Raw genomic sequence first — 72,089 nt, 5'->3', positions numbered from 1 at the left:
TTAGTTTGGGTTTTAGTGGTGTGATGAGTATTTTTTTTTCAACTTGACTACATCTGGAATTAACTAAAATCCAAGTGACTGGGTACACCTGTGAGGGATTTTTCTTCTTTCTTTTTCTTCCTTCCTTTCTTTTTTTTTTGGGGGGGGGGGCAGAGGGTTTGGGTTTTTTTGGGTTTTGGTTTTTGGCTTTTTGGTTTTTGGTTTGTGTCTCTGGCTGTCTTGTAACTTGCTCTGTAGTCCAGGCTGGCCTCAAACTCATGGAGATCTCCCTACCGCCCACGTGCTGGGATTAAAGGTGTGTGCTACCACTGCCAGGCTGAAGGATTTTTCTTAATTAAATCATTTTAATTCGGAAGACTCGCCCTAAGTCTGGGAAACACCTCTTGGTAGCTTAAATAAAGGACATGTGAGAAGGAAGCGCTTGCTCTTTGCCTCCTTGCCCTAGCTCTCACTACTGAATTCATTCCTTACTAGCAATACAGCCTGCTGCTTCAGGATTCCAACATATACTAGATACTGGCTGAGACATCCAGCCTAATGGTCTGAACAACCTCTGGATCTTGCATGTTTTATTGGTAGACAGATTGATGGACTAGCTGGACCCCAGCCTGTAAGACACTCTAATAAATCATATATATTTTTTTTCTTCATTATATCAGTTTTATTACTCTAGAGAACCCTGAATAATACAATAATACAGTTGGGGTTGGGGTTGGCATTGGTATTGCTGTTAGGGTTGATATTGTGGTCATAAAAGCTTCCCCAAACTAAGGAATGACACATCTGTACAAATACAAGCAGCGCACAGAACACCAAATAGACAAGACCAGAAAATAAAATTCCTACAGCTTATCATAGTTAAAACATTAAGTATATGTAACAAGTGCACTGAAACCTCCAAGTCAAAAAAATGCAAGTCATATATAAAGAAAAACATATCAGAATAAGATCTTATTTCTCAATGGAAACTTTAAAAGCCAGAAGAGCCTGGAGCAATGCATTCCTAATCCTAACACTATAAAGGCCAACCTAAACTAATATGCCTAGTTAAACTACCTGCCATAATTAATGGGAAAAGAAAAACTTTACAACAACATAAAAAGCCTTAAAAATTTTATATCTAATAAATGAAACCTGAGAAAATACAGGAATCATTATTTCAAGATGGAGAGAGAAATGAGCATAGCAGAGAGATTGTAGAAAGAAATATAAAGCCATAATTATTAAAATACAAAATACCACCGAAAACACAACACCAAAAATCAACAACATGATAACCCCAGTTAATAAACATATTTCACTAATAACTTCAAATATCAATGGCCTCAATTCTCTGATTGAAATATGCAGGATGGCTGAATGGGTCAAGGAACAAAATCCATCTATCTGTTGTCTACAGGAAACATATCTTAGTTCTAAAGTTAGGCCTCACCTTAGAGTAAAAGTGTGGATGAAAGTATTCCCTCCAATCAAAAGGGGCCAGAATCAAGCAGGCACCACTGTCCTAATGTCTGACAAATTAGACTTCAAACCAAAATTAATCACCAGAGATGAAAAGGAACACTTCATTCTGATCAAGGAAGCAGTTAACCAAAGAAGAAATTACTATCCTAAGCATTTATGCACCAAATCGGGCATTCCCCATTCATGAAAAATCTCTATTGTGATTAAAGAGATGGATTAATGTCAATCCATTAATAGTAGGTGAGTTTAATACCAACTTTCTCCAATAAAGAGGTCATTTGGATGAAAAATCAGAATTAACTGACATCATATATCAAATGGACGTATCAGGCATCTACAGAATATTCCACTCAAACACCCAAGAAAACATATTCTATGCAGCCTCACATGGAAGCTTTTCTAAAATAGACCACATCCTGAGACACAAAATAAGTCCTTACAAATTCAAAATTATTGAAATCATCCCTTGTAGCCCACATGACTACAATGCAATAAAACGTAAAATGGACAGAAAACAAATCTCTAATAAATACACAAAGTCATGGAGACTAAAAAACTGAACAATGACATGGTCCAACAAGACTGAGGAAGAAACAAAACTACCCGGAATTAAAATGAAAACACAGTTCAACAAATTTGGGGGCATATTGAATGCAGTCCTATGAGGGAAATCTAAAGCTTTAACTGTCCACATTTTTTTTTAAAAAATCATAAAGAACATATACAGTTGGTTTAAAACCAAAGCAAAACCCAGTCAATAGCAAGAAATAAACATCAGAGTAAAAACAAAAGAAAACAGCAGAAAGAATGAATGAATCTAAACAAGACTGGCAGACCCTTCACCCAACTGGCCAAAAGGAAAAAAAGAGGGGACCCAAATTAACAGAACCACAATTAACAATGAAAGATTACAATAGACACCAGAGAGGTCAGAGCATAATATGGGAATACTTTAAAAGCTTGTGCTGCGCTAAGTTAGAAAACCTAAAAGGACTGTATGGATTTCTAGATTCTGCCAAACCACCAAAGCTAAACCAGAAAATAAAAGAAGACTCCACAGCCAGATGGATTCAGGTAGAATCTAACAGACTTTCATAGGTGTGGTAGTGGAGCCGCGCACACTGACGTCCTAGCGCTGCAGTGCATGTTCGTGTCCTACGACTGCTGTGCACATGGATGTATTAGTAGTGCATTTCACACTGAAGGAGTAGAGGGGCAGTGCACATGGATGCAGTACACACATGGATGTAGTAATACGACAGTGCTCACTGTTGTGGCACACCCACAATCCTTTGCACTATGGGAGCAGAATGTCTGTTAGGCCAACACACAGTGCTTTAGTAAGAGATCCTTGCGCAGTGTTCTAAGAGCACACCCACGTGCCCTGCTGTGGCACTAGAACTCACTGACCCACTGCAGTCGTACATCGGTTTGCCCTTCCGTGTGCCGCTGTGCCAGCTGTGGGCACTGCTATACAAGTACATCCACGAGTGCTACTTCATCTAATTACTTTGTGTAACATTACATTCATGTGCATTGCTCTGCTGTGTGCTTCTGTACTGGTCCATGCGTGTGTGTTGCCCTACATCTTTGCCTACCCGTGACCTAGCACTCCCATTTTTCCAGCTGTAGTAGAACATCTGTTCGAGCTTCTGTGACGGTACATCAGCGATCACTGCTCTACTTGTGTACACCCAAGTGCTCTGTTGTGCCTGGCTTTCCATCTGTGCTGCTGTACCAGGACATCCGTGTGCTGCTGTGAGCCAAAGTAACATCTCTCTCCCGTAATTGCTTTTGTCAGGACATCTTGTTGCTGAAAGGGAAGCTAAGATGCACAGCATCCGGAGGTGATTTCATATTCTTCTACTAAGCAGGTAGACTGATCTTCAATTTCCAATAATTGCTTTAATAATAGGCCTCAACTATGTCTAAAGCAAACATACTGTATCCTATTCTTTTCCCTTTGGGAATAGGATTAAATTCAAACTATACGTGCCCCAAGTTGACAGACATATTTTACATACAGAAAAATTATTTTAATTGAATTTAATAAACACTTTAGTAATTATAGTTTCTTTCTTTCTTTCTTTTTCTCGAGACAGGGTTTCCCTATGTAGCCTTGGCTGTCCTGGACTCTCTCTGTAGACCAGCCTGGCCTTGAACTCACAGTGATCCACCTGCCTCTGCCTCCATGAGCCACCACTCTTAGCTCAATTTAGTAATTGTATTTATTTTTAGTACATGTATTTACTTTATTAAAAGAAAGCCATAATTTAAACGCTTTATGGTATGTAATAAGTGTTCCAAGTGTTTAGGCTAGGCTATAACTTCATTTTATAGTTCCTCATTGAAAATGGTCCCATTTACTAAAAAGAAATGCCTAGAGTTACCCATAACCAGTTGAATATGTTGTGGGTTTTTTCTTTCTTTCTTTCTTTCTTTCTTTCTTTCTTTCTTTCTTTCTTTCTTTTTTTCAGGACAAGGTTTCCCTGTGTAGCCTTGGCTGTCCTGGACTCACTTTGTAGACCAGGCTGGCCTTGAACTCATAGCAATCCACTTGCCTCTGCCTCCCAAGTGCTGGGATTAAAGGTGTGGGCCACCACCGCCCGGCCTGAATATGTTGTGGTAAATTTGTGATTTTTCCCACATTATCTCTCAAATTCCAGTGTGGTTTAAGTCTGTTTGTTTTAAGGTGACATTAATAAAATCCTTCTCTTGTGTCTTAAGTCTGCTTTTCTTTTAAGTGACATTAATAAGATTCTTCTCTTAAACAGAGCACCCTTCATCATTTTATCAAATAAAATGTGGCCACTGTGAATATACCATTTCCCTGACAACCCTCTCCAAAGGGCTGGGAGAGCATCAGCTCACAGTTTATTACTAGATACATGCAATTTCCAAAAGTTGACTCTTTTCTCTTTGCGACTTACGCCTCTTCCCACCACCCCCTAGCGTGACGCCCTTCATGAAGTAGGTTCTTTCCTTTCTCAGACCTTACCACCATCCTTAGTAACATGGAGAGCTTGGTCGATGTCGTGCCCCACCACCCTTTACACGCTTTCTTCCCATACCTCCTCAACCACCCACCTGCTCTTTCTCCACAGTCACAAACTAGACTTCGTCTTCATGAGGAACTGCACTGCCACTGAAGCCTCAAACCTCGAGTTCCATTCTGTAGGCTCCACTTCTGATTGCGCCATGTCACATCTTTTAATGAAATCTATGGACAAACCCCGCCCCGCCCCCTGAGGCCTCAGTCCATTCAACCCTTAGCACGCACTGTCATCCGTCAGAATGCAGCGCCCTCTCTCCTCTCCAGTCAGCTTAGGATTGCCAATATATAATCGCCTTTGACAAAGCCATCAACTTTATTTCTCCCTCCTGTCAAGCGCATCGGGAAAATGCAACTTGCATTCCCAACCCTCATACAAGCGCTTATCCAATTATTGCTGGGCAGATGAACGCTAGTAATGAAAAGTTACAGAATCTGTCTGACATCTTCCATCAACTCTAGGCACTGAAGGAGTGTCTGAAACTTCCTGCCATAAAAACAGCGATTTCCTTCCTTTCTTCTTTGCAAATGTCTCCACACACTCTCAGGCACTCCTGAAGTGGAGTTTAGAACCACACACATTGATGAGTGAGAAAAATGAGGGGAAGAGGCCTTGTATCCCCTCAAAGGAATCCCTCCTGTGTGCATTCCTATCTGCTTGATCGTTCCTGTTTGATAATCAGAGAATCTGGCCACGGATGAGAAGACTAAGTGTGGCACATGCAGACAGAAGGGAACATGGCTCTAGCCTGTGGTCACCTTCATCTGGACTCAATGCTATGCAGAGTCTAAAGCCAATGAAACGCTGGCTCCTAGTGCACCTTGGCTCTCCTGCTCAGCCACACAGCTTGTCGGCATTCTGCTTTTGTGTCAAAGGCTTCCCATGCTTGCCCAAAACAAAACCCCAGATTCAGAATGCCTCCCTATTCTGCCATATCTTCTTCAACTTTTTTTTTTTTTACTTCTTCATTCTTCAGGACCTAATGCAAATATTACAATGTACCAGTGATAATTTCTTAAAGCCCCGAAGCTTCTGGCAATTTGTTACAGCAGTCCCCAAAAGCTAATACAAAGTCATACAAAACACTTACACAGGAGGAATTTACAAGATCAAGGTAGTCATGGGAAGCTGTGGCAATTGATATTTTAGTGAAGAGGGACTTTTGACAGTCAACCTACAACTTATCTATCTTACATACAATATTATTTACCTTAATATGGGGAAAAGTGATATAATTATAACAAGACTGCTAGCATTCATTCATTCTTAGCAGCTCAACAGAGAGAATTTGTTGAACAGCTAGGGAGCACCCAAAGCTGCAGCAGTGCTACATCATCATTTATTTAGGTTTCCTCCTTTAGATTTGCCCAGTATCCTCCTCTTGTTCAAAATGTTCACAACATTCTGTTCCTTGTAAGAATTTTAAAGCCAGGTGCAATGGCTCACACCTTTAATCCCAGCACTCAGGAGGCAGAGGCAGGTGGATTGATGTGAGTTCGAGGCCAGCCTGGTCTACAAAGCGAGTCCAGGACAGCCAGGGATACAACAGAGAAACCTTGAAACTACTGTGGATTTCACGCTCTTTCTGGATAAAGGGAAAGCACTCCTGCTTTTACTTATCAAAGAATCTTTACATATTCATTTTAGGCTTCAGAACTATAAGTCTGTAGAGAGTGTAAATATGGTCAGCAACTTTGGACATACTTTGGACATATGCATCAGAAGTGTGACATGTTGCCTTAAAGAGATCAGCCAATAAACAACAAACCTCTATAAAAATGCTATTCTCTTCTCTGCAACTCTTTTGCCTGCTTTTCTCTGCAGATCTGCAAAAGCTCCAATCCTGTGTCTACACAATTTTGAGCATTCAGCAATACTTGAGCAGCATATCTAATGACTTCCATGCAAAAACCACTGTGATGATAACTTCTGATCAGAACAAATATTTTTAAAATTGCTCCACTCAGCCATTTGTGTTCTTTTTCCTTTCTTTTTGGTTAGTTTTCTTTTTTGAGATTATAATTACAATATTGCCCCCTTCCATTTACCCCCTCAAAGCCCTCCCATACACTACTCGTTGCCTTCTTTCAAATTCATGACTTCTGTTTTTATCAATTTTTATAACATCTATGTAATTTTTCCTAAACACAACTTGCTTAGTCTGCGTAATGTTACTTGTATATATTATGTCTTCAGGGCTGACCAATTCAAGGATAACGAATTATTGTGCTCTTCCCTAGAAAGGCTGCTCTCCCACTCTCCACATCCCTTAGCTGCCTGTAGTTCGTGCATGGAGTTGATGCTTTGTCGGCTTTTCCTCATCCATTTTGCCATTGGTCTATTGGTGTCATCCTTATTCGGGTCATATTTAAGCAGTCATGTTGTTGAGACTTTATAGGTGTATTTTATGACATTATTAGCAAACACAATCTCATGGCAAACTCCGTGATCTTACACTCTTCCTGCTCTCTCTTCCACTGTGTTCCCTCCATGTCTTAGGTGTGAGAATGTTGTATAAATGTATTCACTAGTACTGCGCTCCGCAACTCGGCATTTTGATTGGCTGTGATTTTCTTCTGTAATGGTCTCCATCTGTTGAGAAGGTTCCTTGGTGAGGGGTGGAGATTGCAATTATTTGTCTGTGGGTTTACCGACAAATGTTTAGATTGTTGTTAGGGATGGTGCTGGTTTAGTAAAGGAGGTTTAAACATTCTCCCCCACGAGCCTTCACAGTGAGAAGTTAGCAAGGCTTCCAGTTCTGGGCATAGTTTTGCTCCTATAGAGCAGGGCGTAAGCCTAATTAGAATCTGTTGAGTACTACGCAGGTCTGAGTGCCACTCCTTTACCGTGAGGTTACCATGCCGTGCTGGCCAGGGTGTGCTTCACAGGCGTCAGAGCTGGGTGGAACTGTTGGTTGTCTCTCTACTTCGGAAGCTAGCAGGTGCCTTCTGGTACCATCAGAGCCAGTCCTCAGGGAGGAGGGAGGAGGCATTCAAGTCAGTTCCAGAACAGGGACCTCTGGGCCCTGTTTCTGAAATACTTGGCGTCTTCTGCAATAAGAACTTAACTTCCACCTCTGTAGAGCAACCAAGGGCAACAGCAGGAGGCTGTGTGTTAGCCATGTCTAGGATAGCCCTGCCTGGTATTGGAGTTTTCATTGGGTGATTTTGGTTTGTTTGGTTGGTTGGTTGGTTTGGTTTGGTTTTTCGAGACAGGGTTTCTCTGTGTAATAGCCCTGGCTATCCTGGACTCACTTTATAGACCAGGCTGGCCTTGAACTCACAGCAATCCACCTGCCTTTGCCTCCCGAATGCTGGGATTACAGGCATACGCCACCAGCTGCTTCAGGTGTTTTTTTGCTCTTGTAAAGATCATTGTCAATTCAGATGAGAAGAGCTTAATAAATTTATATATGTATATTTGCACAGAATTAAGTTTATTATAGGGTTTTGAGTATATAGTTAATAGTATGAGTCCTTGCTGCCTCTTCAGTCATCTTTACTGTTACTGTACCCTCCTCCTTCTGCATTCACGCCCCCTCCTCCCTAAACACCCACCCTTTCCTGTTTTCCTGGTCGGTCACTTGTACCTGCACTTCCCCTCTCCATTGCCCCCAACACACCTATCCTTCTGCTTTCTTGGTTTCTGCAGTAACTCCAGACTGCAAACATCTGAAGATTTGGAGTCAGGAGCCTCTGTTGAGAGAGAGCATGTGATGCTTGGCTTTCTGGGTCTGGATTACCTCACTCAATACGATTTTTTCTAGTTCTAGGTATTGTACTGCTGGATTCCAAGTTAGGGTTCGGCCTTGTGTTAAGAGTAGGGCTGGGCTGTGGTTGTGGGTAGGTTAAAGTTTAGTGTCAGAATTTTATCTGGCATTAAAGTTAGAGCAATGGTTAGCTTTTGCTAGTGTTAGGGTTTGGAGTTTGTGATGATCTGAGTTAGTTTGAATAAGTGGTGCTCGGAGTTAATGTGTGCTGTTTAAAAATGGTGTTAGGTTGGGGTTGTATCTGGCACTGGGGTCAGGGTTAAGGCTATAATTAAGGATGAAGATAGGTTTATAGTTACGGCATGGGCTACATTTAGTATTAGGTCTAGGTTTAGCATTGCAATAGGGCTAATCTAGTTTCATGTTAGGGTTAGGCCTAAGTTTAGGTTTAGGCTTAGGCCATCGGGTTGTGTTAGGTTTAGGACTAGGTTTGGGTGCAGGGTTAGGGTTAGTGCCTATTTTAGGATTAGGCTTAGGGATAAGGCTAGTCTAGGTTCACGTTAGGGTTAGGCCCAAATTTAGGGTTAGCTTTAGTGCTTTGGCTAATGTTAGGGATCGGAATAGGTTTAGCTATATAGTTAGGTTGGATTAGGGCTAGGTAATGTTTATGGTTAGTCTAGAGGGTTTTTTTAATAGTTGAGTTATACTTTAGGTTAAGGTTAGGTTTATTTGGTGGTTTTTTTTTTTTTTTTTATATCAGGCTACTCTTAGCACTTTCTTAGTATTAGTATTTATGTTTAGTATTAAGGTATGATTTTGCTTATTGCTAGATTTAGGGTTATTATTAAGGCTGGGTCTTTGCTTTTGGTTTGAGGTAGAGTAAAATTTAGGGTTTGGGCTAATGTTTTGCATATAATTAGTATAAGATTAGGTTGAGGTCTGGAATTAGTTAAATTTTATGGCATGGGATACTTTTAAGTTTAAGAATATGGTTAGAGTTTGGGCTAAGGTTAGTGTTTCATCTAGTTTTAGGTTTGTGGCTGGTATTAGGGTTATTGCATGGGTTATAGTTAGGGTTAAGTTAGACTACTTACTCTGCTTCCAATGATGTGAGACTCCAGGAAGGTCTAGCTAAAAGTATCCTGATGGTAGGAGGGGCAAAAAACTGTGGGCAAGACCAAGGCCTTCCTTCAAAGCTGCGAAGTTGGCTCAGGGGTGTCTTGTAACACCTGCTGGGTAGCTAAGGCACTGGCTACCCACACGCAGAGCCACCCCTTAGCTTATCCTCCTGCTCTTGCTTGCAGCATCTGCTGGCTCTGAGTAAGGTGAGCAATGCAATCACTTTCCCACATTGACATACGTGTGGCCAACTGCTGCATGTATTTTGCTCTGTATCCATGCTGTCTACGCCAAGATTTTTGTGGGGTTATACTTGGGAGTCCAGAGACAAATTATAGTGGCCCAATCTTTATCCTTAGTTGGTACTGCTAGTGGCTATGAAAAACCTTCCTTAGCCAGTGTCATCAGGCTTCCTGGTGCTAGAAGAACTCCTTCCTCTGAAAGCGAGTCTCCTTTGCCCTCTCACGGCAAAGGTACTGTCAAGCAGAGGCAGAGAAGGAGGGGTCTGAGACAGCGTCTTTAACAAAGCAAGGAACAGAGAGCAGAGACCACAGGTGGGGTCATTTGTGGAGAAAATGTGGGGTGTGTGTAATTGTAGCTCTGCTTGGGTCTGTGAAATAATAACAGAAGGCTGGGGGCGGGGTGGAGCACGCCCTTAATCCCAGCACTTGGGAAGCAGAAGCAGGTAGATTGCTGTGAGTTCGAGGTCAGCCTGGTCTACAAAGTGAGTCCAGGACAGCCAAGGCTACACAGAGAAACCCTGTCTCAAAAAACCAACAACAATAACAACAACAAAAAAGAAAGAAAGAAAGAATAGCAGTAGACTCTAGAAACAATCCAAAATGATCCATGGAGTAGGGAACGGTGTGCGGGACAGGCATAGTGACCAAAGGAAGGCTTGCAGAGCATATATTTTCTGTGATTTAGAATACAGAATTAGAGAGCTGGAGAGATGGCTGAGTGGTTTAAGAGCACTGGCTGCTTTTGCAGAAGACCTAGGTTCAGTTCCCAGCACATACATGGCAGCTTGCAGCCACGTAAACTCTAGTTCCAGGGGACTTGACTCAAAAATAAAATAATATTTCTAAAAATTAAAATTCAGATTCTCTTATTCCTACTTGCAGATCAAAATGTGAACTCTGATGCCTTAGCTCAGCCATTATAAACTCTATCCCTCAGAAACCATAAGCCTAATTAAATTATTTCTTTCATACAAAAATAGAATTTAGAATTAGGCACAAAAATAAATTACCAAAGCCCATGTTGCAAGTAACACTGCTAACCTGAAGCAGCCGTGTGGAGGTGGTAGAATGGCCTGGTGCACGCTCCATGCCAGAGCCATGCGACACTGCCTCGGGAGGACAGGACTCCGGGTGCCGGTGGCAGTACATTTTGAGAACAAGACAGAATGGTGCCTGCACACACACACACACACACACACACACACACACACACACATACACACACACACACATATATACACACACACATACACACACACATACACACACACACACATACATACACACACACACATACACACACACACACACACACACACACATACACACACACACACATACATACACACACACACATACACATACACACACACACACACATACACATACATACACACACACACATACACACACACACACATACACACACACACACACGTACATGCATGTGTGCACATGCATACTATAATAATAAAAAATTAAAATTAAAAATATATGCTATTATACCATCTGCAGATGGGAATGATTTGTCTTTTCTTTTTCTATTCCTATGTCTCTATATTAGGCAGTATTAACTAAAGCCTTCAATATAACAGTGTGATAGGCTAGGGCCCCATGTAATCTTCTAATTCATGGTAATGACAGGGCTTAAAATATCACCTTCCTCCACAGTTTATAAAGGCAGTACCCTCTCAACAGGTAGGCAAAGAAGGGTGGTGTTTCTGCGACCTCTTCTGGCAACAGGTCTTCATGGTTGGCCATAGGAAATAACAATGCACATACCAGGCGTGGGGTGCCACCTTGTGGAAGTAAGAATTTAGTGCATCGGATCGGCGTCTTCCACCTTGGTTTCCTTTGTCCATTCCAAAGCTGAGTGAGACACAGACTTGGCTCAGCTTCACCATAGCACATCTCTCTCAAGCAGAAACTCAACTGAATCAGTCAGTGTTCTGCTGCTATGAAGAGACGCCATGACCACAGCAGCTCTTAAAAAGGAAGGCATTACATTAGGGTTTGCGTGACTGAGCTGCCAAGTTCTTCTGCTTGCTGAGGTGGAACACGGCCCCCTCAGTCATGACCTCTTCATCAGCTGTTTTCACTGGTTGGCTGTCCTGGAACTCACTAGCTAGACCAGAATGACCTCGAACTCAGAGATCTACCTGTCTCTTCCTCTAATCCCAGTACTCAGCACACACCTTTAATCCCAACACTTGAGAGGCAGAGGCAGGTGGATCTCTTGAGTTAGAGGCCATCCTGATCTACAAAGCAAGTCCCAGAATAGCCAGAGCTATACATAGAAACCTGTCTCAAAACACAAACAAAACAAACAACAACAACAACAACAAAAGGTGTGTGCCACCACACCCAGCCCTAAGCTTTTTAACTCTTTCTCACAAGCTAGAAGCTTTAGCTCTGGGGTCACCACTCCCTTTACTCCAGTTAAGATCAGGCTTTTTCTTTAAACTTTTTCCTAGAGCTCCTTTTCATCTCAGGGTGTACATTTTGCATTTTTCCTTGTTCAGCTTGCTCTTCTTCGTTATAGATTTGCACAAGACTGGCTACTATAATAAGTACACCGTACTCAACTCTTACAAGGAAACATTTAGTTGAAGCTGGCTTCCATTCAGAGGGTTGGCCCATTATCATCATGGAGGGGAGCACAGCACTCAGGCAGACATGGTGATGGAGAGGTAGCTGAGAGTTTTACATCAGGATCCTCAGATAGCAGGAAGAGACACATTGGGACAAGCTTGAGCATTTGAAAACCTCAAAGCCCAACCCCCAGTGACACACTTCCTCCAACAAAGCCACACTTCCTAATAGTGTCACTCCCTGGTGGCCAAGAATTCCTATCTACGACCCTATGTGGGGGTGGGGCACTCTTTTCCAGACCTCCACACCAACTCTAATCAAGAACAAAGGCACACTTGCTCTCCAGTGAGATCCATGCTCACCCCTCAACTGGCCAAAGTCTAAAGGGCTTTTGGACCCATAACATGGATAGGGGACCCCCGCGTACTGCTGTTATCTTCTGTCTAGTCCAGTGGGACCTACAAAAACACAGCTAAAGGTTTCCAGCTGAAAGCTGTGTCAGATGTCATGGTAGGACTCAGTCATTATCCTGAATCCCATAAACAACTGGCCCATTTTATAATGAGCTAATAGGAACACCAAGAAGAAACTTCCTGACATAACGGTGCACACTATTAGTCCTTGTACTGAAGGGGGAAGTCAGGAGCAGGAAGATTGCAGGGAGATTGAGGCCAGTCTGGTCTATATAAATAGTTCCAGGCTAGCCATGGTAAGAGCCTGTCTCAAAAATAGAAAAACAAAAGGAAACCCCTTTTGTTGCATGAAACTTTTTTTCAGTAAGTGACACCCCATGAACTTGCCATTGCAGATTATTAAGAGTGTTGTGTTCCTTATGTGTACAGAGTGTAAAATCAGTGTCAAGAAACTGCCCATGACAAACTCAGAAACCTAGCAACCAGTGTGCTGCAGAGAGAAACTGCAGACAGAGATGTGAATAATACATTACATTAAAATGTAAAGCCCACAAAACTAATAGTTTACATAAGATACACAACAACATCTTTTACATAAAGATACTAACACTTCTTACCAACTGAAGATGCTGTACAACTTCGTGCCCTCTCTCCCTCCCTCCCTCCCTCCCTCCCTCCCTCCCTCCCTCTCTCTCCCTCCATCCTTTTTCTTTCTTCTGAGGCAAGTTTGTTATGTTGTAGACCAGTCAGGCTTCAAACTCAAATCCACACCTGCCACTACTGCTATTCACAACAATTAAAGATTTGTCCTACCACACAAGGCAGAAAAACTGCTTTCAAAGCGTTTGGCTCCATGGTTATCCATACAGAAAGAATCTTCTATAGGTTAGGGCCAGCAACTCTGGGATGTTGAGCGGACAATTCTTGCTATATAAATGAGGGCATTTCTGTGGTATCGGATCACTGCTAATTCTCGTTGGATGTCTATTTTTTTCCATTCTGTGGTTCTAGCTGGCTAAGGAGAAAGCCAGGGTTTTCTGCCTAAGGAATGGCTTGTTTCACCTTGGTTGAAACTAGAGTTTATACAGCCCCCTCCTCGATTTTATTTTACATCTATGAGTGTTTTGCCTGCATGTCTATGAATGTTGATGGATACACCATGTTCATGCCATTGGATCTCCTCAAACTGTAGTTGCATATGGCTATTAGCTGCCACACGATTACTGGGAACCAAACCCAGGTCCGCTGAAGGAACATGCAGTGCTCCTAACTGCTAAGATATCTTTCCAGCCTCCACCTCAACCTTTCCCTGGGCCCCCCAACTCTTAATCTCAGCTCTTCCTCTGCACTCCTCTTTCTGTAGCCACTTTTGATACCATCTGTTTTTTGTTGTTGTTTGTTTGTTTGTTTGTTTTTAACTGTTGGTATTTTCCACACAGAAGAATGTATATATTCAAAGGCCTAACAAAATGATTCCCAGGATTACTCCATCTATTTAAAAGATGATACAATCCTGTAACCATGGACTTGCTCTAGACTCCATGGCATGTGAATACACCCATACCCATTTACTTTATCATGGTTTTCTCACTCCATCTCCACCGGAAGGAAGCAAGTAGAAGCAGCGGCCTATCTTTCAGGTTAGTGGACAAATGGGTGTTGGAGGACGGTCTGATGTATTTTGATGCTAATTACTGCTTGCTGTCTCTGTGACCCACCGTTTGACCAATGAAAGTTCATCACCTGGGCAGGGCAAATGAGATAGGTGTGGCTAAGGTTCCCAGGCTTAGAGAGACGGAGAGAATCTTGGGAAGAAGGAGAGGAGAGGAGAGGAGAGGAGAGGAGAGGAGAGGAGAGGAGAGAAAGGTTGTACTGCCATGGGTTAGATGGAAGAGAAGCACATGGCCAGCATGGATGGAGATTTGGCCCAGATGAAGAACATTAGCAAGTATTTGGGATTATGGATGGGAGGTAGCTTGATAGAAATTATTAGAAACAGATGGCCTGGGATTGGACTGCCCCACTATGGTAAGTAGTTTAGAGGATTAATGTCTGCCCTGCCCCACGTTAACGAAGGCTATTTTAAAATATAACAGGTATCTGTGTCTTGATTGATTACTAGGGGTTTTACTGAAGTAATAATAATTATAGGCCTGATAATAAGCAATAATTAGGCCCTATTGATATATTAACAACAACAAACAGGGATCATTCTAAGGTTGTCCTTTTTATAAAGTGACCAATAACATCTGACAAAGAGGACAGAAGGTAGGTGGCATGCCAACCTACTCTGAGCTTCCTCATTTCCAGGTCAAATACGTGAAGACCCATTTCCCAGAAGAGGTTACCCAAATATCACTTTCTCTACCCATTGGATGGGAAACTTCTTTACATATGGCACAGGGCTGTGGTCAGCACATTTCTGTGCTGGAGCCCTTTATTCAGTGTATGTTGGGGGTGGGGTTCACAACATGTATTTGAGAGTCAGAGAACAAATGCAGGTGTCCTTTCTCTTGTTCTAACATATGGTTCTCAAGGATGCAACCCATGCTGTCATGCCCACTGGCAAGTGCTTTGCACTTTGAGCCATCTTGCCTCACTGGCCTTAGGTGATGTGTTTGTTTGTGACAGGGTTTGGCTGTGCATTCCTGCCTGGTCTGGAACTTACTATATAGACCAGTCTGGCCTCAAACTTACAGAGATCTGCCTGCTTCTGCCTCCCTAGTGCTGGGATTAAAAGCATGTGTCACCATACCCAGCCCAGACGACATTTATTTTCATTAAATGTGTGTGTGTGTGTGTGTGTGTGTGTGTGTGTGTGTGTGTGTGTGTGTGTATTTCTTCTTTCCGATTCCATTCTCCAAACCTACTCATATACTCTTCCCATTCTCTTTCAAATTCATACTTCTGTTTTCAATAATTTTCTTGCATGCATAGAAGCATATAAGTATTCATAAATATAACTTTTTCTGTGTATTACTTGCATATTTTTCAGGGATGACTGGCATTTCACAACCAATTGGTGTGTTCTCCCCTGGGGAAGACCACCCCTCTTAGTTGCACCTTTCCTCAGTTTCTTATAGTTCTTTGGGTAGGTTTGAGGTCTTGTGGGTTTTTCCCCATGCAGTCTGGCATATCCATTGGTGCTGGCCTTGTTCAGCTAATACATGAGCAGTCATGTTAGTGAGACTCCATGAGTGTAGTGTCTAGTGTTACTAGGAGACACAACCTAACAGCAGATTCCTTGATTCTCTAGCTCTCACAGTCTTCCTGCTCTTCTTCCACAACTGTCCCTGAACCTTAGGTGTGGGATGTTTGTGAATATATCCATTGGAACGGGGCTCTGAAACTGTATTTTGATTAAGTGTGGTTCTCTATAGTGGTCTCTGTTGGCAAAGGAGTTTCCTTGATGAGGGGTCAGGACTACACTTACCTGTGAGTATAGGAACAAATGTTTATAGAGGGTTGGTATGGATTATGCCGTGAAGTATTTTTAGCTCTTTGAGCTTTTTCCACAATGATTTCCCTAGGGCTGTACCAGTTTGCAACCCCTCCAACAGTGGATGATGATCCTCCTTTCCCCAGACCATCTCCAGCATTTGTTGTCAGTTGTTCAGTTGATATTTGCCATTGTAACGAGGGTAAAATGAAATATTAAAGTTGTCTTGATTTGCATTTCCCTCATTACTGGGTACAGTGAATATTTTTCAGGCATTTTCTCCTTTTGAGAACTCTTTGTTCGGGCCTAGATCTATTTTCAAATAGGTCAGTTTTGGGGTTTTTTTGTTTGTTTGTTTGGTTGGTTGGTTGGTTGGGGTTTTTTGTTTGTTTGTTTGTTTTTTGTTTGACTCCTTACTTTTTTAGTTAATTGTATATTCTGGATAGCAATCCTCTGTTAGATGTATAATAATATAATTTTAGAAAGTCCTACTGTTGTAGTGGTTTTTCTTCCCAAAACCCACCCCCCAGAATAATGACTCATGAGACTCAAAATATTTTTATAAATACCTACACCATAACCTCTCCTCTGACTAGCTCATAATTTAAAATAACCCATTTATTCTAATCATTCTGCCACCTGGCTAGTTACCTCTGCTCAGGTAGTATGTGTCTGTCTTCCTATCTTCCCAGGAGAATCTCATCTATCTGGTTCTATCTCAGAATCCATTTGGCCTCTGGATGTCCCACTTCCTGTTTCCTGTCCCAGCTATAGGCCTAATTATTGACAGGTGATGCTTCCATACAGACTCGAGACAGTCCTACTATATCCTACTTGTCTATTGTTGGCCTTAGTTCTTGGGTAAATGAAGGCCTACTTAGTGCTTTCATGTGCCTATATCATCCAACTTGCCTTCATGATAAAAGTCCTAGAGAAGACGGGCAGTGGTGCACGTCTTTAATCCCAGCACTCGAGAGGCAGAGGCAGGTGGATCCCTGTGAGTTCTAGGCCAGCCTGGTCTACAAAGTGAGTCCAGAACAGCCAAGGCTACACAGACAAACCCTGTCTCGAAAAACCAAAAAAAAATAAAAATTAAAATTAAAAAGTCCTGCCATCGTGGTGGCACATGCCTTTAATCCCAGCACTTGGGAGGCAGAGGCAGGTGGATCACTGTGAGTTTGAGGCCAGCCTGGTCTACAAAGTGAGTCCAGGACAGCCAAGGCTAACACAGAGAGATCCTGTCTCGAAGGAAAAAAAAAACAAAACAGAAAAAATAGACCTAAAGAATGCAGGGTTAGAAGGGACATACCTCTATACACTATATATGAGTACCCTATATGTTACAGGCTTTTTCTATATCTACTGAGTATATGATCATATGATATTCCCTTTAAGCCCATTTATGTAGTTTTATTACATATATCAATTTGCATATAAGTTGAACTATCCCTGCATTTCAGAGATAAAGACAACTTGGTCATGGTATATAGTCTTTTTGATGTTTGGTTGTATTAAGTATTTTTGAGTCTATGTTCATTAGAGATGGCCTGTAGGGTTTTCTTTTTCTTTTGCCATGTATTTACCTGACTTGGATATTAGAGTGATACTGGTTTAATACAAGGAATTTGGAGTACCCTCCCTCCCTCCCTCCCTCCTCCTCCTCCTCCTCCTCCTCCTTCTTCTTCTCTTCTCTCTCTCTCTCTCTCTCTCTCTCTCTCTCTCTCTCTCTCTCTCTCTCTCTCTGTCATAGTATAAGAAGGACTGGGAGAAGATGAGTGATTGAATTCTGCTGTGAATCCCCCCTGGAAGGTTTTTTATTTCAACCTCCTTATCTGTTATGAGTTTGTTTAGGTCATTGACTTCTTGGCTTAATTTTTCTGGTTTGGGTGACTCTAAATGGATACATTTCTTTTAGGTTTTTCTGCTTCATGGAGTATAGGGTTTTGTTTTGTTTTGTTTTGTTTTGTTTTGTTTTGAGTATAGGTTTTTAAATATACCCATATAATATTCTGAATTTCTCTGGCATCTGTTGTAATGCTTCTCTGTTTATTTCTGATTTTTTTTCAGTTGTATCCCCTTTCATTACCTCCTTGCTCCCACATTCTTTTCTGACAGTACCTAGTCCCCTACACATTCAGTACAAGGTCCCTGCCTCTGGGAAGTCTTCCTTCTCCTTTGGCCTCCCTTAGACATCATGCACTGCACTGCAGCTGTCTTGTTCTGGGCTATCTTTCCCACCTGCCTGGAGCTGCCTGGGAGACCAAAGCTCCTCCATGCTGACAGGGGAGGCTCAGAGCCCAGACAACAGGGAAAACCAAAGGGAATAAACAGGAAAGTGCATGAATGACAAAGTACACTCCCCACCACAGCCTTCGAAAACATCAAACCATGAATTCCCCTATATAAAACGTCATAAGCGCATAAATAAACCCAGCTCCTAAAAAAGAAAAAAAGAGCTGCGCCTAGAGGTTTGTCATGTGTGTGTCAGTCAGAGGCAACAAGGAGAAAGGCTGTGTCTAGACTCCGTTGTTCTGATCTATGAACATCTGAATGATCTCCTGGGGGGAAATGAGCCTAAGACAACCACCAGTCTGGCAACAGGGGTCTTGGACAGGGAAATAGCCTGAGATGACCACCAGCCCAGGACCCTGCAGGCCTGAGGCTCCCGGGTCTGGGGGCAGGCCAGACACTAGAAGAACCCTGCCGAGGACTCTGGGTTCCTTGTCTCAGATCCTCAGAGAGCCTGTTGCCACTAAGAGGAGCAAGAAAATGGTGGAGAAATGAAATGGAAAGAGAAACAGAAGGATGTGGGCACAGTGAAGAGAGGCACATCTGGAGACTCGAGGGCAGTGAGGAGCAGCCTAATGTGAGTAGCTGGTGACGCCACATGGGACCATGGTGGGATCCTGGCCTGGGCTGCCTGCTCCCAGGGGCCACGTCTGAGTCCATGGCCCTGCAGCAGCAAGGGCCTGTTACCACCAAAGGCCAGGCAGGCATCCCTGGTCTGGGCTGCATAGCCTGGGACATGTTGATGTCTAAAGTCTGTGCAGAACTGGCCCTACTCCTCACCTAGGGATCATGGGTAAGCTGGCCCTGAGGACATGAGAGCGGGAGAGCTGACCCCACCTCTAGCCAGCTGCAGTGCTTTGGTGGGTCCCCACATTGCTGGAGTTCTGGCCCTGAGGACATGAGTGGGAGAGCTGGCCTGACCACTTGTCTGCTGTGGAGACAGCAGCACAATAGAACTGGTCCTGGATGTGGGGGTTGTAGGCAGGCCAGCCCCAAGGGCATGAGAGAGCAGGAGAGCCTATGGTCTGCTGGGCAGTAGCTTGGACAAGGGAAAGATGCCCTCCTCCCCTTGCTTGTCCCTCATCATCTCATTATCTATGCCAGGCAGGAGAGCTGGCCCTGGCCTTCACCGACTGCAGAACTTGGGAGAATGGGCCCTGCACCTCGCCTGGGCCTAGTTGTATGTGTGTGTGTGGGGGGGGGGGGTTGCAGGTGAGCCAGCCCTGAGGGCATGAGAGCTGGAGAGCCAGTGGGCTAACCAACTCAGACACCTCTCAGGCCCAGGTCCAGGGCTTTGAATTGATCCACCCCTACCCCATTGATGAACTGTTGGAGTGCACAAAGGGGCCAGTCCTACAAATACAAAACTACAGGATCTCCATGACACAGGACAAGACATCCTGGAAGAGTCCCAGTGAGATTCCAGTAGCGAGAGAGTAGCAGAAGCCAGAGGCCTCATACCACATCAATGAGCCATTGCAATAAACATTTGCAAGCAAAGAAGTGTGGGCAAAAGGGTACACTGTGGGACACACTGTGACACACTACAGCTTCCACGAGATTTTTTTTCCTTTGTTGGTGGGGGCATGTTGCAAGGCAGGTATGAGGGGAGGGGGAGACATGAGCGGGATCGGGGTGCATGATGTGAAATTCACAAAGAACTAATATACAGTTTTGTTTTGTTTTTTTAAGATTAAAGCATATGTAGAACACAGAAAATGTACAGGCTACATTATGGTACTGCATGATATAACTATATAAACACAATTATTTTAAAAGGAAAAACAAGCTCAGAGCAGTATGCTAATAAGATGCTCTCGTGTTTGAGCTTAAAGAACATGAGGGCTCTTCATAAGCAACCTGCGAACCTCTTGGTTCCTGAGACACACACACACACACAAACTCAACAGTCAGATTTGTTCTTTTTGTACTTCAGAAGGTTCTGGAATGAAAACCTTGGGAAGTAGCGTGCCATTGGCACAGTCTCTGGGAGTCTCCTTGTTTGAAAGTCATCTGTGCTACGCTGCTCCATTTCCTCACTCTGGTGTCCCACACGAGCAGCTGGACAATGACAAACCTGCTGTCCCTTTCTAAAACCACATCCCTCTCTCTTTGCTTAGCTCTTACATTACCATCACTGGGTCTGCTTCCTCTTGAACACTTCCAGGGGATGCTCGGAGCTGTACTGCATGAAAGCACTCATGCCAGGGAGGCAGAGAGGAGGCAGCTGCTCAGTGTTGTGGATGGGGTCCCAGAGCCCCACATCTAGAGCAGTCTTCTAAGGGGTCAATTTTCTCTTCTTTCCATACTTTTTCCAGTTTTTCTTTCATTTCTTTTTTAATGTATGTGCACATGTGTGTGTGGCATATATGCACATATGTTTATAAATATGCATGCCCATGCACAGGCATGTGGAGGCCAGAGGATGATGTCAGGTGTCCTCTCTATCTTTCTAAGACACAGTTTTCACTGAACCTGGAGCTAGGCTGGCAGTGGTCCTTCCTGACTCTGCCCCCCCACCACCACCACAGCACAGGGTGGTGCTTTATATGTGGATACTGGGGTTCAATGTAAAATCCTCATGCTTAAGCAGCAAATGCTCTTAACCACCTACACACACACTGCCTGCCTGCCTGCCTGGCTGGACAGTGCCTCATATATCCTAGGCTGCCCTCAAACTCTCTATCTGAGAGGTGACCTTAAACTTTGATCCCCCTGCCTCACAACTGGGGGTTATAGGCATGCACCACCAGTGCCTAGTTTCATGTGGTCCTAGAAGTCAAGTCTGAGGCCTGAAGCATGCTAGGTCTGGTGGTTTGGATGAGAATGGTCCCCACAGGCTTATGCATGTGAACATTTGGTCAAAGCACTTGGGCAGGTTATGAAACTTTTAGAATGGACCTCGCTAGAGGACATATGTCACTGGGGTGGGCTTTGAGAGACTGTAGCCTCACCCAACTCCCACCTTATGTCCTCTGCTTTTTGTTTGTGGGGTTGAGATGGGACCTCTCTGCTATCATGCCTCTCCTGCGTCAGTTGCCTCTCCCTCTGGAACCACAAGCCAAAATAAAATCTTCTTTAGGTCATTTTCTGGTCATTGCATTTCAATATAGCTACACGAAAGTAGCTGATATACTAGGCAAGCAATCTATCAACTGAGCTGAGGACCCAACAGACTGCTTTTCAGAAAACCTGACATGGGAGTGCTGGCTCGCACCTGTGATGGCAGCATTTGACAGGTGGTGCAGGAAGATGAGAGCTTAAGACCAGCCTTAGCTATGCAGTGAGTTTGAGGCTAGCTTGGGCTCTCTGAGACCATCTCAAAAACAAACTAACAGCACCCTATATAGTACAGTGGTCTCTCTTCTACTTGCTATGGTTTCTGTTACTTGTGTGGTCAACAAAGGACAAAACATGTTAAGTTGTACTTTTCACAAGTCTTAAATAATACTCATTGCAGGATATTAAAACTTGTCTACTTGATTGTCAGCTACTGCTAATCACTTACAGTGCCTATATTATTAGTTTAACATTATAGATACATGTGCATAGGAAAAAGGGTTTATACAAAGATCAGTTCCATGCAAAGTTCTGGGCATCTCCTAAGGGGTATTTGGGGTGTCTTTCTTATGGATTTGAGATGAGGGTAATATATAAAATTCACAACTGAGGGCAGTGGTGGTGCATGCCTTTAATCCCGGCACTTGGGAGGCAGAGGCAGGTGGATTTCTTTGAGTTTGATGTCAGCCTGGTCTACAACACCAGTCCAGGACAGACAAGGCTACACAGAGAAACCCCTGTCTCGGGAAGGAATAAAAAAAAACCCACAACTGACTGTGACCTTTGGGCAGGGAAATGGCAACGTTCTGCACAGGAGCGAGAACCTGAGTTCAGACCCCAGCACCACATAAACAGCAGCGCTGCTTGTGAGCCAGGAGGTGGGAGCGCACTAGGGAAGCAGAGGCAGGTGGATCTCCATGAGTTTGAGGCCAGCCTAGGCCACACCAAGAAACCTTGTCTTGAAAAACCAAAAAAATTAAAATAATAAACAAAGCTGCTTGTGTTTGTAACCCCAGAGCTGGGGAGGCAGAGTCAAGTGAATCCCCAGAGCTGGCTGGCTCATCAGATGAATTAAGAAGCTTCAGATTCACTGAGGGACTTTGTTTCAAGAAACATAGTGGAGCAACTGAGGCAGACACCCTTTATCAACTGCTATTTTCCACAAGCATATGCACTCATATGTACTGGCACCACATATACATGTCAGAAGCCCACACAAAAGCATACATAGATGTGTGTGTGTTTGTGTGTGTGTGTGTGTGTGTGTGAGAGAGAGAGAGAGAGAGAGAGAGAGAGAGAGAGAGAGAGAGAATGTTGATTCATTTGTCTCTGAGATGCCCCCTCCCCCAACATACTTGTCCCTATGCCACCATTCTCTGTGCACTCAGCTTTTTAAGAACAAGGTCTAAATCTCTAGCCCAAATGCCCCACAGTTTCAAAATAAAAGTATAGCAGAAACCAAAGTATTGAGTTCAAAATTTCACCTTCTTTAGTTTGGTGGCCAATTCTGTTAGCTATGTAAGTCCCTAGGCATTGCGCCCCAGCCCCTTTGCAGCTCAGAAGTGGACAGGGAACTACAGGACTGCCTGCTAATTCTAGGGAGGGGCTGCTGTCTTATCTTAAAATATGTCTATAATAAATCACAGCTGGGAGGGCCTTTTTAGGGCCTTTGAATCTTAAAGTGAAAAAGAATGCCAGAGGTAAGGGCTGGGAACAGGAGGAGCTGCAAGAAAGAAACTTTCCAGAGGGTTTTCCTCTTAATGTAAATGTCAAAGTGTGAGGCAGAAGGATGCTGGGCAGGCTGCAGCAACTCCACACTGCCCCTTGGTGGCAACATGCTCCATGGGATTCTGCCCTACCCTGTATTCACTCCATGGCTCTTCCCCACTCCTGACATGCAGGGGGCTTCTTGTGTGTGTCAAAACCAGAGGCCTGTAACTCAGTGTTGGAGTGGCAGGAGCCTAACCCGTTAGCCTCATTTTACTTGCTGCTGCCCTAACGAGGTCGGCTGGTTCTCCCAATCTTCTGTAGAGGACCCAGTGCCTAATCTGTCTGTGCACATCAACCAAAGGCAAAAGGAGACAGGCTCTCATCCCCAGTGACAGTCCCAGCAGCATAACGCCATCCTCCCCAACCTGAAGCCCTCAGGATAGGCTAGCACTGGTTGAAGGTGATTTTGCTGCTCGGGTGCCTACTACTCCCAAGCCTGAGAGAGGGAAAAGAGAGAACTCAATGGCCCACCAGCTTGGAGGATAGTCGCCAGGGTCTCCCAGGCGCCCGAAGAATAGACTAAGAAAGAATGAACCTTGGTGGCAGGCAGGCAGAGCAGCTAAAGTTTTCCCAGGAAACAAAATTTTAAAGAAGCACCTGAGCCTTGAAACTGGATTCTTCTTTGGGGTCACTAGAAACAAACATCGTTACTTTTGGGGAAATGTGGCCCCACCCATGGACAGACAAGGCCAAATAACAAGGAGCAAAACCAATTTGCTTGTAAGATAATGAAGGTGACAGAAACAACTGCCACATGCAACTACCACAGTTAATGTCAAGTGTCAACAGATATAAATCTAAGAAATCAAGACTGCATCAAAATAAAAGCCTAATGGTCTGACAGGAATAGCAAATGGACACTTTTCCTGCTTCTCCTCCCTGCCAGAGGTGTACAACTGGCTCACACCTCACTTTTCCTAGAAGGCAAAGCCAGTACAGACAGCTCTGGGGAGGAGGTGAGCGAGAATGTACAATAGGTCTGTGTGTCCCCTATCACATCTGAGTGCCTAGCACGGCGGTAGCACTAGATAAATGACACGGATTTAGATGTACTAAGAACGTGTTTTATAAGTAGGACATAAAATAACAAAAGAATTAACAACGGACCTCTATCATTTAACATCGCACAGGTACTAAAGTTACCTTCAGGATCTGGAGAGATGGCTCAGCAGTCAGGAAAGGATCCAAGTCCTGTTCCCAGCATCCTCGCTGGGTGTCTTACAGCAGCCTGTAATTCTAACTCGAGGAGATACAATTCCTTCTTTTGGCTTCTCTGGGCACCAGCACACGCATATGCATGCATATGCATGCACACAGACACAAAGTTACCTCCATAATATAAGAATTATAGCTTAACTCTAAAAGTGAAAAATTACTGGAGGAACCAGTAATTTTGTTTAAACCTTAAGTTTGAACAAAATTAGGGTCTTGTTGAAAAAGTGTGTGTGGCCCAATTTCAATGAACCTAAACTTCACCATTGTACTGGAGAAGAAACAACACCCAGACCAGGTCTGACTGCTGCTGATACACTGCCGCTAACTAGAGCCCCCAGACAGAGACCTGCTGACTCTGTAGCTATTACAACAGGAGAGGCAAGGGCCCAGGAATGTGGCTCCATCCGCAGAGTACTCACCAAAGTGTACAAAGCCCCAGGCTTGATACCCAATATATAAACCGAAGTGGTTTTTTGTTTGGGTTTTGGTTTGTTTTTTTTGTTGTTTTTGTTTTTTGAGACAGAGTTTCTCTGTGTAGCCTTGGTGGTTATGGTCTCACTTTGTAGACCAGGCTGGCCTTGAACTCACAGTGATCCACCTGCCTCTGTCTCCCTTGTGCTGGGATTAAAAGTGTATGCCACCACGCCCAGCCACAAAGTGAGTTTTAATACAAGCTTAGGCTACAGGAGACCCTTTCAAAGATACCTAGAAGAAAATTAGACACAACCCTAGAGTCCTATTTCCTAGCCCTTCCCTCTGCACACACTCAAGGATTTCTCTTGATGGAGAAATAACTTCTTATCAACCCTCCAACACTGGGCAGGAGAGATGGCTCAGCAGTTAGGAGCCTGGGCTGCTCTTGCAGATTACCCATTCCCAGAACCTACAAGGCAGCTCACAACCATGCATAACTCCAATTGCAGGGGCTCTGATGCTCTTCTGGCCTCTGCGGGACCAGGCACAAATGTGGTGCACATATTTGCATGCAGATAAGCACTATACAAATGAGATGAATATTTTTTATCTCTAATATTGATTGTGTTGGAGCTTTGTCTTTTCCCCCCAAGTAGGGACAAGGTAACAGGAAAATGAAAGAGGGGGGTGAATAGTATGTGAGAACCCGCTCACGGTAAGAGAGAATCTCAAAGACGTTTCCTATTTCAATAGCATTGATGAACAGAAGAGGAGAAACAGACAAAAACAAAAATTCCTAAAACTTGCAACTTGAACCTTTTGGAAAAATAATTCTGTAATATTTTTTGAAGGGCTAGAGACATGGCTCAGTGGTTAGGAGCACCCGTTGCTCTTGCAAAGGCCTGAAGTTCAGTTCCTAGTATCCACACGGTGACTCACAACCACTATAACTCAAGTTCCAGAGGCTCCAATGACCTCTTTTGATCGCTGAGAGTACCGGGCACACACACGGTACATCTGTTCACAACTGGACAAAACACTCCACTCACACATTAAAAGAGTCTAGCCAGGCTTGGTGGAGGACGCCTGTAATCCCAGCACTAGGGGAGGCAGAAGGAGGTGGATCTCTGTGAGTTCTAGGACAGCCAAGGCTACACAGAGAAACCCTGCCTCGAAAAACCAAAAGCCCAAAATAAATAAATAAATAAATAAATAAAAATAAGAGACCAGTCTCCCTGGCTGGCCTGGAACTTAGCTATGTAAATATTAAATTATTTTAAAAGAGCATTCATGTGTGACACAGAGCCCCAATGTGCCTACTCATCCATCACACCGCTGGGTATGCAGAGAACCTCGCAGTGCATCTCTAGCATGCCACCACCACCACTCTCCAATAACGAGACAAACCAGCCTCCTTCTTATATGGCTTTTATAAACTGCACCAGCCCCACCGTGAGTTTCCGTTAGAAAATTTCACCGAAGATGAAACTGCAGCACATCAGGGGGAAAGTGGAGAACGTGGCCGCCCTGCCCGCTGTCCTCTGTCCTCCGGAGTCCATGCACAAGGCCTACCTTCCCTGCGGGGGCCTGAGCTGTAACTCCCGCTCCAGCTGCTCTGCAGTCAGGGTGCCTTGGATGGCCTCACAGCCCGGGTTGAACACAGAGTAGGCGCTCTTCTCCCCATCTTTCCTCTCCTCGGGACCCCGAGTCCCTGCATACATCCAATAGAACATGGACAGGACAAAATAAGCCAGGCCAAATTCCAGTTCCACAAACAGTCCAAGCAGGACCAACCAGAGGAGAACCTTCAAGAAGGTGATGTTGGTCAGGAAAGGCCGGTGGCAGGAGGAAGGCAGAGGAACGGCTGGGCTCTGAGGGGGCTGCTGGTCTGCTTCCTAGGGCACAGAAGCAAACAGAAGAAAGAGTGGGAGGTCAGTGGAGCTGAGACGACCAATCAATTGGAAAAGGCAGGACTTACTGCTCTAGGGAGGCTGCTGCCTCACTGATTTCTATTTTCTTACCTTCCTCTCTAAAACAATCATTGCCAGAGAGCTTACGCCCCCTGGTCCAAATCAGCACTGGCCAGCACTCAGCAAGACGTGACCCCACAAAAACCAGGCAGCACTGAGATGGGCTGCATTCATGGAAGCCATTTCCTCAAATTAGTCAGCTGCTAACAAAACAATTTGTGCCCCCAACAGAACCTAACCAGTAGCTGGTCATGCAGGAGCTGCGGTCTCTCACACAGTCCCGATCAACACAAGTTTGCTGATTTAATTAGATGAGCTGAAACATCCAGGGTAACTCAATTCTAAAATGGAGGCCACACCGCCAACAGGAAACAAAAATCCTTTTTACATGTTTTAAAAAAAGAACCCACCAATGATGGCCATTACCACCTCACCCCACCCCATCCTACCCGGGTTCCCACCACTCATCCCCAGGCCTGGGAAGCATCTCCTCACTAGACTCCTTGCCTCTTGTCTCTCTCCAGTCTCCACGCCAGCTCCTGAACAACTATTTGATGAGTTCTCTACATCACCTTCACCTTGCAGTCCACACACCTTCAATAAAGTCCCATCACCTGCATGTTAAAATGCAAACCCAGTGCCAGATGCAAAGGGAATTCCCTGGCCTGAAGGTGGCTTTCGGAGCTTTGCCTGTTCTCTACTATTTTCCAAGTTTTCAAGATACTCTTTTTCACACATAGCAAGAAATGGTTTTATACTGTAGCCCAGCACGTGGGTGCAATGGAAACAAAGTCAGCACTGCCTGCCTGGGAAAGCTCTCTGGCATTCCTAATTACTCATCAACGATGTTTAAAGTGAACAAGATCCTAGGCTGATTGTACATCCCTACATGGGTCATGACTTGCATCTTGAAAAAACGAGGGATTTAAGATTCCTGCCCTTTTCATTTAATTAGGTGCTCTGGGGGAGGGGGAGCAAAGGGTTGGGAGACAAGAAGGGTTCATGGTAAGCAAACTGTCAAAGGGGACAAACATGGGGGCACATATGGAAATTCCTCTGACTGAGAATTGTATCTAGTGCTGATTCAGCTTGCCTTTTCCACTACAGCCATGTGCAGCATGTTTATGGTTGTACGCCGCTCACAGGTATGGCTCAGAGAACACACTTCCATGCCTCCAGGAGCAAGCTGCTTCCTGCCTGACGGCCCTTTCCAGAGACAGACAGACATATAGAAAGCAAGACAAGAGGCTATGTGTGTGTGTGCATGTATGTGCGCGCGCGCGCGTGTGTGTGTGTGTGCGCGCGCGCGCGCGCCTGCGCGTGTGATTTCAGTTGCCTTCCACACTTATTTTGACACAGGGCCTCTCACTGAACATGGACATCAACACTTAGAATAGACTGGCTGACCATGGAATCCCAGGGATGCTCCTGTCTGTCGCCTCAGTGCCAAGCTTGGCTTCTCATATGGGTGCTGAGGATTGAACTCAGGTCCTCAAAAGAGCACATTTGAGCAGCAGGGCCTTTGAGCCAAGGCTAGGAGGGTGGGAGTTACAAGCCAGGATTCAGAATGAAGCCCAGGGCTGAACGCTAGGGCTTCCCTAGAATAGGGCCAAACAGGAGCAAGTTTCCATGCATTAAACAGTTACGAGCCTTTTAACAACAATGTGACTGACCCTCATCAACTGGGGGACTACTTTTATCTAAGAAAACTTAGGGCAGAGAAAGAGAAATAACATGAGTATTTGTCAAAGAATACTAAAAAGAAGCTACTACAAAATAGAAGGCTAAGAAAATCTCCAATGGGCCCAGTGTACATCACAACAATTAGGTAGAGATGGATTGCAACTTAGAAGGAAAAAAAAACCTTCAATAAGAATTTTTATACCAGGGCAAATCCAGAAAGGGCAATAGGAAAAATAAACCTAAAGCCAAGTCTCTTAAGAAAGGCAGAGTGATTAGTGCCAGCCCCTTCCCAATGCTCCAATCATCAACTTCTGGGATTTTATACAGGAAGCTTTCTCTTGAGTTGACGTCTCTGGGCTCAGCTCAGTGATTTTGTATTCCCTCGGTAGTGAGGCACACAGTCCAAAGCGCTCAGTGTGGTTAGACACAGTTTTAAAACTGGAACAGGGCAGAGAAGGGGGAGAGAAGGGTGGTGTGTTCTCAAGCTGAGGAGGGGGAGAGGAGGGTGGTGTGTTCTCAAGCTGAGGAGAGGGAGAGGAGGGTGGTGTGTTCTCAAGCTGAGGAGGGGGAGAGGAGGGTGGTGTGTTCTCAAGCTGAGGAGGGGGAGAGGAGGGTGGTGTGTTCTCAAGCTGAGGAGGGGGAGAGGAGGGTGGTGTGTTCTCAAGCTGAGGAGAGGGAGAGGAGGGTGGTGTGTTCTCAAGCTGAGGAGGGGGAGAGGAGGGTGGTGTGTTCTCAAGCTGAGGAGGGGGAGAGGAGGGTGGTGTGTTCTCAAGCTGAGGAGAGGGAGAGGAGGGTGGTGTGTTCTCAAGCTGAGGAGACGGAGAGGAGGGTGGTGTGTTCTCAAGCTGAGGAGAGGGAGAGGAGGGTGGTGTGTTCTCAAGCTGAGGAGAGGGAGAGGAGGGTGGTGTGTTCTCAAGCTGAGGAGACGGAGAGGAGGGTGGTGTGTTCTCAAGCTGAGGAGACGGAGAGGAGGGTGGTGTGTTCTCAAGCTGAGGAGAGGGAGAGGAGGGTGGTGTGTTCTCAAGCTGAGGAGACGGAGAGGAGGGTGGTGTGTTCTCAAGCTGAGGAGAGGGAGAGGAGGGTGGTGTGTTCTCAAGCTGAGGAGACGGAGAGGAGGGTGGTGTGTTCTCAAGCTGAGGAGACGGAGAGGGGGGTGGTGTGTTCTCAAGCTGAGGAGACGGAGAGGAGGGTGGTGTGTTCTCAAGCTGAGGAGAGGGAGAGGAGGGTGGTGTGTTCTCAAGCTGAGGAGACGGAGAGGAGGGTGGTGTGTTCTCAAGCTGAGGAGACGGAGAGGGGGGTGGTGTGTTCTCAAGCTGAGGAGACGGAGAGGAGGGTGGTGTGTTCTCAAGCTGAGGAGACGGAGAGGAGGGTGGTGTGTTCTCAAGCTGAGGAGAGGGAGAGGAGGGTGGTGTGTTCTCAAGCTGAGGAGACGGAGAGGAGGGTGGTGTGTTCTCAAGCTGAGGAGACGGAGAGGGGGGTGGTGTGTTCTCAAGCTGAGGAGACGGAGAGGAGGGTGGTGTGTTCTCAAGCTGAGGAGACGGAGAGGGGGGTGGTGTGTTCTCAAGCTGAGGAGACGGAGAGGAGGGTGGTGTGTTCTCAAGCTGAGGAGACGGAGAGGGGGGTGGTGTGTTCTCAAGCTGAGGAGACGGAGAGGAGGGTGGTGTGTTCTCAAGCTGAGGAGACGGAGAGGAGGGTGGTGTGTTCTCAAGCTGAGGAGAGGGAGAGGAGGGTGGTGTGTTCTCAAGCTGAGGAGAGGGAGAGGAGGGTGGTGTGTTCTCAAGCTGAGGAGAGGGAGAGGAGGGTGGTGTGTTCTCAAGCTGAGGAGAGGGAGAGGGGGGTGGTGTGTTCTCAAGCTGAGGAGACGGAGAGGAGGGTGGTGTGTTCTCAAGCTGAGGAGACGGAGAGGAGGGTGGTGTGTTCTCAAGCTGAGGAGAGGGAGAGGAGGGTGGTGTGTTCTCAAGCTGAGGAGGGGGAGAGGAGGGTGGTGTGTTCTCAAGCTGAGGAGGGGGAGAGAAAGGTGGTGTGTTCTCAAGCCTGTCTGCGGACGCCTAATGGAAGGCACTTAGCCAGAGACAGCCCTGAAAGAAATGGGTGGCTGAGCAGCTGCACCCTTCAAGTAAGTGGGAAAGAGTATGGAGTCAAAACTGTGCACCCAGACCCTCTACCTAATTAAAAGAAAGTTCCTTAAACTAGATACTGTGCAGTTGTTGGGGGCACTAAGGAAACACTGCATCTTCGCAGTGGAGGAAATAAAATACCTGCATTCCATCCAGAAAGCAGGGTGTAGATAGTTAACAAGCTGGTGATCTTTTGCTACCTGTAAAGCCAGGCCTCACCCAAACTGCCCAGAATAATTATTCCAGACTCTCCCTCCCTAGACCTTTATCTTTCCCTCCCAATCTTTTTTAAATTTATTTTTTATTCACTTTACATCCTGGTGATAGCCCCACCCCTCCTCTCCTCCCAGCCCCAACCTCCCCCTTGCCCCTCTCCTCTCCCCTCATCTCACTCTTAGGGGAGACAGCGTGCTGACCTCTATGCTGTCTTGATCGGATCATACAGGATCCTAGGCCCTTAGGCGACAGAACCCTTCTTCAAGGTACTTGGCAAAGGAATTTCTATATAGTCACACCTGGAGCTTTATTATGCACCTGGAATTGAAATGATTGTTTCCTGGAAACCTTTTTCCAAAGTCTATTGTGTTTAAATATGCCTACAATAAACTGCCTGGCATCACACCCCCTAAAGTTTGACCCAGGCAAATGAAGTCAACCTGAACAAGTTTTCATTCTCACCTCTTCAAGGTTCCTTGCCTGCCCTGACCCTGGGGGAGGAGGTCCTGACGATGGAACCTAGGGCTGTGAGCACGTCCACCAAGTGCTTTACCACTGATTTATAGTCCTGTATTGAATTATATACTCGTTATCTTTTTGGCAGCGCTGGAGGCCAAACCTAGTACATCAGATATGTAAGAAAAGCGCTCTGCCACTGAGGGACAAGTCCAGCTTTGTTGTTTGTTTGTTTTAGTTTTTTTCCATACAGGGTTTCTCTGTGTAGCCTTGGCTGTCCTTGGACTCACTTTGTAGACCAGGCTGGTCTCAAACTCACAACGATCCTCCTGCCTCTGCCTCCCGAGTGCTGGGATTAAAGGCATGCGCCACCACCAGTGTCAAAGCCAGGCCTTGAATTTGCAGTCCCCTGCCACAGCCTCCCAAGTAGCTAGGATTACAGGCCTTCACTACTAAGGGAAATCCCTCAGGCGAAGGCTAGGGCCATAAAACAGCCCTAAGATTTCAAGACACCTGCCACCCAAGAATTCTGGAAAGCAGCCCACACCTATGACATGCACTGGAGCCCAGAGGTTGACCTAAAAATGCAACTGACTTATCTTTCACCCTGCAGCCCAGAGGCTAAGCAAGCAGACTGACTTATCTCCCACACTAAAGTTTCAAAAAGCAGTTTATCCAGAAAAGCAGTTTCTGGGTCTGGCAAAGCCATGCTCTCCCCCTTCTGGGACCTTATATGGCACATTCTCCTGTTGCCTCAGGGACTGAGCAGCAGAGTGTGAGAGTGCCAACCTCCCAGACCTATAAAAGTCTGTTCTCACTATATAGAGGTCAAACTGGGTCTATTCTTCTGTTGTCCTCAGCTGACTCCTTAAAGCTCCCAGGCCCAGCCATATGTATGTATTTGGCTCTTGTTGCACTTCACAAGAAACTAAGGCCTCGTGACTGCTGAAAAGCATAGTGTGACCATTCATTTCTTGTCAGCTTGACCCAAACTAGAGTCTTCTGGGGAGAGGAGACCCCAGCTGAAAAATGAGACTGCCTATAGGAAAGTCTATACCCTGTAAGCTAAAACAAGCTCTTTCTTCAAGTGGCTTTTGGTTATGCTGTTTATCATAGTAACAGACACCAAACCAGGACACAGATTTCCTCCTTGGAGTGTTTCATATGTGCACCCAGGCATTCCAATCTCACAGGCAAGTTCCCTGCCGGTATACTCCGGAGAGAGAACTGCATGAAGACACAAAGAGATTCGAGTGGGTTAGCATACTTGCCCAACGTTTTCCACCTTGATCACTTACAATTGAACTTGAATACTCGTCTCTATTCCAAGAGTGGCACGCAAGCCTATGACAACACCACAGGCGGTTACAGCGGCCACACTTTAGAACGTTTTCCACAGGTCTGACCCTGTTCAGCTTCAGAAATCAGTGGCGTTCAGAGCAGTACGGCCACAGTCTCAAAGCCCCCTTCTGTTTCCCCCTCCAAATCCCATTTCTAAAACACAAGCTACCTGAGATGCTGGCTACCTCTACCCAAGGTGTGAATAAAGTGCCACTTATTTACTGCCACTTTTGATCTATTAGACCTATTACCCTCCACTAGCCGTGGACTGCAGCTAAGTTTCTCAAAGCCACCTGGAATCTCTACTAACTCGCGGTGCACAACTCAAGAGCGGAGATGTTTTTTTTTTCTTCAGGGTCCCAAGACCTTTGCTTTCTCTTTGCAACTAGCTGATGCATAGGATTATGTCTGGGAAGAAAAAAAAATGTCAAGGCCACGTGTCATGTGCTGCCACACTGAGGAAAGGCGGTGTCCAGCCACTGGACAGGCGAGGAGAGAGAGAGAGAGAGCAGGTTCTGCAAAAGCTTGGAGCGCCAGAAATCGTGGGTGTGGCTTGTGCGAAGCAGGGGCGTGGCCCGCGCAGGGAGGCGGGGCTTCAAGGTGTCAGCCTCTCTCCTCACCTGAGCTTGGTTGGGCGCCGCCGGCACAACAGCCGGGCCCGCTTTCCACTTCAGGAAGCGTCTCAGCCAGCCTGGGGCTGCTTTTGGGGTCGCCGCCGCTGGCTCCGCCTTCGCTCCTGAGGTCCGCTCGCTCTGGCTCGACGTGGAGGGCTGGGCCACCAGCCCGGCCCGTTTGCGGGCCTCCCGGAACTCGGCTAACCGCTGTTCCATGGCGCGTGCCCGCCCGCTCTCCGGCGCGTGCCCGGGCCCTACCTTGGCTGCTTTGCGCCTGCGCAGATGGCTCTCTGTTGCGCCTGCGCGGTGCTGTTGTGACGGACCAGGATTTTCCTAAGACTTTGTGACGTCCTGTGAACCTCTTGTACCTGGAGCAGTTTCCTCTTCAGATGGACGGAGTTGTCCATCTTCTCAGGCTAAAAGGTTGAGTTTAAAGTATAGGAACCAGCGGGGCGTGGTGGCGCACGCCTTTAATCCCAGCACTCGGGAGGCAGAGGCAGGAGGATTGCTGTGAGTTCGAGGCCAGCCTGGTCTACAAAGCGAGTCCAGGACAGCCAAGGCTACACAGAGAAACCCTGTGTCGAAAAACTAACTTAATAAATATGAAGTATAAGAACAATTGTATGGTCCTGGCTCGTGCCCAGGACACAGAACTATGTTGTGACGTGTTTGCTCCTCACCTCAGTACGCTGCTCCCCACTATTCGGCGTCAGATTTTGTGGAGAACGCATCCTGGGAGCCAGTGGTCAGCACCACAGAAAATGCGAACCCGGGACGTGGGAGGAGGCCTGAGGTCCCTGGGAAGTTTCCCGTGTCAGGAAGGCAGGATGCTCCCTACCTTCTTCCTCTTATTGAGGTGTGCTAGTCTCGCTAAAGGTTGTGCTCGCCTCCATTTATTTCCTTATTTTGCTTTCTGCACTAGAGAGATGTACTGACGTGACAGGTCAGAAATGTAAACTCCCTGGGGCTCAACTTCAAATACACAAATCTAGAAGAGGAGGTGGAAAGATTGTAAGAGGCAAGGATAGAGTGGAGCCAGACTGAAACAGTGCCATCTGGCCATCCCAAGACCACAGCACTGACGAATGCCCAGCGGCTGTGGTTGCCTGCGCAAAATAAAGTTAGCCAACATTCCAGGATGGATTGGCTCGCAAGTCCCCACCCAACTGGGAGCTACTGTTGGGTGATATTTTCTGTGGGAGGAAGAGTCTGTTTAATGTGGGTCCTGGCCGGTTAACCACATCCTTGTGGATGGCCCATGAATATATATGGACAACACACGAATAGGCATCTGTGGACTCTATAAATAAATAAATAAATAAGGACAAGGTGAGAGGGGATCAACGCGAGAGGAATGGGGAGTGAATATGGCCAAAATATAATGAATGTGTGCATGAACTTTTCAAAAATAAATAAAAATACATTTATAAAATATGCAAATCTCAACTGTAGTCTCAGTTATGTACTTGTATAACTGCCACCCACTACAGCTCTGGGTGTTCTTGTTCCTTCTTTTTTGTTTGTTTTGTTTTGTTTTTTTGAGACAGGGTCTCTCTGTGTAGCCTTGGCTGTCCTAGACACACTTTGTAGACCAGGCTGGCCTCGAACTCACAGCAATCCGCCTGCCTCTGCCTCCCAAGTGCTGGGATTAAAGACGTGAGCCACCACGTCCAGCTCTTGTTCCTTCTTGCAATTAGTACTTACCCAAAAAATACTATTTCAGATCTGTTTTACAGATTTTTTAAAGGTCTATGCTAAGTCCCAAGCACCTAGCTAAGTACCACTTGAAGAACTGAGTCTTAAATACTTGTTGGATATTGCTGATTTGGGGCAAATAGCTAGAAAATGGAGTCCCATTCATTTAGTAAATGTTTGTCTGGGGCTGTGTGTTGAGTACTGTACCAAGCATTAAGGACGGAAGCAGGGGTCACACGCGAAACAAACACCTTTGTTTTCTCCGTTGTGATTGGACAGATCAGCAACAGCTAAAAACACCACTACATATATTTAATGTCATGTCAAGTGCTGTGAAGAAAAGAAAAGCAAAGCAAGTAATGGAGACGGCGCAGCCGCAATCAGTGACCAAGGAGGACCCCTGAAAGAGGCGGTTGTTCAAGCGGAGAGCAGATGAAGTGAGTGGCCCGGGGTTGTAGCTGTGAGGACAAGAGTGCACAGAACATCCTGGAAACCAGCCTGGCGGTAGCAGGAGGAGGAAGGGAGAGTGTCCTAGTCTGCTGCCCGCGCCGGCTTGCTCTGTTGGTTAGGAGCTCAGTCTAAGGCGGTTACCTCCAGCGGACACTGCTTTCTGTCCCTGGAGTCATTGCTGTCCTAAGCACCCAGGTGAATGATGCTAGTGGCCTCTCCTTTTTTGGAGGGAGACTAAAATGGGACAAACACTGAACGTTTTAGCTACGCCAAGAGCCCGAGCTGCCTCCTGTACATCCAGATGTAGAGTATTGGCTGATGAAAACTAAATGTGGGAAGAAGTAATAATTGAAGACCCGTGGGGGGAACAGCTGTGAGTGGCATTTAAGCATCGAGGCTGAAGTCAACTGCACGGCAGCTGTGCAGCAGGAGTCACATGAAGACCGAGCCCTAAATAGGTTAGAGGTGGTAAGAGAGGGGACATGGTTGGGTTTTTTTGTTTGTTTTTTGATTTTTTAGGATTGTAAATTACGTATATGTGTATTGTCTGTGTGTGTGAGTGCAGCTACTTGTAGAGACCAGAAGAGGGCACCATGCCCTGAGCTGTGGCACCAGGCAGTTCTGAGTCGCTGAGTGTGGGTTCTAGAAACTGAACTCTAGTCCTCTGCAAGAGCATCCTAATCGCTGAGCCATCTCTCCAACCCACAAAGTGGAGTTTCTCCACCTGTGTCAGCTTTGGGAAGCTCTGAGTAGCTTCCTGTCTGTAGGAAGTAGTGGGGTCGGCTTCTCTTGGGGAACGCAAATCCTTTTTGTTCATTGCATTTGTAACTTGACAAGAACACTGAAACCTGAGGGCTGTGTTTATAGTCCACATCTAGAAGGCATATAGATGAATACATTTTGTTTTTGTTTTGTTTTATGGTTTTTTTTGTTGTTTTTGTTTTTTTGTTTGTTTGTTTGGTTTTTTTTTTTTTTTTTTTTTTTGAGACAGGGTTTCTCTGTGTAATAGCTCTGGCTGCTCTGACACTCCCTCTGTAGTCCAGGCTGGCCTCGAACTCACGGAAATCCTCCTGCCTCTGCCTCCCAAGTGCTGGGATTAAAGGCGTGTGCCACCACCACCACTGCTGCCCAGTTTAGATGAATAAATTGAGCTGTTGTAATCAGTGTCCTTACTAGGAACCAATAAGGGACTATTCGGAGGAGGTCTCACCAGCCTCTGGAGCTGGGACAAGAGGAGACAAGGTTACCTATGGAGGAGCACAGAGCGGTCAGGAAGACTGGAAAAGGGGTCAGCTGAGGCAAAGCGGGACTTTCTGGGACAAGTGCTGACACTGCTCCTGTCCTAACTTGATTTAGTGACCCGTTTTCCATTTGCTGTGCTTTCTTACTAATTCGCTTTGATACTTTGTAGACTTCTTTAAGTTCTTTTTTGGAAGAGGGTGAAAGATGAGACAGAACGTGAAAGGCATGATCATGAACAACTTGCCAAGCCAACTTCCTTTCCTCTTCAGATAAGATTGTGGGACAGGGAGCTGAAGAGGTGGCTCAGGGGTTAAGAGCACTTGCTGCTCTCACGGAAGACTGTAGAGTGAATCTCAGCACCCACGTCAGGCTGCTCATAGCCACCTCCAACTCCGGGAATCCAATGACCTCCTCTTGTACCAATATGAATATGTGTATACACAGACACACATGCACATAATTAGAAGTAATAAAAATGAATCTTTAAAAATAAAAGAACTTGTGGGAGAGTAAATAAGAGTCTCCTGAAAGGCTGGAGAGATGACTCAGAGGCTGAAAACACTTGTTGCTCTTGCAAAGGCCTTGGGTTTGAGTCCCAGCACCAACACTTTAGTGCACAACCATTTGTAACTCCAGCCCTAGGGGATCCAGCATCCTCTTCTGACCTTCCCAGGCACCAGGCATATACATGGTGCATGTACATATGTGCAGGCAAAACAATCATACTCAGGAAATAAACCTTTAATTAAAAAAAAAAAGAAGTGTCCTTTAAAATGTATTTAATGTGTGATTTTCATGAATTTATTTTCCCCTGAGAAAGCAGAGGGGTGAATGGGCCACACTACTGTCTCTTAGTCACTGAAGCCAGGACTCTGATAAATATTCTATAATACATAGAACCAGCTTGGACAACAAAGAAATATTTGATCCAATATGCTAATTGTCCCAGGGTTGAAAACCCATCTAAGCAGAGAGAGTGATAGTCTCTTTGTGTGTGTGTGTGTGTGTGTGTGTGTGTGTGTGTGTGTGTGTGTGTGTAAGTATGTGTGGTGTGTAGTGTATAGTGTATATGTGTGTGTGTGGCCATAGTAAACTTGTACAGATACCTCTTGGCATTATCTTCTAAATAAAAGATAATATGTAGCCATGCATGGTGGCGCACGCCTTTAATTCCAGCACTCAGAAGGCAGAGGCAGGTGGATCACTGTGAGTTCGAGGCCAGCCTGGTTTACAAAATGAATCCAGGACAGCCAAGGCTGCACAGAGAAACCCTGTCTCAAAACACACATACACACACATACAAAGTAGCTGCAAAGAAAGAAAGAAAGAAAGAAAGAAAGAAAGAAAGAAAGAAAGAAAATCCTTATTCATGCAATCCTATGTGGACACATTCAAGTTGAGAGGGGGCTGGAGAGATGGCTCAGTGGTTAAGAGCACTGCTGCTCTTCCAGCTGTCCTGAGTTCAATTCCCAGCAACCATATGATGGCTCACATTCACACCATATTTACATACATGTGAAAAGTGTGTTGGGAGAGCATCACACACACACTATAGATTAATTACTAAAAATTTAATTTGGAAAAAAGGAAACAATTATCTCAAGGCCTTCTACAGGAGCTAAGACAAAGGGTACCTACATATGGGAGATTCTTAGAACAATTCTGATCTGTGACCTCATTTCCCCTCAGGAGATCCACCACCACCCTGCATTTACAGATCCACCAGCTGGACTTTCCCAGTTGTAGAAGTCTCTGTAAACACCAAGGCTAGCAAAGCAGCAATCCATGTAGGGCAAGAAGGAAAGGCAGGCAACAGGCAGCTCAGTCTCTATGTGGGTCCCCTAGTGAGGGGAGCAGGGACTGTCTCTGACATGGACTCTGCTGTCCACTCTTTAATCACTTCCCCCTGGTGGCACCCTTGCCAGGCCACAGAGGAAGAGGATGCAGGCAGCCCTGATGAGACTTGATAAACAGGGGTCAGATGGCAGGGGAGGAGGCCTCCCTCTTTCAGAGAACTAGGCAGGGGTTGGGGGTGGGGGATGGAGGAAGAGAGAGGGAGGGTGGGAAGGGGAGGAGATGAGGGGAGGGGTTACAATAGGGTTGTAAATTGAATAAATTACAAAAGATAAATTTAAATTAAAAAAAAAAAGAAGAAGGAAATCTAGTTTGAGGACTCAGTAGCCAGATCTGGTTCAAACTTCTCGAGTCCGACACTGGAAAGTTTATCTTAGCCATAGGTAAGCACAGCACAATTTTGGAAAATAAATTCCTGATGACAATTAACTCAATCCCAAGTGTACAACAAAGCTTAAGACATGATTACATCGAAACTCTTTTCAAAGCACATGTGACTTCTTCCATAAAGATGGGTTTGTTGACTGGAGAACAATGCTCAAGATAAGGATCTAGTGAGAGGGGGAGCCAGATGTGGCCTGGCCATACAGATAGCAGAGGCCGCTCGGCTATCAACCACCTCTGCTCCATTTGTAAAATGCGTGGAAAATCCCCCATAAAAACGGGTCCTATTGACTGAGAAACAATGCTCAGGATAATTAGGGTCTGTGGAGGAAGAGTCTGGGATAAACATGAGTCTGCTGAGCCAGTGTAGCCTGGCCCTACAGATAGCACAGAGGTCACTGGGCTGTTAACTACATCCATTTCTTGTCTTCTGGGCAGAAAACAGGTTATATGTCTCTTTCTTTGGACAAACAACCCTGTTTAAAAAAAAAATCCCATTTTCCCTAGTGCTTCTCTGTGAGCACAGGGACCTCGTGCTCTCTCCACCTGGAGGAAGGATTTTCTTTCCTTGGATTGGAGGCAGATGGTCCTTGTTTGACACGCCCACTAAATTCTAATCCTCCCAGTTATCACAAAGTCCAAAGCGCTTTGAACTTTCTCCAAGCTGCTCAGTGACAGTGACAAACCCATTCTCTTGAAGCTTACACACATAACTGAGCACCTCAAGGCTTTGCCTCAGCGTAAACCCAACCATTGTACATCTTGTAAAGAGGCTTGGAAAAAATCATGAGGCCTTCGTTGGACCTTGATAGAAGCAGCAGCCCATTACTCTGAACGCTCTCATCCCCTGGACAGGGCTTTTTGTCTTTAGACATTGCCCAGGCAGGACTGAACCCTATGGTAACAGGAGGATGTTCATTTAGTGCCTCTGTGAGCTACTCACTCTGCATACATCGTTCTCTATAAACTCTATAACCTCCAGCTTATAGATGAGAAATCTAAAGGACAGAGAAGAAATAACTGGGGCTTGTGAGATGGTTCAGTAGGTAGAGGTGCTTGCTGCTAAACCTGATGCCTGAGTTTAAATCCAAGGACTCATGTGGTGGAAGTTAAAAAAAAAAACTGACTGCCTTGAGATACCTGCTAACCTTCACACAGGAGTGATGACAAGAATGTTATGTTAGTTACTTTTCTGTTGCTCTGACAAAGCACCATGATCAAGGAAACGTATAAAAGAAAGCATTTAATTGGGGAGCGGGGGCTTATGGTTCTAAAGGGTTATTAGAATTCATGACTTGTTAGAGTTGTGGCTGAGACCGTGGCAGCAGGCAGGCAGGCAGGGCACTGGATCAGTAGCTTAGAGATTACATCAAGATTGCACAGCCTTACACAAGCATGAGTCAGAGAAAGAATGCTAACTAGGAATGGTGGCTTGAGCTTTCGAAACCTTAAAGGCTATCCCCAGTGACACACTTTCTCCAACAAGGCCACACCTCCTAATCCTTCCCAGAAAATTCCACCAACTGAGGAACAAGTATTCAAACATATGAGCCCATGGGTGCCATTCTTATTCGAACCATCCCAAACATATCCTCACCAACGTACCAATGAAAGAAGGAATAAAGAAGAGAGGAGAGAGAAAGAGAGAGAGAGAGAGAGAGAGAGAGAGAGAAGAGGGAAAGAGGGGGGAGAAAGAATAAAAGAAGGAAGGTTGCAAATGTAGACCTATTTGAATTCAAATTTTGAGTATAAATTTCTTCCAACTGTGTGTGTGTGTGTGTGTGTGTGTGTGTGTGTGTGTGTGTGTAGAAAGATAAGTAGAGAAACAGCTTTTCTTTGTTGGGACCTGCTGCCCAGTTTCCTTCGCTGTCCCCACACACCTTCCCTTCTCAAGTAGATGACAGTCACACAGGAACAAGCAAAGATGCTTGCAAGGTTGAGCTTCATTGCAGAGACTGGCTTCCTCTTTTACATCATTTCAGAGCCTGGGTGAACCCACAAATGTCATTCCTGGCTGACCACACATGTGCCAGATAGCTATGATATACAATAAATGACACGCAACCCATTCCCTTGAAGACTTTTACCAAATGTGTTGAAGGATAATTTTAGTCAACACATCATACAGGCTCCTTTCACTCCGTTTCCACTTTGTGCTAATCACTCTGTACCATGTCTGAGTCATTTGGCTTTTTTTTTTTTTGAGACAGAGTTTGTCTGTGTTATCCTGGCTGTCCTGAACTAGCTTTGTAGACCAGGCTGGCCTCAAACTCACAGTGATCCACCTGCCTCTGCCTCCCAAGTGCTGGGATTAAAGGTATGTGCCACCTCACCCAGTCATTATCTTGTTTCTTCATCTCAGCTAAAATTTTTTTAAAAAGTTGGTCTCAGTACTCTCTAATAGCTTTTGAACTGTTTGGAGAGGAGATTAGTTAAATGAGAATAATAATTTAATTATTCTAAATCTGGAGTCTCCCACCCTTGACATGACTATCACTCTAGGTAGATGAGTGTCCACTACAGCAGTTGTGTATATTACAGGGTGTTTAGAAGCATCCATGGTCTCTACATGCCACGTGCCTAGAGTACCTGCTCCCTAAGTTGTGACAGAAAATATATGTACAGATATCAACAAATCTCTCCCAGGGAGAAAACTTTTCCCTGACTGAGAGTTATCTTCAGTGGTTTTCATTACCTTTAGATGGTGTCCTTATTAAAATACAGGGTTTGGAGCCCAAAACATCAGACTGTCTTCCTCAACCAATTCTTCTCTTTGTTTTAAAAAAAAACATGTTTTTTATTTTTCAATGATATGCACATGTGGGAGGTCTATACACATTTGAGTGCAGATGTCCACAGAGTCAAGAAAGCTTTCAGAACCTCTGGGGCTGGAATTACAGGTGGTTATGAGCCTCCTGGCATGGTATTAGGTACCAACTCAGGTCTTCTGCAAGAGCGGTACGTGCTCTTAAAGACTGATCCATTTCTCCACTTCATTTTCTTAAAAAATACAAAGTGTTTCGTTAAACCTAGAGCTAACTGATTCAGGTAGACTGACTGGCCGCCACCCCCTGGGATCTGCCTGTCTCTACTCCACAGCACTGAAATTACAAGCTCATAACGCTACATCCAGCTCACATGTGGGTATTCAAGACCTGAGCTCAGGGCCTCACACTTGTGCAGAAACACTTCAACCAACAAGCCACCTCTCTAGACTTTATTTAATTAAAATATACTTTTAAAGATTGCTTATTTTTATTCATATGTGAGGCTGCATTTATATGTACCGCTCGTATGCAGGTGTGCACAGAGGCCAGAGGCATTGGATTGTCTGGAGTTACAGGTGATTGTGAGCTGCCTGAGGTGGATGCCAGGAACCAAACCCAGGACTTTATCTGAGCCAAATAGCGGCATGTGCTCTTAACCACTGAGCCATCTCTCCAGTCCTGACCTTATCTGGTTTGTTTGGTTGTGTTTTGTTTTGTTTTTATTTTCAAGTGTTTACTAGAATTAAAAAACAAAAACAAAAACAAAAAACTGAGAGGCAAGGCGGTGGTGGCACAGGTGTTTAATCCCAGCACTCAGGAGGCAGAGGCAGGCGGATCTCTATGAGTTCGAGGCCAGCCTGGTCTACAGAGTGAGTTCAGAACAGTCAGGGGTACACAGACCTTGTCTGGAAAAATCAAAAAGGAAAAGAGAGAAGGAGGAAGAAGGGAGGGAGGAAGAAAAGAAAACTGAGAAACAGTCCCTGGCTCAAGGCATTTATAGGCTAATTAGAACAATCAGATGATTATAATCTAATGTGGCACATGCGCCATCAGGAGAAATGCAAAGGAATGGTGATAGGTCTGCGGTCAGTGAGGGTGAGGGCAAAGAGAACGCTGACAGCTTTTTGGAAGAAATAGCGATCAAATACATTAAAGGACAAGTAGAAAACAGCCAGGCATTTCCAGCTTAGGGGGCAGCGTGAGAAAACGCACAGTGAGAACCACATCCACTCCTACAGAGTTTCTTTCAGTGGAGTCAGGACATCAGTTCCCTAGAGACGAAGAGAGACGACCCCCAATCCCCAAGTCCAGCTGTGTGTGGTCTTTTAATACGACACACAGGGGAAGCAGTTCAGAACAGGGACTCTTGGGGAACTCTCCGTGGTACTGACTGCTTTCGCGGCACCCCCTTCGATCAACAGCTCTCTACTGAGACCCTGCGCTCCTGGCTGTGCCTGACAGGATCGCTTCGCCAACGTAAATGAGTTACATAAGGGAAGAGCCAAGTAAACAATGGTATTATCATGACCCACAAATTATGGTCTAGCATTTTGGTAACCTCACGGTTATTTTCTAATTGTTTAACTGAAATCTTATATATATTCTAACTCTGCATAATAAGCTTGAACTCCCTTACTAGAAATAAATGCATCATTTAGGGCCCAGTGTGGTGGGATACAGCTTTAGTTCAGCATCACTCAGGAAATAGAGGAAAGTGCATCTCTGAATTTGAGGCCAACCTGTCTGCATACTGAGTTCCAGGCCATGCTGGACTGCATAGTAAAACACTGTGTGTGTGTGTGTGTGTGTGTGTGTGTGTGTGTGTGTGTGTACTTTAAGAATCTGAATCCCCAACTATGCCACCTCACAGCTGTTGGACCTTGGTAAACTAATTTAATGTCTCTGGATATTGTTTACTTAACTGATAAACTAAACTAAAAAAAAAAGAAAAGAAAAGAAAAGAAAAGAAAAGAAAGAAAAAGAAGTGGACCCATTTCCAATAGCTCCCCAGTGTTTAACATACTGGACCCTTGGGAACCAGGGAACAGGTGTGCACTTTTGTGTCTTACACCACCACAGCAAACTCCATTTTCATCTGTATGAGGAAAAACCTCATACAGTGTCTCACATGGCAACACGTCTTGCAGGCATGAACTAACAGTTCCCATCCCACCTCCCATTCTTGCGGTCCTCACAGAAACAATGTATGAAATAAAATTCTGAGAGATACTTCGTACGTATTCCGTTTTCACACTTGCCTCCTAGCACCTCGGCATCTAGACCCTTAGTTCATAGCAAGACACATAGCAAGTACACACGCTCACTGGGTGCTCTGACCACCTGGAAAATGACACCTAAGGATAGTGGGGGCTTCTGTCAACACGAGGCCCAGCAGGGTGACCCTGCTTGGAAGCTCCCACCTACTTGCTCAGAACGTCCAATTCCGTCTTTACACTTCCCACTCATTGTCAAGAGCATATACCCAAGTTTTGTGTCTAAGGAAAGGCTCTAACAGGGGAAGATGAAACTAAAAGTCAAATAGCAGGAACTTGGCAAACGCAAAAACAATATAAAGAAGTGAAATTCCTCCAAACACAATTATATAATTAATGGTTTGTTTTTTTGTTTTTTTGTTTGTTTGTTTGTTTTTCTTTTTGAGACAGGGTGTCTCTGTTTGGACTCACTTTTGTAGACCAGGCTGACCTCAAACTCACAGCAACCCCGCCTGCCTCTGCCTCCTGAGTGCCAGGGTTAAAGGTGGGCACCACCACCGCCTGCATAATTAATGTTCTTAAGAGAATGAAGAAGACTCATGGAAGAGGAACAAGATAATATGCTTTTAGGGCTCAGGGAGATGGGGGCAGGGTTGCTCTATGTAGTCCTGGCTATTCTAGAACTCAGAGATCCACCTGCCTCCTGCTGCAATTAAAGGCATATACCACCACATCTAGCAAGATGATATATATTAAAATTTATTTGTATATTATTTGTTTATTTATTTGTTTGTTGGGTTTTTTTTTTTTGAGACAGGCTTTGTCTATGTATTCCTGGCTGCTGTGGAACTATGCTGAACAAGCTGGCCTTGAACTCACAGAGATCTTCCTGCCCAGAGGGCTTGGATTAAAGGTATGCACCACCCCACCCAGCTTGTTTTTATTTTAAATTGTGTGCATGTACACATAAGCACAGTTGCCTGTGGAGGAAGAAAAGAATACCCATTCCTAAAGGCAGAGTTACAGGTGGCTGTGAGTCACCTGACATGGGTGCTGGGAACCAAACTCAAGTCCTCTGCAAGAGCAACAAGCACTCTGAGCCACCGTGCCACCTCTCTGGCCCCAAGATGATGATTTGTCTTAAAAGGAGCATTCAAGAGCTGGAGAGATGGCTCAGAGGTTAAGAGCACTGGCTGCTCTTCCAAAGGACCTGGGTCAATTCCCAGCAACCACATGGTGGCTCACAGACATCTATAATGAAATCTGGTGCCCTCTTCTGGTGCACAGGTGTACATGCAGGCAGAACATTATATACATAATCTTTTTTTTTTTTAAGGAGTTTTCAAAAACTACTAGGAATTCTTGAAAGTGAGAGAAGAAATTAAAAGATCTGACTAAGAAGGCAGTATGCTGAGAAATCTTGCTCTTTTTCACCACCACCTGCTGCCACCCCACACAAAAGCAAACATATCTAGAAAGAAACAGAAAACAGACTTTAAAAAAAATTTTTTTTGAGACAGGGTTTCTTTGTGTAGCCCTGGCTGTCTTGGACTTGCTTTTTAGACCAGGCTGTATTCGAACTCACAGAGATCCACCCACCTCTGCCTTCCAAGTGCTGGGATTAAAGGCATGCACCACCACACCCACCTCAGAGAACAGATTGGCGCACACCTTTAATCCCAGCACTCGGGAGGCAGAGGCAGGTAGATTGTTGTGAGTTCAAGGCCAGCCTAGTCTACAAAGCGAGAACAGGACAGTAGAGGCTACACAAAGAAACTCTACCACGAAAAAACAAATGAACAAACAAAAAGAAACAATACAAGAAGGGCTGAAAAGATGGCTCAGAGGTTAAGAGCATTGTCTGTTCTTCCAAAGGTCCTGAGTTCAATTCCCAGCAACTACATGGTGGCTCACAACCATCTGTAACAAGACCTGGTGCCTTCTTCTGGCCTGCTGGCAGAACATTGTAAGCATAATAAATAAATCTTAAGAAAGAAGGAAAGAAATTCCTCAAACTAGAACTCACTAAATACTCAGTTTAATAAAATTCAGAAGAAAATTTAGAAGGCATACATACAGTATTGTATAAATTTAGATTGGAGGGATCAGGTAGAATATCAAATGTCTAGAATCAGAGCAGCTTCAGATCTCTGGAGCAAGAAGAAAATAGAGAAATGTCTTCAAAACCATAACAGAACAATGCACCCACTTTAGCCCTGTACTTAGTCTAGCACCCCCTAAATAAAAACAGCTCTAGATTTCCAGAGTCCTAGCAGGTTAATTTCCTCACGCACCCTTCCTCGGGAAATGACTGAGGATGCCGTCCACAACAAACAGATGATAAATCACCGAGTGGACAGGCGTGAGATACAGAATACATGAGCTCAACTAGAAGTGGAGGAAAGAAATGCCCAAGGGGATAATAATGGCGAAATCAGCTGGGCACAGACATAAAGGTCAAGTCAGAAGTACAGAGGAATGCCTCAAGAAGCAGATAACTGAGAGCTGTCATCACCAGGATCCTACTGCTGTTGACCAGTTGTTTTTTTTTGTTGTTGTTGTTGTTGTTTTTTTCAGATCTGAGGTTAGCCGGGCATGGTGGCACACACCTTTAATCCCAGCACTTGGGGGACAGAGGCGGGTGGATCGCTGTGAGTTTGAAGACAGCCTGGTCTCCAAAGTGAGTCCAGGACAGCCAAGGCTCACAGAGAGACCCTGTCTCAAAAAACCAAATAACAATAACAATAACAATAACAATAATAATAATAATAATAATAATAATAATAATAATAATCAGATCTGAGGTTAGGAATCCTGGGTGAATCTGGCTGAGAGAGTTTGACTTGTCATCAGCTACCTGGTGTGGATGACACTTTCCTCACTTTCCGGCTTGGTTTCTGTCCCACCTGAGGACCCCCTGTGACCCTGCAGACGTGCTCTGCTTTGCTGAGGGAAGCACAAAGGCTGCAGCTGGAGAGACAGCCCAGGGGTTACGGACACTGATGGCTCTTACAGAGTACCTGAGTTCAAGTTACCAGAAGCCATGCTGGGCAGTATAAAACCTCCATGACCCGAGCTCTGGGGAAGCTGAGGCCCTCTTTTGGCCTCTTTAAACTTAGCATACTCATGCAAAAACCCACACTCAGATATACAAGCATGCACATAATTTAAAAACAAATCTTAAAAGAAAAGTCTGGGTCAGAGGAAGCCTTGTTTTGAGGTGTATGTTTTCCCCTAGACTCTCAGTCCCTGGCCCACACTACAGCCCGACCAGATGCCCAATATGGTGACCTGCTTATGACCATATTCATGCCCCATCCCAGAAGGTATCCTGGGAAATTCTTACAGAAGCTGAAATCAATTTACCCAGATAGCCCCACTCTCCTCTCTTCTGAGCACTTTTATTAAAACATTGCTTCTTCACGCTTAGCTGTATTTGTGCTTCTCCTCAGTCCACACTGTTCTGGGGACATATACCTAGGTGGTAAGACTCTACAGTTTATGGATTAACACAAACATCAGCATGCTGCTTATGGGGGCTGGAGAGATAGCTCAGCAGATAAGAGCACTGTCTGCTCTTCTAGAGGTCCTGAGTTCAATTCCCAGCTCCCACATGATGACTCACAACCATCTATACTAGAATCTGATGCCCTATTCTGGCGTGCAGGTGTACATGCAGATAGAGCACTCATATATAAAACAAATAAGTAAAATCTTTAAAAAAAAAAAAAAAAGATGCTGCTGAGCCAGGCGGTGGTGGCCTACACCAAAATTGGTTTTTGTTTTGTTTTGTTTTGTTTTTAAAGATGCTGCTGAGGCAGGTGGTAGTGGCCCACACCTTTAATCCTAGTACTTGGGAGGAAGAGGCAGGTAGATCTCTGTGAGTTTAAGGCCAGCCTGGTCTACAGAGTGAGTCCAAGGACAGCTGTTACACAGAGAAATCCTGTCTGGAAAATGCTGCTTATGTCTGGGGAGGAGTCCTACTGAACTTTCCAGGCTGGCCTTGAACTGACAGTGTAACCCAGACAGGCTTTGAATTTGAGATCCCCCTGCCTCGGCCTCCTCAGTATATAAGATTACAATCTGGACCACTAGGCTGGTTTCCTTACCTGCTTCCTCCCACTTATAACTCCCTCCCACACATAACTCGCTTGTTATTAAATTTTCTTCAGTTAAGGCATTTTGAGTGTACCTTATGTTTCTCACCAGGACCCTGGCTGCTATTGCACGCATGCGTCCGTCTCGGCCTAGGGTGGCCTTTTCATAAATTACTATGAGCTCTGAGGACCAATATGTCACTAGAAGCCCCAAATAAGTGGCTCCCTCATGGGATGGTATTTCATATAGAGTTCTGGAAACTTCTCTGTTCTGCTCTCCAAGCACAATATACATTCAACTATCTCTACAAAACAGTTTTGTCCCAAGGCAGCTACAACATCTCAAAACACTTTTAGCTGTAACTCTGGGATTTTGTACAGTGTCTGCCCGTTGACGTCCTATCTTACAAATCATTCTTCTAAGCCCACGGAGGAAGGTCTGAGGGCAGTCACCTCTGCCTTGTGGAACTTCCATTTCTGTCACACTTCTGACCCCAGGAAAGGAAGGATACACCGATCACCAGCATCCTCTCTGGTTTCTTTCACAGGGTGAGTCACAGGCTGACTGGCTCTTAGCATCAGCCTTCCCCTCTGGAGATCAAAGCTCACCTCAGGAGAACCTCTCATGGAAGAAACAGCCAGAGGAACCCTGGGCCAGGCAGGAAAAGGCAGTAAACAAGTGAGTGACGCACTTACAGAGGGCTCTGCTGGGGGCTGTGAGAAGAGGGAAGTTGAGGAAGCCCGTCCAGGATGGAGGCAGGGCCCTCGAGGGCTTGGGTCAAGGTAGGCCTCCAATAAAATAAATATGAGAGGACAAGCTATTTGTGTTGATAAGCACAAAAGCGGGTGGGGCGTTGGGGGGGGGGGTGACTAGCTGGAGAGAAGGTGGGTTTCAATGGAATGTGCCCTGTGCTAGGAATGAATTTGCTTGCCTCCAGGGGGGAGGGGAAAGAGTTGGACAAAAGGAGGCAAGGTCTGACAGTCTTATACAGGGGTCTGGAGGTTAGCAGACCTGTGTTCACATCACGAGATGCCCCCTGCCCTTTTTTTTCCTTTTTCTTTTTAAAGTATATGTACCTGTGTATGTGTGTGGCTTTATGTGCACATAACTGCAGGTGCCCACAGAGGCCAGAAGAGGGCACCAGATGCTCTGAAGCTGGAGTGACAAGTGATTCTGAGGTGCCTGGAAACTGACCTCAGTCCCTCTGTAAGAGCAGTTCATGCTCATAGGTGCTGAGCTATCTCTCAAGCACACACTCCTCTTTAAAAATTCTATTTTATTGACTTGTTTATCAACTCTATAAATTAGCCCTTAGCCCTACTGTTAAATTTTCTATACTTTGGTCTTTTTTTTTAAAAAAAGACTATTACTTTTTAATGTGTATGTTTGTCTATGAAGGCATGTGCTTAGAGGAGGGGGGAAAAAAAGCAAAAACAAGAAGCAAATCCTTTGTTCACATTGGAAAGGCGCTCTGTCAAGACAGTGAGCTGAGAAGCATGGGAGGGGAGTAGCCCTGTGCTCCGGGTGTCCTGCGCTGGATTGCCAGGCACTTGAGCGTTAGTCAAGGCTCCAACACAAACTCGCCATGTGAACCCGAGCCAGAGCTGCTCACCTCTGGAGCTGGGTATCGCCTTTCTAGAACACCAGACTCTGGGCTTCTTTCTAATGCCAAGATCTCAGTTCCTAAAGAAACCTGCTTGGGCTGGGAAAACCCAGTCAGTACATGCTTGCCGTACAAGCGTGAGGACCTGAGCTACATCCCCGGAGCCCTCAGTAAAAAGCCAGGCATGGTGGTGCATGCTCTGGGACAGTGAGACAGACAGGTCCCTGGGGCTGCCTGGGCACCCAGCCTAGCCTACTTAGCAAGCTCAGGTCAATGAGAGGCCTCATCTCAAGATACAAGGTAGATAGCACCTGAGAAATGACAGCTGAGATTCACCTCTGGCCTTCACACACACACAGAGAGGGGGGGGGGGGCTGGGAGGGGGAGAAGCTCCAAGAGAAATTTCTGACTTAAGCATTACGCCAGCAGAGTCATGGGGGCATGCTCACTCATGGTCACCATAGAAATGATGCTGCTGGTCCTCAAAATAATCAGTCATTGGTTTAGAATTATTTGCAAACCCAGTTCTTGGAGCCAAATTAGAAACAAGCCTTGAGTTTCTTCTCTCTGTATATTTTAATCTTTAACAAAACAAAAACAAAACAAAAACCACCTCTCATCCCTTGAGGTGAATTCCACTTCTGGTCTATCCTTATTTCTGACTTGCAGAGAGCTGTGATGGCAGCTCCCTTGCCCCTCAGTTTCCCTCCTCTGGGCCAGGATAATAGCAGCCACACTCTAGCATCCTTACCAGAGCTGTTAGGGTCAGAGCCTGGGTCCAGGTGATCCTAACAAGTTAGTCTGAGCCACTTGTCCTCTGCAGGACTATTACACAGATGAGCAGTTGTGAAAAGCAGAGAAAGATTGATTTGATGTGGCCACACTGAGAAGAAAAACAAAGGACATCCATGGATCGCCCCCCCCCCAAACCTAGAACATGTTCCAGGTCCTGATATGATATTTAAGTTTAAATGGAGGGCAAGCAAGAGGTACATACAGCTAAGCAACCCTGGTATGTTAGTCAGGGTTCCTGTTGCTGTGATGAAACACCATGACCAAAATCATGTTGGGGAGGGAAGGGCTTATTCGGCTAACACGTCCACATTGTCGTTCATCACTGAAGAAACTTAAACAGGGCAGGATCCTGAAGGCAGGCGCTGATGCAGAGGTCATGGAGGGTGCTGCTCCCTGGCTTGCTCCTCAGGCTTGTTCAGCCTGCTTTCTTTCTTTCTTCCTTCCTTCCTTTCTCTCTCTCTCTCTCTCTCTCTCTCTCTCTCTCTCTCTCTCTCTCTCTCTTTCTCCCTTCCTTCCTTCCTTTCTTTCCTTTTTTAAGGTTTATTTATTTATCACTTATACAATATCTTACCTGCATAAATGCCAGCCGGACAGAAGCGGGCACCAGATCTCATTATAGATGGTTGTGAGCCACCATGTAGTTGCTGGGAATTGAACTCAGGGCCTTTGGAAGAACAACCAGTGCTCTTAACCTCTGAGCCATCTCTCCAGCCCCCTCAGCCTCCTTCCTTATAGAGCCCAGGACCACCAGCCCAGGGGTGGTGGCACCACTCACAAATGAGCTGGGCACACCTAACACTAACACTAATTAGAAAACTGCTGGGGTACAGGCTTGCCTGCAGTTCAATCTATAGAGGCGTTTCTTGGTTGAAGTGCCCTCCTCTCTGATGACTCTAGCTTGTGTTGGGTCAGCCAGCATAAAACTGACCAGCACATCTGGTCAAGATGTGGTCCCACACACCACTGACCCATCCTGTCTCTCATATGAGGAAGTCGATAAGTTGTCAGAACTGTGAAATCTCTTCCTAGGAGGTAAAGTCCCACTCCGGTGGAGATAGGGGTGTAAAGGGTACTTCTCCTTTTTTTGTCCTTTGGTAGCCATTGTTTCAGTAGTCTGATAATACAATAGTGTCTCTTTAAAATATCTTCTCTGCTGCCAAAATGGTTACAAGAGTTAGCAATTAGCACAATGCTGGACTTCAGGGGTTCAAGGACATGCCCCAACTTCAAGATCACCTCTTCCTTCTGTCTTTACTTCATGTGTGTGTATATGTGGGGGGTGTACATGTGTATGTATGTATGTGGGTGGGGGTATACACGTGTGTGTGTGTGTGTGTGTGTGTGTGTGTGTGTGTGTGTGTGTGTGATTGTTTTCATTTCCTCAGAAGAGGGGATGAAATGAGAGCCATACCCAAGCTTTACAAATACATGGCATGGGCTGAACCCTTGCATTTCTTTCTAACTATCCCTAGGACTAGGCCTGAAAGTTTCTAGCCTCCATACAATCTAATCTTCTACAAGCCCAGACCTTGAAGGCTACAGCTTCCAGCCTCTGAATTCTGGTTGGCTGGTTCAATTCAGCAGTTCTGGCTTAAAACTCCTCTCCAAGCTGACTTGATTCAAACTGGCTTCTCTCCTTTTCTCACTGAATTGCTCTGCTTGAGAAAGCTGCCTCTGGACTCCATGAACTAAAGTGTACAAACTCAACTGCACTCAACTTCTACTGTACCCTGGAACTCTACTGTACTGTCTCCACAAACCACCTCTCTCTCTCTCTCTCTCTCTCTCTCTCTCTCTCTCTCTCTCTGTGTGTGTGTGTGTGTGTGTGTGTGTGTGTGTGTGTTGCTCTTTTTTTTTTTTTTGAGACAGAGTTTCTCTGTGTAGCCTTGGCTGTCCTGGACTCACTTTGTAGACCAGGCTGGCCTCAAACTCGATCCACCTGCCTCTGCCTCTCAGGTGCTGGGATTAACGGTGTGTGCGCCACCACGTTGGGCTTCTGTGCTGCTCTTAAGTAGCTTCTCATTCCTGTCTGGTCTCATGGCAGTTGGGCACATCCTATCTCTGACTCATTCTGTCAAATCTTTCTCTGACTCATCATTTTGTCCCTCAATTAGATGTCGTTGTTTGAGATTAAAGTTGTATACTAAAGGCATTGTCTGTATTCCAGCCACAGGGATCAAAGGTGTATACTAAGGCCATGTCTGTATTCCAGCCCAGTCACACAAACCAAGGTCTTTGGATGTGATCCCTTGCCAAAGTAGCCATGGTGATGGATTAAAATTCCTCTACAGGGGCCAGGTGTGGTGGCGCACGCCTTTAATCCCAGCACTTGGGAGGCAGAGGCAGGTGGATCGCTGTGAGTTCGAGGCCAGCCTGGACTACAAAGTGAGTCCAGGACAGCCAAGGCTAACACAGAGAGACTCTGTCTCGAAAAACCAAAAAAAAAAAAAAAAAAAAAAAACCTCTACAGTGCATATGATATTGAGGCCAGAAGAAGGCTTCAAATAGCCTCCTCTTTCTCCCTCTGCCTTCTTCCTTGTGAGCCAGGGTCTTTCCCTGGCTCTTCTTATAGCCCGCAGCCAGCAAGCCCCAGTGATCCTCCTGCCTCTGTCCTCCATCCCCAGTGCTGAAAACTCCAGGCATGTGCGGCACCACGCGAGGCCCACGACGTGGGTCCCAAGGTCTGGACTCTAGCTCTCATATTTACACAGCAAACTCTCTCCAGCTCATGTCATCACTTCGTAGAGGTTGTGGAAACCAATCCTTCTACACACTGGCCTTTGCGGGGCATTAAAGACACAAACTGAAACACTCTCTTAGGTGGAGAGTGGAGTTTTAACTCTGCCGCTGGGAAGCCACATCTTGGCCTCTGTATGCTGCCTGTACATTCATCCCTGAAGCTGCTAGGCTGCTCTCCAAGCCTGCCTGTGAAGCCTTGCACAGCTCTGGCTTAGGGGGTGGGGGGTGGGGAGAGAACTATGAGCAGTGGAGCTTACAGCTGGGGCAGTGAAAGAGAAACATTCTTTTTGCTGACTCCTCTTTCTCTAGTGAACGAAGCAGCCATTATAGTCTTTCAGAGGTGCGCTCTGTTGGTCAGGGCATATACATAACCCCGGCAGGAGATGCTGTAAATGTCAGACACTGGCAGTTCCACGGACAGTGCACAAAGCCGGCTGCTTGAAGACTATAAAACTCATTCAAGTGGTTTTGCCCTGCAGCCAGGGCTGGCTTGGTGGACAGGTCACCTGTGCAGAATCATGAGACATCCCATGCTCAGAAAGCTCCTGCCCTTGGTTTACTATTAGCACCCTACATTTCAGGAGCAGCTCATCACTGGTCAGCATTGTGAGTCTTTGCATAGAAGGGCTTTCAATCACGCAAACATCGTGACAGCTCAAGGGTGCCTCAAGAAATAGGAAAGCTGTCTGGGTTTGTTCCTGTAGTGGTATTTTCTCTTGCTTTTTTGAGCAAGGAGACATGCACTTTGATATGCATAGTTGAAAGGGCACAGACACTGCATGAAAACAACGGCCTTTTCTCCTTCTTCCAGGGCCATCTCTCAAAGAGTCTCTCCATCCCTCTGTGTATGTGCCTTCCTTTTCCTCTTCCTCCTCCTCCTCCTCCTCCTCCTCCTATTTCCTGCTTCTCCATTGCTTCTTCTTCTTCTTCCTCCTCCTCCTCCTCCTCCTTTTTCCTCCACAGGGACTCATGTACCCAAGGCTGGCCTCAAACTTATTATGTAGCCAAAGATAACCCTGAACTCCTAATCTTTCCATTTGCTCTTCCTTAGTGCCAGAATGACGGGCACTTGCTACCACATCCAGCTTATGCATACTGGGGACCAAACCTGGGGCTTCGCGAGTGCTTGACAAGCACTTTACCGCTGAGTCTGCCCTTCTGCTTTCTTCTTTGTTGGTTCTAATCTGTACCTAATTCTCCTCCTACTTTCAGAATTCCTAGAGAGGTTGGACTGGAGCCACCTGTGGCTCAATATTGGGAAATATATCTATCCCTTCTCCCACCATCACGGTCTAGGGCAGTAGCCAACACTGCTCAGCCATACTCCAACCTCCTTCTGTCAGACTCTCAGCTTGTCTGGCATCCCAAATGCTCTAGGAGATGTGTGATTAATAACCCAAGATGTTTGCAAAGCACATATTGGAGGCTCACAAAATACAACAGCACACATAGTCAAGTCTCTGGGAAGTTCTGCAACAATCACAGACAAAGAAAATACTCAGGTGCACTTTGAATAACCTAAAATCATCAAAGCTTATTCTTTCCCAAACTGGTTTCAATTGTTTTCTATGCAGACCACCTCTTGAGAATCTCAGAATCCACAGTGTCAGTCTGTGTTCACAGATGAGAATCCCACAGCATGTGGCTTTGACTCAGACCCTACCAGGAGCCAGAAAAAGTCTTTTAATCTAGTTTTTCTCATAAGTAATATGAGACTAATAACCCTATGTGTTGCTATGAGGGTAAAATAAAATCATGAGAAATGTATATAATAAGCACTTGATAAAGGCATAACTGTGTCTAAACTGGTGTTGCTGTTTTCATTTTTAATATTACTTTATTCTAATTAACATTGCTCTTGTTTAAATCAGGGCTTTGTTTTGTAACCCAGAATGACCTCTAACTCACAGCTCTTACTGACTCATTCTCCAGAGTGTTGAGGTTTACAGGGGTGTGTCATTACTCCAGGTTGTCATCACTATTAGCACCCCAAAAAGTTTCCTTTCCATACGCTGTTGCTGCCTCTGTAGTCACATGTTGTCTGTCTCCGTGTCTCTTGGGTGACCGCTCTCTTCTTGTTTTCTTACCCCACAACTTGAGTCTTGTTATGAAATCAACGCCCACCAGCCCAAATCTCCATGCCCACGGTCCATCTACAGCACTAGAGACAGTGCCACATTTTTCTCTTTCAGATCACTCTCCTGAAACAGGAGCATAATGAAGAATGAGCCAAGGTAGGATACCAGGCCACTTCTGCTGTCCAATGATGAAGAATATGCAGTCTATGTTCTCATTTGAGATATTCATTTGTTTGTCTAAGATATCCCTGTAAAATACACTCACGTGCTGAAAGCTATAAAAATTACAAAGTGACTTTAAAAAAAATGGTTAGTCCATTGCTATAGTGGAAGTTTCGGATTTTTTTTTTAAACTCAGTTATGTTATGTAAACATGTTTTTGTTTTAATCTCAGGTGTTTGGGGCTGCTTTAATTTGCCCACGGCTGTTAACTATGGGTGCCTCGTGATCTGAGGAGTGAAGGGAGGGGGCTCTGAGAAAGAAGGAGGCTGCTGTGTTTGCGTTAACTCTGAGGAGTATGGTGCTTCTACTTGTAGGCACAAACAAGCAGTTTCTGGCTGCAATGCAATGCCCAGGTTTCCTGGGGTCTGTAGGTGCTGTAGTGAAGGAGGGCACTGCATTAATGAATACAGAACTGGGAGGGACAATACAAGGCAACTGCTCACCATTGGGAAAGGAACTGGGGGCCCAGTCAGCTCGAGCCCCCCCGCCAGCAAAAAAAAATGAGCAGTTCTCCTTTGGTCAACCAGGAGATAGCAAGCACCCAGGAAAATCATAACTAAGTATTTTTGATCTCACGCACACTACCGAAAGCAGGGCAGCTTTAGATCGGGCCACAGAGAAATCTCTTATATATTCCCAAGAGTTGAATGTTACAAAATAACCACTGGTCCCTTGTCTCTGGGGACAGTAGAAATGATCTTGGAAAGAAGTGGATTAACTTCCCAAGGATTTTATTGTGCACCAGGTATTACAGATGGGGATTACAAGAAAGAAAAACTCATGGCGTATGTTAAAGGGGGGGATGTAAATTAATTCAGGGGATAGAATTGCTCATCTGTTCCCGTTTCCTTACATTAAGGTCAAAGCTGTTCCAGTAGAAAGAACAGGAACATTTGAGGGTACTGGAAAACGTGTTCTGGCAAACAGTGGTTAACAATAGAGACCCAAACTAATATTGCAAGTGAAAGGTGTTGAAATAGAAGGTTTGGTAGATACAGAAGCTGATGTCACTATCCTTTCCTAAAGGTCTTGAAATCCAGAATGGCTACTTCAGAAGGTTTATACACGGTTTATATGAATTGATATTTTATATCAAATAAGACAAAATGTGTGATGGATTAAATGTGGCACCAGAAGGGCAAACAGGGAAGTTGAGACCCCACGAGACCCTATGTGGCTGACATGCCCCTAAATTTATGGGAAAGGACTCTTTTACAACAATGGGATACTCAAATTAATATTCCTGCAATCCCAGAGACAGCCAATGATGAAATTAGGGGTGAAATGGTAGATGCTCCTAGGGAAGGTATTGATATGTATCATCAAAAGCAATCACAAGCTGTGTCCACTGTCCAAACACAGGACATCACAGGGAATGGGTTTCCAATTTTATAAAAGGGGCTACTGCTGAAATACTAACAGAAGACAAACCTCTGTAGCTAAATCAATGGCCTATAACAAAGGAAAAATTGCAGGCACTTGAACCGCTGGTAAAAGACCAGTCAGAGGCTCACCACATAGAAGAGTCTAGCAGCCCGTGGAATTCCTCTATGTTTGTTGTAAAGAAGAAACCATGAAAATGGAGGATAATGCCTGGTGTGGTGGCACACACCTTTAATTCCAACACTAGGGAGGCAGAGGCAGGTGGATCACTGTGAGTTCAAGGCCAGCCTGGTCTACAGGACAGCCAAGGCTACACAGAGAAACCCTGTTTCAAAAGCCAAAAGAAGAAGAAGGAGGAGGAGGAGGAGGAGGAGAAGGAGAAGGAGAGAAAGAAAGAGAGAAAGAAAGAAAGAAAGAAAGAAAGAAAGAAAGAAAGAAAGAAAATAGAAGATGATAAAAGATTTAAGAGCAGAGAATAGAGTAATTCAACCAATGGGTCTTTTACAGCCTGGAATTCCTTTACCTTCTTTTTTACCTATGTCATAGCCTATAATATTAATTGATTTTTTAAAATTGCTTTTTCTGGAGCTGGGGAGACAGCTCAGTGGTTAAGAGCACTGGCTGCTAGAGCTGGGCAGTGGTGGCACACACCTTTAATTTCAGCACTTGAGAGGCAGAGACAGGTGGATCGCTGTGAGTTCGAGGCCAACCTGGTCTACAAAGTGAGTCCAGAGCAGTCAAGGGTACACAGAGAAATCATGTCTTAAAAAAACTAAAAAAAGGGGGACTGGAGAGATGGCTCAGCAGTTAAGAGCACTGATTGCTCTTCCAGAGGTCATGAGTTCAATTCCCAGAAACCACATGGTGGCTCACAATCATCTAGAATGTGATCTGATGCCCTCCTCTGGCCTGTAGGTGCACATGCAGGCAGAGCACTGTATACATAATAATAAATAAATAAATCTTTTTTTAAAAAACTAGAAAAAGAAAAGGAAAAATAAAAAGCACTGGCTGCTCTTCCAGAGGCCCTGGATTCAAGTCCCAGCACCCACATGGTGTCTCCCAACTGTCTGCAACTCCTGTTCTAAGAATCTAACACCCTCATATACACATACATGCAACACCAATAAAATAAAATAAATTACTTTAAAATATGGTTTTTTCACAATCCTCTTGCATGAGTAGGATAGGGAAAGGTTTATTTTCTCAGTACCTACTATTAACAACAGTGGTCCATTTAAAGAGATACCATTGGAAAGTGCTTCCATAGGGAATGTTAAAGAGTCCAACTTTATGTCAAAATTTTGTCCAACAGCTGCTCAAAATAATTAATAGACAAGTTCCTCAATCTCTTATGTATCATTACGTGGATGATATTTTGTTGGCTGATTCTAACGCAGATACTTTAGAGAAAATGTTTAAGGAAACACAAAGAACTCCGCCATGCTCAAGAGGTGGGGAAGGGGGGTTATTAGAGAATGCTCCAGAAAAGAAAATACAGAGAGGAGATTCAATTAGATATTTGGGTTATAAAGTAAGTCAACAAAAAATTTGACAACAAAAGGTATAGATCTGTAGAGATCAGTTACAAACTCTTAATGACCTTCAAATTTTAATGGGAGATATTATTAATTGGTTAAGCTCTACAATTGGATGAACTACTTATGAGTTAAGCAATTTGTTCAAACATTACAAGGAGATTCAAATCTAAACAGTCCAGGATATTTAACAGCTGGAGCAGAAAAAAGAACTTACTCTGGGAGAACAAAGACTGCAAAATGTAATGTGGATCAAATTAATCCTAAACTTGATTATGTTCTGGTTATTTTGGCTTTAATTCGTTCTGCTACTGGGATCATTATGCAAAGGGTCTTCCCTTTTACAGTGTTATAGAATGGATCAAAGGCTAAGTCACTCTAGCTGCAAGAGAGTCAAGGAGTTGTTTTGTTTAAACTCTCTATCATTTATAACATGGACAGAAAGAGGCTGAGGTTCATGGAACAGAGTGGTCTAGATTTCAGAGACTATCTACAGAAAACAAGGGCAGCTTCTGCTTACTGTATGCTTACACTTTGCCTCGCACTGTTAGCATGTGGTTTATATGTGTGTCCAGTTGTGTTTCCATGCTTTGACTACACTATAAGCACCGTCATGCCCGACTTAAAGTCAAACATTTAAGAATTTGAAGAAGGTTGTTCTCATGATCCTTTCTTGAAGATCTACTGTGAGACCAACTTCAACCTGAGTCACACTCAGAACCTAAGATAGCAGAACCGCCCAAGCAGCACTAGCCTGTGGGGAAGTCGTGAGTCCAGTGTCAGGATGGAAGTGCCTGAAGAGGACTTAGATGCTCTGAAGAGGCTAGGGATGTAATGATGCATGAGCTTGGCAATGTCACAGAAGACAGCCAAGAAACAAGTTCAGAGAAGTAGCTGTGCCTGACAGAAGTGAGAGTAAAAATTCCCAAACTGACAAATTGTGATAATGCTGGCCACTCCGCTGAGGGGGGCGGGTAGCCTGGAATTTTGTGATTTTTTTTCTTCTTCCATGCCAACCATCCAACACAGGGCTTTGTGCGTGCTGCACCGCCTGTCTGGTTTTTCACAAGCAGCTCTGGGTATGTGCAGTGTGTGCTCCCTGCTCAGGTGGAGTGCATTTATGAATTTCCTCCACACAAGGAAACTGGAGGAGAATGGAAAATGTCAAGGGACTGACTAACAGGCTGTGCAGAAGTTTAAAAATAATATTTCAGAACTAAAAAAGAAAAAGCCGGGTATGGGGGTGCATGTCTGTAATTCTAGCACTCAGGAGTCAGAGGCAGGCAGATCTCTGAGTTCCAGACCAGCCTGGTCTACAGAGTGAGTCCAAGACAGCCTTGGCTACACACACACACACACACACACACACACACACACACACACACACACACAAACCCTGTCTCAGAAAAAAAAAGAAAGAAAGACCCAAAGGGCTGGAGAGATAGCTCAGCCTGTAAAGTGCTTGCCGTGAATACGCGAGGATCCCCAGAATCCACACTACAAGAGAAACAGAAGAACCTTGGAGGGGGGGAGGGAGGGAGGGAGAAGAGAGAAGAGAGAGAGAAGGAGGAGGCGGGGAGAGGGAAAGGGAGAAGCTGGCTGTGATGATCCTCACTTGTAAACCCAGAGGTAAGAATGCAGAGAATGGAGGACACCAGGGACTGGCTTGCCAGACATCCTAGCCACATCAGTGAATTCCAGACTAGGGAAAGACCCTATCTCAAAAAACAAGGTGAGGGCTGGCAAGATTGCTCCGTGGATAGAGGCACCTGCTGCCAAACCTGAGCCCTGCAAATTGTCCTTCGACTTCTAAATGTTATGACACATGAATGCCCAGGCATTAAAATAATCAATTAAAAAGACTTCAAAGGTACCCAAGGACAGCACCAAAGTTGAGCTCTGCCATTCACAAGTATGTGTACACATGTATGTATGAATGCATGCAATCACACACATGCAAACACACACACACACATATATACACACACTCCAAGAAATTGTTACCTAGATATTTTAACAGCATTTGTATTTTAGATCTTGAAGTTATAATCAGCGTTTTTACCTTAGTGACTGGGCATTCATGAGGGAATACAGAAGCAAGTGCTGTCACCTCTGTGACCTCTTACTTCCAAATTATTCATCCCCAAAGCACATATCACACCTGAAGAGAAAGGACAAACTATTTGATGTAGGGAAATGTTGTGAGGTCTTGTTGGTCTGTCTGTTTATATAAATCTTCCAAGTTCTCATAAGGGGGAAGCTACCAAAACATAAAGCTATCTCATTAAGAACGGAATGTCAGGGCAGCACGGATATCTTTTAGAAGGATCGGGACTTGAAGTAAACATCTCCCTCAGGAAGTATCTGGCCTTAAAGATACAATCAGACGACTGGAAATAACTCACATGAACAGGAAGATGAGCTCGCGACTGGGGAAGCCAAGAAAAAAAATATGAAGAGACACCACAAAGCTAGAACTCAGTAGAAAGGTAACACAGTTTTACTGGTAATTTTATAAGAAAGTAAGAAAGAGAAAGAAATAAAAGAAAACACATCTTCCAGAGGGAAGGAAATTCCCTAAGGAAGATAAGGCAAGCAAAGAGCTGGTGATGCCCGCTCTGGCTTAAGTTCAAGAATTAAGTTGGCATGGAAGGAAGAAGGTTGCAATAGGCACCATACCAAGATGAGTGAATGAATCAAATCCTTCCAGAAATTTCAGAGTGACCTAGGAAAGGCTCTGTCACACAAACCAGATGAAACGGTCACCCTGAAGCATGGCCCTGGGCTGACAGAACGAGTGATTGGCAGGGAAGGAAGGAAAAAGGTCATAGAAGATAAACAACAGCTGCTTGAGGGTTGAAATGAAGGCTGATCCCACAGAGCGGAGTCCACCCCAAGTCTGAAGAGAGGGCTCGGGTGTCAGAGAGGCACGAGCAGGAAGCACAAAGAAGCTAGATGCTGGCCACTGCAGGCCCCGGCTTCTCATCCAAGCTCACCTGGAGACAGGGGACACAGCTCCGCAGCAGGAGCAGGCAGTCTTTGTGGCTGAGACAGACAGAGAGGCTGGGGTGGGGGTTGGGGGATAACTGGGCTCCACAGAGAAAGAGCTGGGGTCCTCAGCAGCATGGAAAGTGAAAAATTGTTGGTAGGCAACTTGAGGACCAGGGGATGAACTGCAGGGACAAGGCTAAGATCTAATAAGACCCACATTGCTCTTGATAATCAAACGGTTCGTGACAGCAGGCAAAGGCTGTTGCTGCAAGTAAAAAAAAAAAAAAACTTGTGGAGAGATGCCAGCTGCCAGCCCGGGACAAATACAATAAAGCCAAATGCCCGTGCTTCAAACAAACACTGCTGGCCTGACTCCAAGAAGACACAGAAAGATCTGTGAGTCCAGAATGTTCTCCCTGTGTACCTACTAGAACTGGAGCTGTCATCTATCCAGAGACAGCTACAGATTTTACTGGACCCAGTGCAACAGTGGAAAGTTGTGTCCCTTACATGAAGCGGGGAACAGCACTAAAGTCTATAGCTCTTTCCTTTCTTCTGAGGTCAGTCTCTCCAAAATGACAACAGGGTGTGATCCTAAGCTGTCTGATTATGGGGCCACATGCAACTGCCCAAACAGACTACCCATAAAGCCAGCCCTTACCCTATCTGGCTGGTCTAGTTAGCTTTCAGTTGCTGCGACAAAATACCATGACCAAAAACAACTTGAGGAGGAAAGAGTTTGTTTCGTTTCACAGGAAGTCAAAGGCGGAAACCCAAAGCAATAACCTGGAAGCAGGAACTGAGGCAGAGGTCTTGGAAGAACATTGTCCTCTCAGCCACTTTTGTTCGACTACCATTCTTACACAGCCCAGGCGCACCTGGCCAGGGATGGCACCGCCCACAGTGGGCTGGGTCCCCCTACACTAATTACCAATCAAGAAAACGTCCCACGGGCCAATATGTTAGAGGTGATTCTTCAGTTGAGGGTCCCTCTTCCTAAATGTGTCAAGTTGACAACCAGGATTAGGCACCCCACCCCTCCTGTGACAGGTCCTGTTTTCTGGAGTCCTTTTCCCCTAAAGAGAAGATCGGTCGGTCGACCTCCTCAACCACGGTGGATGACGGTGGATGACGCGGGAGTGCCTGTATAATCTCACCGAGAAGGTGACACCACCCCTCTTCGCCTGTAGCCACCTGAAGGAAGTCCTTTCCTCACAGATATCTTCTGGGGCTTCTCTTCCTTACCAAGAACAGCTTTCCTGCTCTATCTCCAGGAATAACGACGCACCAGACATTCCCACAAATACAAATCTCTTGGTTCTTGGTCTAAAATCGTATCTCCCAACAGCTCTAACCCTTTTGCTGCCCACACAGCTGCCTCTTCCTATTAGCAAGTACTGTGCCTCACACCATTGGCTCTTGGGACAATACAGAGGATTCTCTTGGTCTTCTAGTGTGAGTCGCTGCCCAGGAGCACCTGCATAGGGATGGCACCACCCACAGTGGATTAGATCCTCCTACATCAATTACCAATCGAGAAAATGAGTGGATGGCCACGCCTTTAATCCCAGCACTCGGGAGGCAGAGACAGCCAAGGCTACACAAAGAAAACCTGTCTCGAAAAACCCAAAGAAAGAAAGAAAGAAAGAAAGAAAGAAAGAAAGAAAGAAAGAGTAGCCAGGCGGTGGTGATGCACTCCTTTAATCCCAGCACTCAGGAGGGAGAGGCAGGCGGATCTCTGTGAGTTCAAGGCCAGCTTGGTCTACAAAATTAGGACAGCCAAGGCTACACAGAGAAACCCTATCTCGAAAAACCAAAAAAAAAAAAAAAAAAAAGAAAGAAAGAAAGAAAGAAAGAAAGAGGAACCTTTTGCACATTTCACATGCTTCCAAATGAAATACGAATTTACTTTGTGTCTTAGATGTGTGCTTGGGATTTAAAATGTATTTTCCCTTTTCTTTTTGCTAGCCACACAGGTTCATGTTTCTCCATACACAGAAATCACCTCTGAGGAGATGAGGAGATGGCTCAGTAGCTAGATCATTTGCCCTGTACATGTGAGGACCAGAGTTCAGATACCTAGGACACACATAAATGCCAGGTGGACATGGAACCTGCTTGTAATTCCTGCCTCAGAGATAGGATCCACCAGAGCAAGCCACATCTTCAGGCTCTGGGTTTGACTGAGGGCGTTCTCTCATGCATACACATGCATTGTTTGGCCTCGGATTTTGAATCCTGCTGGTATGGAGGTTAAAAAGAGCCTGGGGGAGTACAGATTCCAGCCTCCTGGGCCCGTGCTATAGCGCAGGACCCATGGCAACCTTTTTGTTGTTGTTTGGTTTTTCTGTTTTGTTTTTTCAAGACAAGGTTTCCCTGTGTAGCCTTGGCTGTCCTGGAGCTTGCTTTGTAGACTAGGCTGGCCTCGAACTCACAGCAATCCGCCTGCCTCTGCCTCCCGAGTGCTGGGATTACAGGTGTGTGCCCCTGGCAATCTAACGTGATGCCCTGCAAGTTCCTTGTGGCCATTGGCATTCAAAACCCACAGACCTGATCCCAGTGCACATTTTCCAAGTGTGGATATGAGTCTCCAAAGTCATATCAATCAGCTGCAGCTGATGTTTATGTGTATGTCAACTTAGAGTGCAATACCTGTGGAGGCCAGAAGAGGGCATTGGATCCCCTGGAGCTACTGATCATGGGTTCTAGCAACCAAACTCAGGTCCTCTGCAAGAAGAGCACAAGGTCTTACCTGTTGAGCCATCTCTCCAGCCCCCAGATCGTATCATTTTTAGCCCATCCCAAGTCCCCGCACCAAGGTACTGACATGAACTGTAGCTTCAGAATATAAGCTTTGTTGCTTTGTCCCCTTATAAACTCGGAGTAACAAGACTCCTATTAGTCAAACTGAGCAGTTAGCACAGGATTGGCTTAAGACAGTAAACTTCAGCTGGGCATGGTAGGCAAGCCTGTAATCCCAGCACTCGGGAGGTAGTGGCAGGCGGATTACTGTGAGTTTGAGGCCAGCCTGGTCTACAAAGCAAGTCCAGGACAGCCAAGGCTACACAGAGAAACCCTGTCTCAAAAAACCAAAACCAAACAAACAAAGCAAACTTCTTACACTTTACTGCACAGATGGATGGATAGATGGATAATGAGGGGGCCCACAGGAAGGTTTTACAACTTTGTGGTTCATTTTCAGTTTACTTTTAGATTTCTGTGTTGTAGGTCATTGCCAATCTTTTTGTTTGTTTTGTTTTGTTTTTTGAGACAGGATTTTTCTGTGTATCCTCGGCCGTCCTGGACTCACTTTGTAGACCAGGCTGGCTTTGAACTCACAGCGATCCGCCTGCCCCTGCCTCCTGAGTGCTGGGATTAATGGTGTGTGCCACCACGCTCAGCATTGCCAACCTTCTTAACAAGGAGCTGGGTTTGGAAGATAATAAAAGCCAGGCAGTGGCCACACCATCCAAGAGAGCCAACCCCTGAAACTATTAATGACACTGCTATGCACTGCTATGCTTACAGATGAGAGCCTAGCAGAGCTGTCCTCTGAGAGGCCCCACGCAGCAATGGACCGAAACAGATGCTGCGACTCACAGTCATACATTGGGCAGAGTGCAGAGAGCCTTTTGGAAGAGTTGAAGGAAGGATAAAGGACCCAGAGGAAACAGGAGCTCCACAAGAAGACCAACAGAGCCAACTAACCTGGGGGCAGGGGAGCTTGCAGAGACAGAAACACCATCCAAGGACCATGCATGGACTGGACCTAGGCCACCTACACATATGTACCAGATGGGCAGCTTGGTCTTCATGTGGGTCCCCTAGTAAGGAGAGCAGGTGCCATCTCTGACAAGGACTTTTTTGCATGCTTTTCGATCACTTCCCCCTAGCAAGGCTACCTTGTCAGGCCACTGTAGTAGAGGATGTTCTCAGTCCTGATGCGACTTGATACGCTGGGATGGATAGGTGGTGGGGGGGTGCTACCCGTTTCTGAGAGGTAGGGGAGGGGGGACATGAGGAAAAAGAAGGAAGAGTGGGACCGGGAGGAAAGGAGGGAGGGGGCTACAATTGGGATGTAAAGTGAATAAGAAAGTAAATTAATATATATTTAAAAAACAGTCAGGCATGGCTGGGTATGGTGGCCCACACCTGTAATCCCAGAACTCAAGAGGCAGAAGCAGGGGGATAGCTGTGAGTTGAAGGCGAGCCTCATCTACAAAGTGAGGCCAGGGCAGCCAAGGCTACACAGAGAAACCCTGTAAGAAAAAGCAGTCAGGCAGATGGAAGACAGGGATTCTAACAAAACGAGTTCTCAGGCTGCCTGGGGGTCCAAAGAAGGATGGGTCCCCAGAAGGGCCATTCCCTCCTCTAGCTCCATCCTTGTCTCGGAGCCTCGGCTGTGGCTAGGTCAATTTGGGTGCGATGTCAATTTGGTCCAATATTTACGATGATCTGCTGCTTCCCACTTGAGCTGCCACCGTTTTCACTAGCCAGACACCTACCATCTCTGACAAAGTGGGGGCCTGACAGGAAGAGGCTCATTACTCTTTATGGCCTGGGTAATGTTTCATATCAAGGCAGTGGGTGGAATTGCCTACGCGTGCACATCAGCTTCCCCGTCATGCATGGCTGACTGTACTGATGGCCTCTGGGATAGCACGGCAGCCACTGCTCTCTGGAGTGGAAAATGTAAATACCTTGACTCTTGGGTGGGAGGGAAGGATCTTCAACAAAGAAATTTGTCTTTAGAGATCATGAGAGTCCTAACCCCACCTCTCGCCTTGGACCAATGCCAATCAAATCTGCCAGGTACCAGGACAGAGCATCCAAAATGGAAGGGTTGTATAGATTTTTGCACCCACACTCTCTGTGCAGGCTTGCATCTATGTCAACGTTGGAGTCATTTGAGAAGACTGAAAAAAATGCCCCCTCAAGATTGGCCTGTGGGGAAGCCTGTGGCCCGTTTTCTTCATGGTGCCTGATGTGGGAGGGCGCAGCTCACTGTGGATGATGCCACCCCTGGGCTGGTGGTTCTGGATGCTCTAAGAGGATGAACAAGCCATAAGGAGTAAGCCTGGAGCAGCACTCATTAGTTCCCACCTCAGTTTCTGGCTTGACTGCCTTCTGAATGGACTGACTGGCACAAGTAACAAGAAAGCTGAAATAAACCCTTCCCTCTCCAAGTTGCTTCCCCCCCCAACACCCACCCCCCATCCCCCCACCCCACCCCACCCCCACCCCCCGAGACAGGGTTTCTCTGCTTTAGCCCTGCCTGTCTCGCTTTGTAGAACAGGCCGACCTTGATCTCACATAGACCTGCCTGCCTCTGCTTCCCAATTGCTGAGATTAAGAATATGCGCCACCACTGCCGTTTCTCCCAAGTTGCTTTTTATCATGGTGTTTTATCAGAGCAACAGAAATCCTACTGAACTCTCACTATTCAGGTAAGGAAACCGGGGTTCATAGACGGCCACACATAGTCAAGTGCTAACAACAGATACAGAAACAAATACAGGGGGCTGCAAGGTGTTTCAGGGTTCCTGGATTCGATTCCCACCACCCATATGACAGCTCATAATGGTCTGTAACTCCAGTTCTGGGGAATCTAATGCCCTCTTTTGGCCTCCACAAATATTACACACATATAGTGTGCATGCACACACACACACACACACACACACACACACACACACAGAGAGAGAGAGAGAGAGAGAGAGAGAGAGAGAGAGAGAGAGAGAGAGAGAGAGAAAGAGAGGAGGGGCAAACACATAAATAAAAATGAATCTTTTATAAATAATAATGTTGATAAATGGATGACTAGGATATTAATATTCTTCTGTTTTAAGGAAGACAACTAAATATTTTGGGTGGTACTGCTTCTGATCCATCAGATATCTTTCCACAGACAAAGTTATCCTTCTTCCCAGTGAACACACACATACACACACACCAGAGTGTGGCCAGCACAGTGGCAGCTAGGCACCTTCGTGCAATCAAGAAGATAAAGACCTGTGCTTTTCCGTAATGTAAAACATAACTAGCTCGTCCATCAACAGCTCAAAGCCAGCCCAGCCACCTGATCTGAAGACAAATAGGGAGATTGGTTTTATTAAATAGTGTTATCTCAAATAGCCTGATTCCTTTGCCTCCCTCCAGCTAAATTTGGATAAGTCAGTCTCTCTGGGTGACTATCAAATTCCTCCTATCTTCCATAAACCTTTGGAAGGACAGATGGTCACTCATATGGCAAGGAAGTTTGAATTTTCTCTGTACTCCTGTGGAAGCCTGTTTGATGGGGGGTGGGGGACGGAGCAGGGAAGCAGGCCTAGCTATGCTCAGAGGTAGCTTTTCCTTTCTTTCTTTTTTGTTTTGTTCTTTTGTTTTTTGAGACAGGGTTTTTCTATGTAATAGCCCTGGCTGTCCTAGACTCACTTTGTAGACTAGGCTGGCCTCGAACTGACAAAGATCTACCTTCCTCTGCCTCCCAAGTGCTGGGATTAAACATATGTGCCACCACCACCCAGTCAGAGGTCGCTTTTTGAATAAATATGTCTGTCACCAATCTTCATTACCCCAGTTCAACCACAGAAACCCACATGGTGGAAAGACATAACCAAGGCCTGAAAGTTGTCTTCTGGCCTCCACCCTTGTGCCATACACACACATACACACTCACACACAGCCAATCAATAAAATATAATAAATTGCCAGGTGTGGTGACGCATGCCTTTAATCCCAGCACCCGGGAGGCAGAGGCAGGTGGATCTCTGTGAGTTTGAGGCCAGCCTGGTCTACAAATTGAATCCAGGACAGCCAGGACTACAAGAGAAATCCTTTATCAAATAATAATAATCATAAGTATAATGTAATCATAATACATTGTAAGTATATGGAAGCAAAGAAAATAGAGAGATCCAGTCTTTACCCTTAGGGGGAGTGGTCTTTTCTTTCTTTTTTTGTTTTTTTTTTGGGGGGGGGGGTTGTTTGTTGGTTTGTTGTCTGTTGTTTGTTTCTTTAAGACAGGGTTTCTCTATGATAGCCTTGGTTGTACTGGACTCACTTTGTAGACTAGGCTGGCCTTGAACTCTACAGAGGTTTGCCTGCCTCTGCCTCCTGAGTGCTGGGATTAAAGGCATGCACCACCACTGCCTGGCTCTTTCTTTCTTCCTTCCTTCCTTCCTTTCTTTCTTTCTTTCTTTCTTTCTTTCTTTCTTTCTTTCTTTTTGGTTTCTCTGTGTAGCCTTGGCTGTCCTGGACTTGCTTTGTAGACCAGGCTGGCCTCGAACTCACAGAGATCTTCCTGCCTCTGCCTCCCGAGTGTTGGGATTAAAGGTGTGCACCACCACACCCAATGGAGAGAGGGCAGTCTTATGTAATCTTCACTATGTCTGTGTCTCAGTTCTTCAGACAAAAAACCAAAAAACAAAAAACCCTTGCCATCCTTTTGGTGAGCTTTGGTCTGTCATTTCAGAACAGGGGTTTTTGTAGAGTCACAGACATCTTTGGGGATCTAGTCAAAGGACTGGAGGGCTCCTCAGAAATGATACACATTTGTAGAAGTTCATATATTTTGGCAAATGACTCCTCAAGCCCATCCTTGGATTCTAAATTGAAAACACTTTAGACCCTAAAGTTGGGATCAGAAGTCATTTGGTTTTGTTTGTTTGTTGTTTTTTGTTTTGTTTTGTTTTGTTTTTTTGTGAGAGCTCAATAAGCTTAAGTGATAAAGCCTAACGTTGCTTATTCTGGACATTAAAGGGGTGGCAGACCTCTGTGCACTGTGAGGAGATGCTTGCAAATAACCTGTAATTACCACCTAAGACCTTAGAGCAGCTGTTCTCAACCTCCCTAATGCCGCAATCCTTTAATACAGTACCTCCTGCTGTGGTGACACGCCCCCCACCCCAACCATAAAATTATTTTCATTGCTACTTCATAACTGTAATTTTGCTTCTTCTATGAATCCTAATGTAAATTTCTATGTTCTCTGACGCTCTTAGGTGACTCTTGTGGCACAGGCCAGCAACAGTTGCTGTAGAGGAAAGAAGAGGAACCAGCTCTGCAGGAAATACTTCCTGTTAGATTTAGCCTGTAATTTATTAGTAACAGCACCAGGTAGCAATGTTACAAATGACTGGATCCTTCAAATGAGCCTGTTTACTTTTCGTAGTAAAAATTTGCCACTCTGGAGCTATTTTTTCATTCCTTTAACTCTCAGCTGCTCTGTCCTTCAGAGACTGGTAACGGGAACCTGTAATTTCAATTTCCTAAAACCTGTGTAGGCTGCGCCAGTGTTTTCCCTGGGTCTCTTGAACTTGGAGTAATCTAGTCTCTTTTCTCCTGCTTATCAGAATAAGAATTATTTATCAATAGAGCTACTGTTAGAGAAATTTCACTAGCCACCTGGGAGGTCCAAAGCTTTCTCCACAAGAGTTGGAGTTCCTGAATATTCCACACCTTACCTACTGTGCTTGCATGAACACATAAAATCCTCTGTCTCTCCCTCTCTCTGTTTCTCTCTCTCTCTCTGTCTCTCTCTCTCTCTCTCTCTCTCTCTCTCTCTCTCTCTCTCTCTCTCACACACACACACACACACACACACACACACACACACACACACACACCTTCTCAGACTGTTGGAGAATTAAGACTGCATTCACGAGGAAGGTGTGTGTAGGTCTTGAAAGAAACTGCTTCTCTCTGCAAGCACTTCTCTTCCCTGATTTCCCGGGTCCTAGTGACCTGGTACTTAGCCTTGTCAGTTACTTGGTGCTTCAGCTACTTGTGATCATGGACCATCCTCCGAGACATGCAAAGGCATCCATGGCAAAATGCTCATTGAGCGACATGGCCCACTGCAGTGAGTCAGACGTGAACACTCAGGATGGAGCTGGGGTGGGCAGACTGAGCAGAAGGAATGAGTGAGTGGCTGGAGACCCAGGAGGAAGCTCCAAGGCCTTGTGAGAAAGTGTGTACATCCCGTGTGCCCCTAAAGGACATATCACAAAGGTAGAGGAAACACTAAGGCGGGACAGATACGGAGCAACCAGACTGAAGGGCCCTTTGTGTGCCAAACAACAGCGGTTGAACTTGGCCGTGTGGGCAAAGGGAAGCCAGCAACGGTTCCACGGAAGAGCCAACCAAGCGAGATTGGAGAAGGTCAGGATGGGTGAGCAAGGATCTGTTAGGACCAGCCAGGACACCCAGTGAGGGATGCTCTGGTTTGTGGGGGACTCTCAATCAGGGGATGGATGTTAGTGGCTGGCTTGCACCGCACCCTGACTGTGCCAGCGCGGGCTGGGCTGGGCTGGACTGGGCTGGGGTGACATGGCTAGTGGAAGAATGAGCTAGGGGAACCCCAGGGCTGTTTCTGGGGCTCCCCACTCCACAGTTTCCTCCCTCCCACGCTCCTCCCTCACACTGCTTAGCTCTGCTTTCCAGGCTTTCAGCACCGCCGCAGCCTGTTCCCAGGGTGTGTGTAGTCCCACCGGAGTTTGTACGAAGGCCGCTCTAGGAGCCATCACAGCCACACAGCAGGGAAGCCAGTAGGACAAGATGAAGATGGGGGAGGCCCGTGCCAGGCGGTGGTGGCGCACGCCTTTAATCCCGGTACTTGGAAGGCAGAGGCAGGCAGATCGCTGTGAGCTCGAGGCCAGCCTGGTTTACAAAGTGAGTTCAAGACAGCCAAGATAACTCGTGGGCGGGGCGGAAAGGGAGGAAGAGAGGGGAGATGGGGGAGGCTCAGAGAAGTTAAGCAACATAGCCAGGACACACAGCTTATTGGAGGCCACGGTGTTCAAACCCTACTCTCTAGACTGCAGGCGGGATCTGGCCATGGTCTGTCTATTCTGGGAGGACTGGCTTGAGGGACCAGAAACCTCCCTCGTTCTCCAAGCCCGGAGTCCTAGACAGGAACCGGAACCGGTGTTCGGCTGGGGGTGTAACCACAAGGGGGCAGTGGCGCCTCGTGATGATATGCCTGGTTTGAGGTCTATTGAGGCGAGCCTGGAGACTCAAGCAAGCTTCAGGGGGAAATTCCTAGAGGCCCAACCTCCAAGGCCCCTCCCCAGACCCAGCTCCTCATCCTTTGGCACGTGACTGACTCAATACAGTCTTCCCTTAGTTACTTGAGCTAGGCTTGGTTGCTGGAGGAATCGCCCCATCCCTGGTTCCTCAAAACACCATACTTAGCTCCAACTCAAAAGCCCAGGCGCCCTTCACTCGGTCCAGCCTGGACCACTGAGCTCTGGGGGGAGGGCAGGAGACATCAGGAACCTGCTAGGGTAAAATCTGGGCACCAATCCTCCCTCCACCTTAGACGCCACCCTTCCTCAAAGGTTCTATACTGTAAGCAGCCCCCTCCTGCTCCTCTGCTTTTTTTGTTTGGTTGTTTATTTGGTTTGCTTGGGTTTTGGTACTGGGGACAAGGTTTCTCTGTTTTAGCCCTAGCTGTCCTGGAACTCACTCTGTAGACCAGGCTAGCCTCGAACTCACAGCGATCCACCTGCCTCTGCCTCCAGAGTGCTGGGATTAAAGGCGTGCGCCACCACCATCACCGCCCAGCTCTCCCTCTGCTTCTTTCTCCTCTATTTTCTCTCCCCCTTCCTCCCCCGTCCCCTTCCTCCTTTGAGAATGGTCTTCGCTCTGTAGTCTAGAACTCGCTATGTAGATGAGGCTGCCCTTGAACTTTCTACGAACCTTCTGCTTCAGCCCTCCCCACGGGCCCCGAGCTGTAAGCCTGCCCCACCCTGCCTGATTACTTTGAGCTATTTCAGGTTTCCTTTGAAGATAGTACTTGGTGGATGACGCAGGGGACTCTTGAGCTCAAGGCCAACCTGGGCTACCCAGAGACATTGT

General features: G+C 45.7%; 1 protein-coding gene across 1 annotated transcript; it reads right to left on the bottom strand.

The window, feature by feature from the left end:
- Positions 1-26,194: 26,194 nt before the first annotated feature.
- On the bottom strand, positions 26,195-33,468 carry SAYSD1 (SAYSVFN motif domain containing 1). The gene is made up of 2 exons (XM_084794319.1): positions 33,183-33,468; positions 26,195-26,674 (listed from the first exon to the last, which is right to left on the bottom strand). The coding sequence occupies exons 1-2, from the start codon at positions 33,390-33,392 to the stop codon at positions 26,348-26,350; spliced, it is 537 nt and encodes a 178-aa protein (XP_084650445.1). The 5' UTR covers positions 33,393-33,468; the 3' UTR covers positions 26,195-26,347.
- Positions 33,469-72,089: the final 38,621 nt, after the last annotated feature.

Source organism: Acomys minous (genome assembly GCF_964271855.1).
Source record: "Acomys minous genome assembly, chromosome: 9".
In the NCBI taxonomy this organism is placed as follows: Eukaryota; Metazoa; Chordata; class Mammalia; order Rodentia; family Muridae; genus Acomys; species Acomys minous.
The sequence above is the reverse complement of the archived record's forward strand: the minus strand, read 5'-3'. Positions and strand labels throughout refer to the sequence as shown.

What these genes read in the sequence shown, in the direction of transcription:
- SAYSD1 (XM_084794319.1), bottom strand. Translation starts at nt 33,392, where the DNA reads ATGGAACAGCGGTTAGCCGAGTTCCGGGAGGCCCGCAAACGGGCCGGG. An exon ending in CGGCGCCCAACCAAGCTCAG is followed by an intron (nt 26,675 to 33,182) that starts GTGAGGAGAGAG and finishes TCTGTGCCCTAG; the next exon opens with GAAGCAGACCAGCAGCCCCC.